The 60,948-nt window shown below is 36.2% G+C and overlaps 1 protein-coding gene and 5 non-coding genes across 6 annotated transcripts; 5 read left to right on the top strand and 1 right to left on the bottom strand.

The window, feature by feature from the left end:
• The first annotated feature begins 17,366 nt into the window (after nucleotides 1–17,366).
• On the top strand, nucleotides 17,367–36,819 carry LOC135118878 (uncharacterized). The gene is given in 11 exon segments (XM_064041944.1): nucleotides 17,367–17,601; nucleotides 18,121–18,292; nucleotides 19,086–19,197; nucleotides 24,902–24,973; nucleotides 25,798–25,955; nucleotides 30,894–30,919; nucleotides 31,029–31,477; nucleotides 32,259–32,698; nucleotides 34,094–36,165; nucleotides 36,204–36,264; nucleotides 36,360–36,819. Coding segments are annotated over 11 exon segments (3,954 nt in total). The 5' UTR covers nucleotides 17,367–17,582; the 3' UTR covers nucleotides 36,733–36,819.
• Nucleotides 19,771–19,848, top strand: Trnan-guu (transfer RNA asparagine (anticodon GUU)). Its single transcript has one exon. It is a non-coding gene; the product is annotated as a tRNA-Asn (tRNA).
• On the top strand, nucleotides 23,442–23,515 carry Trnat-agu (transfer RNA threonine (anticodon AGU)). The gene has a single exon. It is a non-coding gene; the product is annotated as a tRNA-Thr (tRNA).
• Nucleotides 24,222–24,295, bottom strand: Trnat-agu (transfer RNA threonine (anticodon AGU)). Its single transcript has one exon. It is a non-coding gene; the product is annotated as a tRNA-Thr (tRNA).
• Trnan-guu (transfer RNA asparagine (anticodon GUU)) lies at nucleotides 25,631–25,708 on the top strand. Its single transcript has one exon. It is a non-coding gene; the product is annotated as a tRNA-Asn (tRNA).
• Nucleotides 36,820–49,784: 12,965 nt separating the features above from the next.
• Trnan-guu (transfer RNA asparagine (anticodon GUU)) lies at nucleotides 49,785–49,858 on the top strand. Its single transcript has one exon. It is a non-coding gene; the product is annotated as a tRNA-Asn (tRNA).
• Nucleotides 49,859–60,948: the final 11,090 nt, after the last annotated feature.

Here is a 60,948-nt window from a genome sequence, read left to right as displayed (position 1 = left end):
TTCCCAGGGCAACCTATTTCTATTTCTAGACCCTTCGATATCCATTTTTCTATGTTTAAACTTATTATAAATGAATGAACACTGGACCTATAAGTATGTCCATTATTTATAGCTCTCCTATATGTAGAAAAATCCATATAAAACCTATTTAGAGGCCCGGTAGATTAAAAATCGTACTTGGGATATAATGACCATAGTTTTATAGAAGCACTTGCCTTGCAATGAGAGGGTCATAACTTGGTGTTGCCAGGTTATGTAAAATAAACTAATCCGTACTTTTTAGCTACAGAACAAGCTGCACATTATACTTAATGATTTAAGCTCTTGCAGGTAGGTATTTTTATTCTGCAAATGCATTCCTATATTTCCATAAAATATAATACATGTACGTTTTGATGATGAATTTTGAGTATTTCTATTTTATCCGTTAAAATACAAAATCTCCAAAACAAATATTTGTATTGAGTTTCATCATCATCCTCCGAACCTTTTCCCATCTATGTTGGGGTCGGCTTCCAGTCTAACCGAATTCAGCTGGGTACCAGTGTTTTACAAGAAGCGACTGCCTATCTGACCTCCTCAACTCGATTACCCGGGCAACCCAATACCCCTTGGTTAGACTGGTGTCAGACTTACTGGCTTCTGACTACCCGTAACGACTGCCAAGGATGTTCAATGACAGTCGGGACCTACAGTTTAACGTGCCATCCGAAACACAGATTGTAAATATTTTTGTTAATTGTTAGTTTGGTTTAATTTAGCGTCGTATATCTATATTCTTACTTATCTCGAGTAAATAAAAAGAAAGTTCTCTTACAAATTATAATTTTATAAGGTATGCCATAACGTCCGTTTTTTAATCTTAGTAGATTTTTCGCTTTCTACTCTGGTAACACTGAACATCTGACCCCTGGCCTAGGTAGGCAGCTGGACTACTAGCGACCCTCCTCTCGCGTCAATTAATAATAAGTCTTTATTGCAAGATTGTTTGTCCTCCACAATCAAAGATTTTGCAAAAATATGCGTAGATGAGGCATCGAGTTATTTGTGCCTAATAATGTTGACATGACTGTTGGAAAGAAAAGTTATGTCTTATATTACGTTTAAAATTGTTAAAAGAGATACTAATTATTTTGATTAATATTTTTTTATTTTTCAAATATACTTTTATTTTACACTAGCTGTTTTCCACGGTTTTACCCCTTCCTGTGGGAAGTACTGTCTGTGAACTACTACTACTTCTAAATATAGACTATATTCTCAAGAAGAGTGTAGCTTTCCAAAAGTGAAACAATTACAAACAAATAAATAAATAAATGTTTCCTCTTTATTATATTAGAATATGAGTATAGATAGCGTGCACATAAACTAATACGTTATATTTAAGGAATATCTTTCGGTATCCGATATCAGCCCGTGTCGACCGGGTGGTGTGACTCGCAAAACCTTGCGGAAAATCCGCCTATGTGAAAAGGCTGCCAATGCAAAGCGTCTGTCAAATATTGCCGCCAATTCTCGCTATAAAAATCAATTTCAATTTAGAATTTTACTCTATGGCGCACTATTAACTGTGGCCCAACTGGCCAGTGCGTGCTATAGAAAACAAATTGTCCATTGTCTATGTACTAAATGGGGTTGCGTTCGGCTTTCACATAAAACATGGAGAACAAAATGACTAGCGGAGATGGCTTAACGGAAAATCTCCTAAGAAAGTAGCGCGACAACATGCGGGTGTTGGGGACGAGGAACGTTGTCTTCGCCCTTATACGCCTTCTTTGGACCCTAACATTTTGTAACACCAAAAATCGTTGACAGATGTCTCAAAGAACCCGAACGCCTCGTTATTTCACTTGTAACTGAACCTATGGGTCATGTCCACCGTACGTATAATCATCGGCAGGATATTGAGCTCTGACCTTCACCTGCGTAGAAGCGATTTATTGGTTTATTGCCTTATGTGTACAGTGCGCAAAGCGATCCCCACTCTCCGCCGAGAGCTCAATATCCGTGCCGATAACTATATTTGACCTACAAGAAGGCGCCTGACCTACCTGCATTAGATATGGCAACTCCGCTCATCTTTCTTTACTCTGCATAAAAACTATTTTGAAGTTTATAAAATGTTTTGGTCGTGATTTCAATTAAATCTTGTGGGTTTTGTTTATTGTTTTGCTTGACCAGTGAAGTTGTGTAAAAGGGGTATTGCGGTTTTCTTTTGTTAATGAGTTATGAGCTAATGTTTATTGAAAAAGGTTGTTGAAATGTTGACCCTTTCTTGATATTGTAGTCGTAGAGGCCTGACTTATAAAATTAATGAGATATGAGCGAAATTATTAGGAAAATATATCGCTTGTCTCTAATATGACTAGGATTTCGAAAAAAATATAATAGTAGTATATTTTAAGCCAGCTTTTTAATATTGATATTAAAAGTGCTGGCTTTACTTCTAGATAAGGGCCATAAATTTTTTCATGATTTTGGTTTAGTTTAGGTTAGACTAGAGCCTTTAAGACCACGTTTTATAATAATGTGGATAGATTTTATCCAATTTACATGTAGTTATTAAGTATCATAAAGTAAAGAATCTTCACACATACACACAATCCCGTAGGAAGCTATACAGTCCAAAGGCTGTAAACAAAAATATTATAACTAAACTAAAATGAATGCAAAAGGAGAAACTAAACGTATTCACAAACGTTAGCCTTCGCATTGAACGCGGTCTTCAACGCTTTTACGCAATTCAGCATCGTGTAAGAGCAGTTTCAGGGTTCCGTGGTGAATAAAGGATGTTTTGGTCTTGCAATGTCCGTTTTCTTATGTAAGAATGTCTGTCTGTCTGTGTGTTTAGATTATCTTTGGGTATAGGGTATTGGGTATAACTTTGGATAAGAAAGTTAACTTTGGGTACATAATTAGGTAATTTTCTACGTATAATAGCTGTTTTATGCGGGAATACTCGAGGGAATTACTGCTTGTACCTGGTTAAGATATATTATCATCTGCATCTATGCCAAGTACTATGCAAATTGCTTGGTTGGTTTTATGCGGTTTTCACCAATAAACATCAGCCATCTTGTTTAGTTAGGTACAAAAAATATATACAGAGTTTCTATGCGTTTATAAAAAAGAGATATCTACAATAAAAGTAACTAAAACTAGTCCGAAATTCCTCCTCATTGCTGTCGACTCATACAGAGATAGTTAATCATCAAGCTAGCTAACAATAATATTTTGTAAAAGTAAAATGAATGAGCCTCAAATACAACGTTTTTTCCTGAAAAGTTGACTTTTCGTATTATATTTTGAAGAATACCTGCAGAACCGTACACGTACATGAGCCCAACACACTTCGCTTGTTTTTCCTTCAGTTTCCCTCCACTGTCTTTATAAATATACTGGGAGCACTGTACGTTTTTTCATATTATTTTTACATGGTTTATGATGAGAGGCAGAACGTAGTTGCCTTTGCAAAGCGGTACAATAAGAAAATGTTGCAGCTTTATTTCTTGTCTTTTCTTTGCTTGCGTGAATTTGGTTTTAGTTTTGTTTATTTGTTGTATTTTTAGCTCGTAAGTGCTTTGGGCCTAAGTTCATGATGCCAAATGTAGGCCTAGACGTTATCTGCCTTTTCTCAATTATGTTTGAGTCGGCTTTCAGTCTAGAAGATGTAGTTAGAGCTAGAACGACTGCCTATTTGACGCCTCCTCAAGGCGGTACACCAGGCCGTTGGTAAGACTTGTTGTTTGACTTCTGTCTATCCAATGTGTAACGTTTGTAAAAGCCTTTTAATTCGTACGTTTCTGTCCTATGTGCTGTCTTTTCGAAGTCATATCTGTGTTTATTATGAGTCCTGTTTATTGAAATAAATGAATAAAACTAATTAAACTTCACACAACGAAAAATTCGATCGAGATTATGCAATTTTCTGTAACTATCAACTACATTGCAGCTAAAAGTTCTTATTATTCTCTCTGATAAAGTGTTCATAATTAACTTCCCTCTACTTATTCATGAAAAAGCATTGTCTACCAAAGGGTCCTTAACCAAAGTAGTTCGTTCCTTTAACCTTTATAAAATATAATTAAAAGTTACCAGTTGTCAATAGACCTCCATCGAACCATAAACAAGCATCAAATGACACTCGAAAATAAAAATAAATTCGCGCGCTTTTACCCGCTAACAAGATATTGCGTAAATGTCATGGAGTTAGTAAATTATGACGAGTTCGTTTTTATGCAATTTTGCAAAAATATCAAAGAGATGAGTTAATTTTAAACTGAAGTACTACAAAATATATTATCATTCGGTTTTATCATTTTCTGCGTGGTTTTCTTCTGTGTTACAGAGAACACGTAAAATTGCGGGTCCCGGCGGCCATTTTGCAGTCACTCTTTGACAGTTATTACGGGTTTCAAAGACTGACAACCACTCTTACCTACGAGTATCAGGTTGCCATGGTAACTGGGTTGAAGGGATCTTAAAGGCAATCAATCCATTTAGAACACTAGTGAACCTCTGCTTAAACTATAAGCCGAATGTAAACCAGAGAAAATGCTAGGTAACATGACTATTATGACTAAAAATTTTATCCTCCCTTCTGAAATATTAGTAGCTGCATGTAATGCGTACACCGTCGGTCGGGAAATCACATTAATGCAACGCTGTGGTCTAATTTAACTATAAAAGTGTGTGCTTTCCCTCGGCACTGGCGCGATCAAAGGGGTGGCCAGACTTAGGCATGTTTAGAGGCAGCCGTGAGGTTAAAACTTGAAAGCTACTGAAAAGTACCGTAAGAATACCGTATTAATATAATTTTTGTTTTCATGTAATCAAGACCTACACTAATCTATATGAAAGATGTTTCGTGAGATTGTTGGAGGTAGTTAATATCAGTAGGTAAATACTGAATCCGTTTTGTTTTTCTTTCAATCAGATATTGAAGCCCTGACCACAGAATGTGACTACATAATGTACTTTATATGTCTGACTGATAGTTACGAGATTTTACCACACACACAGATTCGTTTGCGTCCAAGTGATATAATATCTACGTTGAAAACAAGCTTATTGTTCTTTATCATCCAATTTTCCTCGTATAATTGCTTAAATCGTCATCATTTTTAGCGTCCCACTGCTGGGCTGCGACACCACATTCCTCTCACACACAGAAAACGACCAAGCGTTAATCACCACGCTTGCTCAAGTCCTCTCTATACCATCCCAACTCTACCACCACATACGAAGGTCTACGTCCTCTGAAGAGTCTGCGTGTGCCAGTAATCGGTGTTTAGCGGAGCGCCCGCTCGCATAATGTGGAAACCAACGTGTCCCATATACAGGCAGCTTAGAGCATAAGATGCTGGTTGCTTACATGCATTTTTAGAAAGAAAAGGGTGCTTTTTAATGTCTTTATCTTGGGTGGTTTGAGGGCTAAGTAATAGCCGCACGGTATGATGAGTAACCATAGGTATATTTATGTCATGACAAGTTCTTCTGTGTTTCTGAAAGGAATGGGCTCGTGGGTCCTGGCTGTCATTTGTTCGGCGGCAGTTGTTTCGGTAGTTACAAGTCAAAAAGACTGTTAAACAATCTACCAATGGGTACTCTGTAGATAACTAATATTTATCGATGCGGGAAAATAGTTGTTTCAGTACGCGAATGAAAATCGGGAATACGGTTTTCATTTATTTAGTGCATCGCTTAAATGAGAAATTAAATTATACATAAGCCCAAAGAATTAGATATTTGTATTTAAACTGCAGGGATATAAAGGAACTATCACCAATGAAAACTACCTGACTTTAGGCTAAGTTATACTAACACTGAAAGTATGAAGGATGAAGTAATCTGAAATAAATAATTTGAATTTAACACGTCCACCCATCTATTTCCTAACCTCATTATCTCCAGTTAAAACCAAAATTTTACCTCAACTTTGCAATTTATTCGCGTACCTACTCCTCAAGATGTTTGAAGCATCATTGTATAATATTATCTTAACTCAAGGACTCACGAAAGCTGGATGTATATGAATATAAGAATTTCCTGAAAACTGAGACTTTACTTATAAATAATTCATTTTTCTTGTGCTTAAGACGGCCTCAACAAAATCTTGATATTATATTACAAACTGTTATGGAAGTATGTATTTTGGTATTCATATTTAGAGGTATTATCTTTAGCAAAGATGACATTCTGTCGGTCTTATGTTTCAGATATATAGTTATTTAGAAAGACTGTATACCTAGGTATTTAGAACTGTAGGTAGACGCTTTGATAAATACATAGATTTAGATTTGTTAATTAAAATAAATTCTGCGCATGTGCGAAGCAAAATTATTTTCTACTGATACGCACTGAAAACTATTTAATTCTTCTCTAAGAAGGTCCAAACCAGAATGACCAATTTTTTATATGCTAGTTATGTTTCAGGGATTACCCATCAGATTTTAAATTTTCATTGTCCTGCGTCTATCGAATTTCACAGTTTTTTTCCTAAAGAACACAAGCAGCAAAATAGGTGTTTATTCCCAATAAACATTAAGAAGTAATGTGGTCTCGTTAAAATTGCTTTACAATTTGAAGAGAATAAACGCAACAGCAACAAAATCACACAAAAAAACAGTAGATAAAAATACTTTTTATCTTTAAACTACCGTGTAACTCAAGACCACTTACTTCAACTACAAAATAGAAAAAAGAAAACAAAAATCACATAGAAAAAAACTATTTTCTACCGACTCGTTCCCCATACAAGACAAGATGGCGTCATGCCTCTCTTGACATATTTCTATTCATTTACATCAAAGACTTACCCCTCACAAACCATAGACTATGTACTTTTGAATTACTTTGCCTAGGCACAAACCTAGACGAAAGGGAGGGGTAGCTAGGGTAAACTAGTGGAAAATATATGGTAAGTAGTGTAGGATATAATTATGTTGGTAAGGGGTCGGCTTAATGGCTACCAGTGTCTGTGGTAGGTAATGCTTGTACGTATCTTGCTATTTTTGATATTATTTTATGACGTTACAGTTACAGCTTTTTATCGTCCCACTGCTGGGCTGCAGCCTCCTCTCGCACGGAGAAGGATTGAGCGTTAATCACCACGCTTGCTCAATGCGGGTTGCTGATTTCAGACTTTATAGTCCAGGTTTCCTCAAAATGTTTTCCTTCACCTTTTATCAGCCATTGGTGTCTACACCAATTTTGTGACATAAATGAGAGAATATTGGAATTAAACAATATAAACGACCATTTCTCTTAAAACAACTATTAACTTTGTTTTAACGTGAAAATTCACAGTAAATTAGTTTATGTTGTAATTAAAGTTAAGCCTTACTATAACAAAATCTGTGTAGTTACTAAATCGATGAGGAATGTGAGTTCAAAGCCTCTTTGAGGGAGGTATGCCTCAAATTTCATTTATATTATCTGCTATTGAATATAGTTAAGTAACTAGACAACTGTAGAGCCAACTTTGACAGGTTTTTACCTCCTTAAGGGCTGAATTGTGTAAAATCCCGTATTAATGAGAGCCTATATCATAAAAGCATACTGCAAACCGACAACCGTTAGTTTACCCAAAAATTATTATTTTAAAGGTAATCGTGAGTCCAATCAATCATTTAGTCGGTCTAATACCGGAAGGGTAGCTAATCGTTGTAATGTGAATACTATTATTCATCTCCATACTGTTTTATGAGCCCGATCAAACTATCAGCCGACTTACAACCCTTCCCAATATTGTATCTGTTGTTTCGCTCACTAGAGATATAATTTTAACACTAGCTCCATATGAGCATTAGCTACATTGTATATAAAATTCTTATCTATAACGACCGTAAAAGGCTCCAAAACTACCAACTTAATAACCCAAAGACAGAACGACAAAAAATCGCGCAACTCAACCAAAGATTCATTAAGAAACTTCAACGCTATCCCCATCGCTTCAAACAAAAGTTCTCATTCAAAATAATAAACTGACTGATATAGAAAACCTTGACCAGCTTAATCGGGACCCCTCGCTTTCCTTAGACCCCAAATTTGTTGTTCTCGAGGGTCTTTGAAGGAAACGAGGGTCTTAGTAAGTTGGTTGCGAACGCGTGACATATCGGTACAAAGCCTATTATGATTCGACAAAGGAGACCTACCCTCTTTCACACCTACCTCTCTTTAAAATGTGATGCGGTATTTGTGTACATGGAATCAATAATTTTGGGTTGTGTTTTAAAATTAAAATATGGAGTTTCTGTGTGAAACTAAATCTATGGAACCGTGTGTCGAGTAGCTATGACTTTGCATAAGTAACTGTGTAGGTTTTGAAATAAAACTTTTTGACTATGAGACAATGCACCTAATCTAATTGAAATCTGTCCTTCACTATTACACTTTTTGAAAACTGTATAAAACTAAGTTAAGAAATGGTTACAAAGAATTCATACTTCATTTCTGATTTTCAATTTTCACCAGTTTTAACTTTTCAAAGCATGTACATAATTTTTACTCTTGAGTTACAGCACGGAAGAAAAACCTTAAAGCAGAAAATTAACAGTAATCAAACTGTAGGTCCTAATAAATTAATCTACGAAATTTTCTACTACACCAACTTAAACTGCGCATTAATTATTAAAAACTACCGTATCCATAATTCCCAGGTCGTGTGCAATCATTCACACCTCTGATAGCGTCAAGAGCCACTCGAGAAGTGTGGGACTCCATGATTTCTATAATGAACATTGCTTTTGCCATACAACCCCATACATATGCATGGTACATTATATACTGTGCGTATGTCGTCCTATGATAGTTAGGGATCTTTCTATGCCTAGAATAGATCCATATACATTGTATATGGGTATACCACACTATTTTTAAATGAGTAACCATGGAGTTTCTTTCCCGTTATATTGAACATGGTTTTAGCATACAACCCCATACATATGCATGGTATATTATGTATTTTACACTGTTCGTATTTGGGTATCTATGTGTCTATGATAGTTAGGGATCTTTCTATGCTTAGCCTGGGTATCTTGAGCTCTTAGTGGCAAATAACTAATTGTTACGAGTTAAGAAGGTTTAAAATTACGAGGAAGTGCTTCCAGAAAAGGTAGGTAGTGAACTGCTAAGCTCGTGTTGGCGGGAATATTGCCATGCTCATTATAATAGGATAGGTCACAAATGAAGAAGCTAGTTAAAATGAAGCATCTAAAAGCATTTTAACAGCAAAAATAAAAACAGCAATCTAAGCGTTTTACATATTTTTGCAAGCTAGTCCTAAAACTAGAGCGATTTTGACTCTCTGATAAAGTATGTATAGGTACCTATTTTATAACGCTTACCAAGTTCATTTTGTCATTAAGCAAAGTTAAGGTAGGAGCCTCGGTAAATGTATTAAAAAGGCAATTTTAGGCAATTACTAGGACCGCCCGCTCTAATCCTTGGGAAAGTGTGCTAAGTGTATAAGATCTGGTTCAGATAGTGACTCTATTGAAAGATTAAACGTAAGATGGCTTTGGAAAAGTACTTACTTAAAATTATTCTCTTGTCTTTTATTTATTGAGAAACCTGATACTAGCGACGCGCCCAGGCTCCGCACTCTTTTTATTTACATATATTTAGGTACTAATATATGTTAGCATCGACATAGAATATCTGTTGATTTTAATATTAATGACTAGCAACACTGACAAAAGCGGGAGGTCGAACTGTCAAAGTGAAAAAAGAATGGAAGTTTTGTTTGTTAAAAAGTTTAAGAAAAGTTGTAAGAAATTAAAACAAGTGTTGATTGTTATGTTGTGATTCTGAGAGAATAAAACTTTATTTAAGATACTTTTGGTGCAGTTTTAATGGAAGAAGACTTACAGTTTCAGAAGTGGTATAAGACCTTTGCTAATTATTTCCGCATTATTCGCATCCTGAGAAAAAGTTTTCTAGCACTAGCGAAACTATATATTAGTGTGAGAACATTGTTTATGCATCGTGAACTACATTATGGAGGGCGACAGTGATTATATGCAAAGTAGTCGCAAAATACATCACGTAAACGACGCCGTCGACACTCAAAAACGCGGATCGTAAAACAGAAACGAGTAAGAGACGCCATCATACGAAATCAAAACATGTTTCGGATGAAAGAAGGGATGGAGTACAGAACAAAGGAGAAAAGGGCCGTCGTACGTCTCGGAAGCTTAGACGTCGTTCGAGTTCGAGGCATCGGAGTCGGTCGAGATCGTCGTGCAGCTCTGGTGCAGGCTTGACGCCGCCCAGACCACATAGCCGTTCGAAATCACTGCGCAGCCGTCGTGCAGACTTGACACCAGGAAGGACTCATGGCCGATCGAGGTCATTGAGCAGCCATCTTACGGATTCGTCGCGACGTACGTCTCATAGCCGTTCGAGTTCGCGCTGCCAGCGTAGTTCGAGACTACGACATCGTGACCGCACACGTCGTCACCAGAGTATGTCACCAGAAGATAACAAAGTGAGTCGTTCCAATTTTAAAGACACTACATTTTGCTAACTGAATTGATTAAATCAATATCTAGTAGTCGTTCTGAAGGAAATAAGTTCCCCATGTTAGGCAATGTGATACCAGAGTTTGATCCCATGTCTAAAGGCCAAACTATTGAGATGTGGCTTAATAAAGTGGAAGAATGTGCTCAATTGTATAAATGGGGAGATGATCAGATAATTCATTATGCTCTTCCTAAACTTAGTGGTGTATCCGGACATGGTATCAGAGTCTCCCATCGATGTCGTTTTCGTGGACCGAATGGAAATATAAATTAAGGAGTCATTCCCGTCCACTGATGATTATGCAGAACTCCTTAACGAAATGTTGTCAAAAGGGTTAAATTTAACGAATCTTTAGAATTATATTTCTATGAAAAAATCAACCTCCTTAATAGATGTGACATAAAAGGTAAAAGGGCAGTAGATTGCCTACTATACGGAATAGAAGACCGCAGTATAAGATTAGGTGCTAAAGCAACAAAATGTGAAGAACCGAACAAGTTTTGAAATATTTCCAATCAATTAAACAGCAATCTCGAGAGTTACATTTTAAAACAAGGAACAACTTTGATAAAAGGAACAATAATAACATACCAAATAACATATCACATAACATATCAAGGAACACAAAACCTTATGAAAGGACCAAATCTATAACATGTTTTAATTGTAATGAAACCGGCCATTATAGTTATAACTGTCAAAAAAAAGAAATTAAGTGTAGTAATTGCAATAGACTTGGACATTTAGCTAATGTTTGTAAAGATGCATCAAAAAAAGAAAATGAAAAGTCAGTTATGGCATTATCTACAAATATGAATGAAAATGATAAATATCATATTAATTTAAAAATAAATGGTCAGCCTTTACAAGGGTATGTTGATTTGGGTAGCCAGTGCACCTGGTTACGTCATAGTGCTGCAGAGAAATTAGGTATCCATTGGTCTTCAGAACAACCATTACCTACAATGCGTGGCATTGGCAATCATGTTGTTTTACCACTGTAAAGTAACTATTAATATTGAAATTCAGGGTATTATGCAATCAGTTGACAGTTATATTGTTGAGAATAATGTTATTAAGTATGACATATTAATTGGCCATAGTTTTACTGAATCTCCAGGCATAACCATAACTAAAACCACTGATGCTTTGATTTTAGACGAGCCGCACCAACAAAATTAAGACTTATTCTTTTAAATGATATTTCGATTCCTCCAAAGGAGACATATGTGATAAAGGTAAAAAGTGATGTTAGTTATTCAGGCACAATAAATGTTAACGGCTCTCTACGTGGGTATGATGGTAAAGAATACTATCTTATGCCTGGTGAATACAACGTAGTGAATGGAGTCAGCGCATTATTGATACAAAACCTATCAAATAATAATTTATCGTTAAAACTTGGGTCATTAATAACACGTGCCTTACTCACAGATTCTATATTAGATGTAAATTTATTAGATTTTAGTGATACAAATATTAGTAATTCAATAAACTATGACAACAAATTATCCAATGAAGAAATATTTCAACTTAAAAATATCTTACAAAAGTACAGCCAATGTTTTTCTTGCAATATGATGGATTTAGGTTATACCAACATTGAAAAAATGGAAATTGAATTGATTGATACAACACCTGTTGTATACAGACCATATAGATTATCTTACCCGGAGAGAGAATTAGTAAAATCCATGGTTCAGGAAATGCTTGCCGCAGACATTATTTGTGAATCCAATTCGGCATATGCTAGCCCAGTCCTTTTAGTTAAGAAGAAAACAGGTGACAAAAGACTTTGTATTGACTATCGAGCACTGAATAGAAAAACTAAAAGGAGCATTTTCCCTTCCACTGATTGATGATCAACTAGATCGATTAGCTGGTCATTCATTGTTCATTAGCTTAGATTTAGCATCAGGCTACTACCAATTAGCTGTTGGGAGGGTTCCCAAGATAAGACGGCATTTGTTACGCCGGATGGCCAATATCAGTTCAAGAGAATGCCATTCGGTTTAGCTAATGCACCATCAGTCTTTCAAAGGACAATGAACAAAATACTAGCTAAAATAGATTATGCCCTTGTTTACATGGATGATATTTTAATCCCAGCACACACGTTTAATGAAGGTTTAAAAGATTAGATGAAGTTTTGAGTATTATCCGTGATGCTAATCTCACTCTAAAATTAGAAAAATGCTTCTTCTTTTATACACAGATTGATTTCTTAGGCTTTGAGGTAAGCGGATTGGGCATAAGACCCGGTTCCCGCAAAATAACTGCAGTAACAAACTTCCCGACTCCAAACAATGTCCATGACGTTAGACGTTTCATAGGTTTAGCCAGTTTTTTTCGACGTTTTGTAAAGGATTTCTCCCTGATTGCACGTCCGCTAACCGATTTGTTAAGAAAACGGATTACATGGAAATGGTCAGACGAACAAGTGACAGCGTTTGAGACTCTAAAACGTAAATTGGTCGAGAGACCATTACTCGCACTATATGATCCCAAGTTAGAAACTGAGCTACACACAGATGCGTCAAAACATGGTATTGCAGGCATCCTAATGCAGCGTAACAAAGAAGGAATAATTAACCCCGTAGCATATTACAGCCGCAAAACATCGGCTGATGAGCAAAAGCTTCACTCCTTTGATTTAGAGACCCTAGCTGTCATAGCATCGCTAAACAGATTTCGTGTGTATCTTTTAGGATTAAAATTCAAAATAGTGACTGACTGCAATGCGCTCCGAACTACTATGACAAAAAGAGACCTCATCCCTAGAATAGGTCGGTGGTGGGTGCAACTCCAGGAGTACGACTGTGAAATAGAATACAGGGCAGGCTCAAGAATGTCGCACGTTGATGCACTCAGTCGTGCTCCTGTTGACGAACCCACTACCCTTGACTCTATACACGTTATTGATGTACTCGCTGTAGAAGCACAAGACTGGATAGCTACAGTTCAAAGTGATGATGAAGAAGTTAAAAGAATTAAGGAAATTTTAGCCAGTAAAGACACAACATTTATAGTTGACGTTCATAAAAATTACCAACTGAAAGGTAATTATGTTTATAGAATAGTAGATGGTGGATTACGTTGGGTAGTCCCGAGATCGGTTAGGTGGCAATTACTAAAGATGAACCACGACGATGTGGGTCATTTTAGTTATGATAAGACGCTAAATAGACTGAAGGGTTCATTTTGGTTCCCTAAAATGCGAAGATTCACAAAAAAGTATGTTAAAGCTTGCTTAGAATGTGCGTATCATAAGGCACCCGGAGGACCTAAAGAAGGACAACTTCATCCGATTCCAAAACCGGACATACCGTTTCACACGTTGCATGCCGACCACCTAGGTCCATTCGTTCGTTCGCGGAGAGGCAACATGTACCTTTTGGTAATCATAGACGCTTTTACAAAATTTATCAGTATAAGACCTGTCAGAGACACAAAGACTGCTACTGCCATTAGAGTCTTAAAGGATTATTTTAGCTATTTTGGAGCACCCACTCGATTAATTACAGACAGGGGGACGTGTTTTACTAGCTCCAAATTTAAAACTTTTGTAAAAGATAGTAGTATTAAACACATATTAAATGCTGTCGCAACTCCGCGAGCGAACGGCCAAGTTGAAAGATTCAATAGAACTATTTCAGACGCTCTTAGTGCAAAGTGTCATGATAAAAATGATAACACCTGGGATGAATATGTTAGTGAGGTTCAGTTAGGATTAAACACATCAATTAATAAAAGTACTGGTAAAAGCCCATCTGAATTATTGTTTGGTTACAACGTTAAAACCGTATCTGAGAATATATTAGGCGATGTAATTAATACAACTGTGGATCGAATTAGCGGTGAGGAATTGACAGATCTAAGAAATGAATCTCTACGTAAAATTGGAAATGCACAGAAATTAGCTAAAGATCGATACGATAAGCATAGAAAGTTAGCTACAAAATACAATGAGGGTGATCTTGTTAGATTAGAAAGAACTACATTTGATAAAGATAGGATCGGGAAATCGAAGAAACTGATAGCTAAATTTCACGGACCTTATAAAATTGTTAAAATATTACCCAATGATAGATTTTTGGTTGAAGATACTCCCATTACAAGAAAGAAAGGTAAAAGGTACGAAAACGTAGTATCTATTGATAAAATACACCCGTGGTTGAATTTTAAATCCTTGGATAGCGAAAACGACAGCGATGGGAACGACAAGAGTGATATGGATTGACTGTTAGAATTAAAGAATGTTAAAATTAAAATTAGTGTAGTAGTAAGATGATGTAAAATTATATATTGAATACCAGAGTTAGTGCTTATTTGATGATGATGAAGCAGATCATGACAGACTACACTAGTGTAGGTTGTGAGCTTGTTGGGATACTAGAAGCAGATCATGACAGACTACACTAGTGTAGGTTGTGAGCTTGTTGGGATACTAGAAGCAGATCATGACAGACTACACTAGTGTAGGTTGTGAGCTTGTTGGGATACTAGAAGCAGATCATGACAGACTACACTAGTGTAGGTTGTGAGCTTGTTGGGATACTAGAAGCAGATCATGACAGACTACACTAGTGTAGGTTGTGAGCTTCTGAGGTCCTGTTGTGAAGATATTTGTACAGATGACACAGATCATGACTGACTCTAGGGTCATGTGTGTTAGTGCATACCAAACAGGAGACGCCGATCGCATCAGACTATACTAGACATAGATCGCAGATTACGATTCAATGTCGGTATGGGATGCGAGCGTCAGTGATGTTAATTGTGAATGAATGTCCCTAGGGAATAGAAGATTGTTCATTTTGTTTTATTTCTTTTTATTATTTTATGTTATTAACTTGAATTTATGTTATTCTTATTTTAATGCTTAACTGATATAAGAGAGAAATATCCCCATGAGAGGCTCAATTGCATTATTGATTAACCTTGGTGTGAGGACACACCCTGACTAGGATGGCCGAGCATTTTTGTTATGTTATTTGTGATCATTCCTGTGTACCGTATTATAAAGACTGACTATTGTAATTTATAGATAGTTAAAGAAAGCTTGTAGTGAGACTTAAGTATGCTGTGAACTCTTTTTATTATTATAATTATTTTGTTCTATGTTTATGTTTTAAAATTACCTCATGTTATGTTGCTCGACTTGATACTTCAGTACCTGCTTACCTATTCTTATTAAATTTAAGATCTTCAGTTAGGCTGAAGTGTACTGTATTTAATTTTTTTATGTTTGGAAGTTATATAATTTTTGTTATGCTACTCTACTTGATAATTTGGTTCCTATTTGTTTGTACTAAGTATATTGATACTCTAAGATGGTGTGAGGACACACCCTAATTAGGATGGCCGAGCTGTTAGCATCGACATAGAATATCTGTTGATTTTAATATTAATGACTAGCAACACTGACAAAAAGGCGGGAGGTCGAACTGTCAAAGTGAAAAAAGAATGGAAGTTTTGTTTGTTAAAAAGTTTAAGAAAAGTTGTAAGAAATTAAAACAAGTGTTGATTGTTATGTTGTGATTCTGAGAGAATAAAACTTTATTTAAGATACTTTTGGTGCAGTTTTAATGGAAGAAGACTTACATATAATAAAGAGGAAGCATTTTTTTGTTTGTTTGTTTGTACCCTGGGCTCGGAAACTACTGAACAGCTACACTCTTCCCGCTATATTTGATTCCATGGTACGTTAGTAATATCGCAGGAAAACGGCTAGTATATATCATGCATTATTTCCTGGTCTTCCAGAGGAAATTCTATTTTCAATATCCTATGTCTCTTTGCCTGGCAAAGTAGTGTCTCTATCAGAATGATATTTGTAAAACAGCCTTTGTTTTCGGAAAATACCATTGAAATAAATAGTGTGAGAATACAATCTGTTGTGATTATAACATTAAAGAGTTTACTAATTTTAAGATCAAACAACTAAGTTACATGAAAATAAAATGTCCTGGCAACTAAAAGTGTTTCGGTATGTACAAGACATTATTTCATAAGACTAAGTGATTAGAAATTTTAGCTGAAATTCTGTGCCAAGGAAGGTATCCTGTCTTCATCTTGAGACTAGCTTCTATAAGTATTTTGAGGTCGATAGATGGCGCCACTGACAGTATTTTAAAAGACAAGGTTTTTATTTATATGTTAAAATGTTTGTATATTGTTAATGGGACTGGAATGGAAATGCTTGATTTGAAAAATTTTAATGTTAGATGGCCCATTTATCAAAGGTAGGTACAGGTTTCTTTTATCCGGGACCAAGGACCCACTGGATGCGGTGCAACCGCTGGCGGAAGCTAGTGTGCTAAAAATGTTAAGAAGTTAGATTTTAATATACAAAATAACCAGAGGTTTTTAAGGTGAGATTTTCTTTATTGTAGGTTTTATCGAATGTATTGCGATTATAAAAATTCCAACAGTTATATTCGGATTTAACAACAATAGCCTCCGTGGCGCAATGGCTAGCGCGTTCGGCTGTTAACCGAAAGGTTGGTGGTTCGAGCCCACCCGGGGCGATATAAATTTTAGCTGCTTGTACTTAATTTCATTTTGGTCCTTTATAATTTCCACTAGTTTATACTTGAAGTTAATAATTACAGTTAGAAGTATAGTTTTGGTGTACCTACCTGTCATATTGAATTGAAAAACGCTATCAAATTATTGCCACGCCTACGTAGTGTTTTTCGAGAAATTGTATTGTATTATATTGCAAGAAGACAAGACGAAACACTTCTAGACTCTTTACAGAATCCAAAAATCTATGACAACGTCAAGATTTTTAAAATAAAAATTTCAGTCGATGTCAAAATTCTGTCAGCCCAAATCATGTAACCAAAACCCCGTAAAACTAATTATAATGTTAACTATATAGCTTTGTAAATAAACTGGTCAAAAGTCCAAGAATGGACTCAAAATAGTTATGATGCGACTGCAATGCAATAGTTTCAAAATTCCAAGTGATTTTACAAACGCTAGGTTACACGAAAATAGATAATTGAAATCTACAGTTAAACTAAAAGAAAATATACTGAAAGCACGTCAAAATGTTCAAGGATGACGATGGTAAGTTATACTTTATTCTAACTAGCTGTTTTACGCGAATTTACTTATACCTTACGTGAGTTAGTCGACTGGCTTGTTGCTACTATCCTTGGTTCGATTCTCTGGTCTGGCCAATATCTCAGTGTGGGTTTTAAGTAACTTCTATAAAGTAGCCCAAAGTCTAGAAGTTGGTGGTGATACAATTTTGCATCGGAGAGCAAGTAAATGTCAGTCCAGCGCCTGATTTCTCTCCGGTCGTGACGGATTGCCGTCCCATCGGGCTATGAGAGTGAAGGAATAGTGAGTGCACCTGTGTCTGCGCAAATTCTTGTGCACTATAAATTGTCAAATAATATGAGCTAATTAATACAATATATTATTCAGGTATAATAATCGCTCTAGTAGGTTTCTGGTTTCACTAAAAAAGTGTATTTTTGTTAAAAACGGCTCGAATTATACCTATTGGCGATTTGAATTCATTTGCTCAAGAACTACGTATTTGCTAAGTCGTTTAAAAATACTCCTATTTCTTCCTGTCAGATGATGACGAGGCCACCTTGAGTGCCACAAGGTACCCTGTCATGCCTTCCCTGGTGGCTCTGCAGCAGATGAGGAACCGTCTCCACCTGGCATACCTCGGCAAGAAGCTGATGAAGTGGACAGCTTTAGCTTCCCGCAAAGAAATGAGGAGACTATCTGTGAAGATTAATGAGTGAGTACAGATAATTTGAGTATGAATATGAAACATTCTTACCAAGGGGTGTCTAGATAACTGGGTTGTAGAGGTCAGATAGGTAGTCGCGCGTATGACTGGAAGAGAATACCAATATTGTTGGGAAAAGACTAGTCAGATGATGATGAATTCTGACAATCTACTGGGAAAAAGGGTCGACGTGGTGAAAGAGTTATGAGAAAAGTGAATAATCTCCATCTTACTATAGGTATTCTTAGGGCTCCGCGCCCTCGGTAACAAATTCCCCACATGGATAAAGAGAAGCCTAAATATGTTATTCTGATATCTACTATATAGTATATTACTGCGATGATACATCAATCAAAATCAGTTTATTCTTGATTGCACACATAAACACATCTGAATCAAACTCTTACAGCCATCTTACAGCCAACCTAAGAGTGAAAGAGTGATCAATTCAAAGATCAAAATCCCTCAAGAAGTTTTAACGTGAAAGAGTCAAATATATACCCAGACACATCTTGTCAAGTCCTATGTATAATATTAGTGGGATGAAATAAATAATTTTATTGTTTCCAATAAAATAAATAATTTTATTGGGCCACTATTGTCACCCAGTGGACACCCCAGGATGGACACCGCAGGCGGGTAGGCCCCGGAAGAGATGGCGTGACGAACTAGACGCCTACTGTCGAGACTGGTGGACTCGGTCGAAGGATCGGGAAGTGTGGAAGCGAGATGGGGAGGCCTTTGCCCAGCAGTGGGACATTATAGGCTAGAAATAATAATAATAATAAATAATTGTTTCCAGCGCCCTGATGGATTATGGTGAGCGGGTGGAAGAAGCCTTCATTCTCCTGGCCAGAGCGAGATATTTTCTGCCTCAGCTCAACGGCGTGGTGCTAGAGAGTATTCCTCGACAAGTAAGTTAGTTACTAACTGTTTCCCGTGGTCTTTGAATCAATCTGTCTGCTGGTGGAACCCCATCAAGATGCGTTCAGTTGTTTTGAGTTTTCGCATCAGGCTTAGAAGTCCCCTGGAGGACTTAGTAGGATAAAGAAAAAAATGATCAAACTATGCTAAAATTCAGCATTTATTAAACGTAAAAATATACAAAGACAGCCTCCAAAAGGCCTTTGTGCTATTGCTGGGAAGGAGACTAGTTGTACTAATAATGGCCTGCAGACCGATTGTTGGTTTAGGTGGCTGTTCTCATATAAGGAGATCAGCCAGAAGCACAGGACATATTATAGTGCACAAGCATTTGCGCAGACACAGGTGCGCTCTCTGTTAATTTACTCTCATAGCCCGATGGGACGGCAATCCGACACGACCGAGAGAGATCAGGCGTGCGTGGGACCGATATTTCCGTTCTCTCCGATGTAGGTATTGCTACATACATATAACATATGCCGTTGTATACAACTTAGCTGGCAAAAGGGTACCTAAACACCTGTTCACCCAGTTTTGTGGTAATTTTGGACAGTATCAACATAGCCTCCGTGGCGCAATGGCTAGCGCGTTCGGCTGTTAACCGAAAGGTTGGTGGTTCGAGCCCACCCGGGGCGACTGCTTTAATAATTTTGCTTGTCAGGTAATTGACATATTTTTTACCTATCCATCCAAAAGTCGCTATAACATTCTACTTATCTTTGGAAATATTAAGGCATTGATATACTCTAAATGGTTTAATCGGGAATAAATGGCAGAAATTAGTACGTATATCTAACTGATTTCAGAAAATAATTCTTTTAAAATAAAACTATGCTCAAACATATGTATGTGGACCTATGTGATAGATAATGATATATAATTATTGAGTATTAGGTATATAAATTATCTCATAAGAAGTTATATAACAATTTTAATGTTATCTACCTAATTAATACTCTTACATCATTGTCTTAATCACTTACATATTTATCAGTCCAGTTGATAGTACCTAATTATTATTAGCTAATTACTGATTATGAATGTAGTTAAAAGAATCGCCCCGGGTGGGCTCGAACCACCAACCTTTCGGTTAACAGCCGAACGCGCTAGCCATTGCGCCACGGAGGTTATACACCAAAGCCGCTGAGCCGGCGGACAGCTGGCGGCCCAACCCGCCGGCCGTATTTTGTACAATCATGCCGCATTATTGTACAAAATACGGCGGCGGGTTGGGCCGCCGGCTGTGCCGCCGGCCTCAGCGGCTTTGGTGTAGACACCATTAGATATAACATTCAAATATGAAATAAAAAAAATATCCGCCAGCAGTTTTACTCACGTTACCAAAGAACTACTGCTCGCACATAGATGAAAAGAAACATGTCAATATGACATTCGGATGTAGGTATATAAAAGCAATTTTACTGCCAATTTTATCAAAATCCATCCAACAGTTTAAGGGTCAGTAACAAATGTAAAGCCAAAATCCAAAGTCAAAGAGACACATAACATAATACATAATATAGGAGTCAATAAATACTAGAGGTATGAGGAAATAGGGAAGCATGGACTATTTAAATGAGATGTACTGATCATAAGTAAAGAAGGTTTTAACATAGACTTGGAAGGATATAGAGGAAGGGATGACCAAAGAAACGATGGATGGATTGTGTGAAAGACAATATGCCAGGAAAGAATGTTACTTGTAAGATACCGTCAGATAAAAATTGTGGAAGAAGAAGACATGCTGCGCAGGTCAGAAATACAAATTGGCATAAGGGATGGCTTTTATCTTGGGAAGTTCTAGGCGCACCTGTATAAAAGTATTTGATTACGATTTTTGTAGCTTCACTTTTATTCTGGTTAAGTTCTTGAGATACGAAAACCTTAAATTAGCAATAAAACTGACTTTGCCGCATCCAAGTGTGGTTACTTTAGAAAATACAAGCGTAAGAACATGGTACCGGTAAGTACTTATTTTCAATTCTTAGAAGGGCAAAGAATCGCCCCGTGGGCTCGAACCACCAACCTTTCGGTTAACAGCCGAACGCGCTAGCCATTGCGCCACGGAGGCTGTGAGATCTAGGCAAATATTAGTTGTTTGAATTGAAAATCGATTTAAACAATAATATTTTTGTTATCGGTTGTATATTATTTGCTTTCGGCCATAGCGCTCAATATTACCGGAGAAAACAAGGCTTTAGGCAGCGGCGGCCCTAGCCTTTGCGAGGCTACGTGCGGCAGGTCTATGCGAGGCCCTTTGTCCTACGTGAAAGTATGTGTTGCGAGAGTAGGCTGGTGTTTTGATTTAGCTAAACGTCATGTTTGAGGAGAAATTTAATGCTCAAGTTAAACAAATTAATAAAATTTTATATTTAAAGAATCATCAATCATCCTTGGCAGTCGTTACGGGTAAGTAGTCAGAAGCCAGTAAGTCTGACACCAGTGTAACCAAGGGGTGCCGGGTTGCAAAGTGAAAGGCGCGAGCGCAGCGAGCGCGAAATTTTGAGGTTTTCACCACAACAGTACTCAAACAACTTCGAAAACTACTATAAAGTGGTGCACTTTATAGTAGTTTTTCGCTGAGCGTAGCGAGCGCGAAATTTTGAGTTTTGTGACACAAAAGTCCAACGCTTACAAATAGCGCCTAAACAGCTTAGAAATATCCACCGTAAAGTGAATTTTCTAATCATTTGTTTGAGGACTCTCAAAACTCAGAATTAAGCACAAATAAAAACCGTGACTGTAGCGAGCGTCAGTTGTTTTGCTACTTCGGTGCTCTAGCTTTTGTTAGATTGAGGACTCAAAACTAAGCGCAGAATAAATTAGAAATGAATAAAAACCGCGAGCGAAGCGAGCGAATTTCTCTAACTTTGATGAATTAAGTAATCATGTAAAACAAAATACAAGAGAGGGTGACACCCTCTAAAGCACCCGCGAGCGAGTAAAATTTTGACCCTTGGGTCACTAAACCGCCTAAAGTTGTATAACAAACAACAGTGCAAGGTGAAGTCGCGAGCATAGCGAGCGCGAAAATTTTGAGTTTTGGGACATAAAAGTACTGTAATCAAGTTAGAAGGAAAGGTACCATCAAGCAAACAGCCGCGAGCGTAGCGAGCGAATTTTAAATTGTTTGTTTAAGTAAATGCAGAATGAATTAGAAATAAAGACTTTCTTGAACCAGATATATATTTTTTCATTATATTTTTTATATTAGTGTGGACGCGAGGCCCCCAAGCGCGAGGCCTGTGCGAAGGCACAGTTCGCACACCCTAGGGCCGCCACTGCTTCTAGGCATTCTATCTATATAACAAATGGGCGGGATTTCAGGTAACAGAGTGATTAAAAACAATAAGAAGGATACATATGTATATATGGTTGAACAGATGACTGGGTTGAAGAGGTCAGATAGGCAGTCTCCCCTAGTAAAATACTGGTTCCCAACTGCATCCAAAACGTCTGGAAGTCGACCCCAGCATAGTTGCGGAAAGACTAAGCAAATAGTGGTTTTCAACGTACATATGTTAATACCTATTTCATTTAAACTCTTCGGGCACCTCCTCTTTTTTCTGAAGTCGGTTAATAATTATTATTGGTGTGAAATATAATCGCATAGAAAAATAACAAATTTTGTATGATCTTTATGTGTATTGTTAGTTTCAGCTGTGTATGTTTATTTAAACAGTTGTTTTCAAAGCCTACCTATACACATATTTGTTCAACACAATACGTTCTATGCTGAAAATGTAAACTATATTTTCCTAGCTTCATTTTTAAAGTACATTAATTCTTATCCGTACTCGAGTAAGCATACACTCAATGTCCGAAATTACTTCTCATTTCTTATCGCTTTGTTTACATTATTGTGAAAAACTAACGTAGGTACTGTGGCTCTGGAATCTCATTTTAAAAGATGTATATCTTTCATTGATTATTTTTTAAGCTATGATCTAGCCGTGTTTCGGAGGGCACGATGAATCTTAGGTCCCGGCTGTCATTTGCACATCTTTGGCAGTCGTTACGGGTAGTAGGAAGCCAGTAAGTCTGATAACCAGTCTTACGACTGCGTAGACCAAATCCACATAAATATATTCGTTGTTATGGGAACGGGGATATCCCAAGCCCACGCGGGTATTGTCGCGGTCAAAAGCTAGTCTATTTTAATAAGAAGAATGATTTATTAATAATCTACATAAGTACATGTAAAGCGGTGTCTAAATTCGATGAGACAATCGTAGGCGCCGTGGCTTAGTTGGTTAAAGCGCCTGTCTAGTAAACAGGAGATCGTGAGTTCGAATCTCGCCGGGGCCTTAGTTGATGCATATATTTTTATAATCCAAGAACTTTCTCGAATAAATCCTCATAAACATAGTTAGGTACATAAAGTCATAATATATTAGGTGGCTCTATTCAACAAACGTGATTTTTGCTTGTTTTGTAGATATTTTATACGCGATTCTGAAAAACTACACACGCAAATCTCACTCGCACTTGGCCGTTTTTTTCTGTGATAATGGGCGGATTGCTTAAGGAATACCATAGGAATCGCTTGTAGTAGAAGAAGTTTGTTTAGGTATACCACAGTTTTGCTGTGCGAGGCAGAAAGTATAGAAACTCACACTTCCAGTGGGTAGATAGAGAAAATGAGATGACAAAATGGGAAAAGCTGGTTATCTATGTATATGCAATAGATAATTACCTAATTCATCAAATACCTGATTAATCGAGCAATTATCATTTAAACACTTGTGGGAAATTCTGATTGGAATTCCCAATAATGCTGGCTTTATCTTTGCAAATAAGAATTGTGTTATCGAGGAATGGATTAGTGGCCTTCTAAGTAAAGACAAGAAATTGTACCACGGGGAACAACTAGTAAATAAATAACAATAAATCTTTCCTTAATATTTTTTTGTTCTAAAAGTAAAATATAATCAAGTATTTTGCATATACGTTGTAATTAACACGTCAAAACCCTACTAGAAAGTATCCGTAGTACCCTCAAAAGATACCACCAAGGCCCCGGCGAGATTCGAACTCACGATCTCCTGTTTACTAGACAGGCGCTTTAACCAACTAAGCCACGGCGCCTATGATTAGCCGTTTTATAAATCGGTGTATGTAGTAAGATTAATATTTTGCAATATAACATTTTGATAACCATACATAAAGGCCCATGGCCCACAGAAAATATATACTGAATTTCTCCGAATATAAATTAACTGTAGAACATACATTAATGATTTACTTACTTATTAAAACTCCAATATGTCTGTTTTTCGCGATCAACTAAGAAACTAGGTACCTAATGCACGGATTTTCATGGAGTTTTCGTGATTTAGGATGAGGGTGACCTTGTGTATTCATTCCAATTTCTTTTCCAGGTGTTTCAGATATCATTAACCGCGCAATCATATCATATCAAAATCCACTGTTGTAAGACAGTGGTTTTTCGACTTTCACTCGACTTTTCCATACTACAACGCTTGAATCTTACGGGCGTTGTCGCGAAAAAACACTTTGTAAAACGCTTTAAGCGTGGAAATATTGCATTCGAAAAGGTAGAGTAACAAAACAAATAAAACAAAACTGCTTTGAATTCGGCTGAAATCTGAAATGATAGATTTCACGACAATCATGAACAGATTTGAAGAGAAAATGTGAAAATTATAACTTATTGCTTTTGATTTGTTCCAGGCAAGTATCACAGTCAAAACAGCAGGCAGAAGTGTTTCCGGAGTGAAAGTTAAGAATTTAAACTTGATTGAGGTAAGTCCTACTGTATTTATTTATTTCTTATTAACTTCCGCCACCAATTTCAACCATTTACTGACTGAATTACTTCTCGCCTCGCACATGGATAAAAGTACCTAGCATATATACCTACTTATATATTTTTCTGATATACATATACCTAGTTGTGTTATTGCCAAGTTTCATCCATCTCTGTTCGGTATTTTATGCGTGAGAGATAAGTGTAGCCTTTTATGGGAAATCATCAAATGACCCCTCCCGCTGTGGGTGCAGCGTGAGGGAGTGTCTGACTTTACTGACTAAAACCCGCCATGTTCCTTCTTAAGCCCTTTATGTACCAGGGCCGCGGTAACTCGCGCGAACAATCCCGCAGGCTTTGGCCCTGTTGGGCTCCACTAGAATTATAAGTAGCCTAGCATATTTTTATTTATGTGCGTTTAAGTTTGTTCGCGAACAACTGTGTATGAGTTGACAGCAGATTCCCGCACAAAGGTTGCAATTCTGCGAACATTATAGAAATATTCGCACGCAATTTGTTACTGTTTGCTAAAGAGAGTACCTGAAGAAACATTTGTATATGCCACAGTAGATTTGAAGCATAGCATAACATATACACCTACCTAGATAGGGTAGCCTTGGAAAATGGTATGAAATTTGGAAAATCTATCATCTGCCTCCGTGGCGCAATGGCTAGCGCGTTCGGCTGTTAACCGAAAGGTTGGTGGTTCGAGCCCACCCGGGGCGACTGCTTTGACAAAACTAGACTTAGGACATCCATTTTCTATAAGAACCCAGTTGAAATTTCAGGAAAAAGATTTCAAAAATTTTATTTTTCACAGACCTTTCAAGATCCCTATCCATTTTGGGATTAAACAGGCGGTATGGTCGTTACCAACTGCAAAACTGCTTGGTCGGAGTTGGTACGACGAATGGTGTTGGTGCTGCAACTGAGAACTACTTTTGACCTGGTCGAAGTAGCCCACAAGAATGCCACCAAGTAAGTGTTAGGAGTAAGTTTATTTTTACACTTGTGACCAAAAAATTGGGTCAGATATAAATATCTTCGATGGTCCACAACTAGGTAAGCTAAATTTTCAAAAGCGCATTTTAATGGCGAAAATAACAGCCAAGTTGAGGTCCCCATTTTCGGGAAGTTGGTTAAAATGTAAAGTAACGACAACAAAGATAAGAATATACCTATTTGTATCTGACCTAGTTTTTGTGCAACCAAGTGTATTTTTGACAGCAACCAAAATACCTATTGTCACCTTTTTCAACTCACTCAAACAAAGTCACTAATTTTAATATTAGAGTTATTATTTTTTATAATAATATGGTTTGGTATTTGTTGCTGACAAAAATACTTTTCCATTTCAATCTTTCCATGAATAAATCTTTTGAACATTTTCAAAACAAAAGTTTCATTAGCAGTTTAATTTTTGAAGCCATTTTGTTGTCACTGAAACAAAGATTTATTTATGAGCTAACACTATAAATATAGTAAATATTTAAATAGGTGTCAAAACCAGATAAGATATTTTTAATGTTCCAAAAACTTAAATTTGTTGTCTAATGCAATTTTCAATCTTTGTTTACAATATACTTGTTTTTCATTTTATATCTTACTAGCCGTTTTCACGGGGTTTCACCCGCGTCCCGTGGGAACTACTGCCTGTATTGAGATAAAATATAGCCATGTTACTCAGGAAGAGTGTAGCTTTCTAACGGTGAAAGATTTTTTCAAATCGGTTCCATAAGTTCGAGTCTTTAGGGTACAAACAAACAAAAAGTATTATTTTATTGTAATATTAGTACAGATCAAGATAATGTAATAAAATAAATTATTTTTAGTATATCTCTTATCTGGTTTTCCACCTTAAAAACATTGTTTAGTGAAATTATCAAGACAACTTAAATAAATTTATTGAAACTTATTAATGTTTCAATGTAATTTGAAAATATTATTGTCATTAAACAATGGGTTTAATTAGCAAAATAATTGATAAATTCTAATATCAATTATTTTGTTGAAATGTAATTATAATTTGTATATTAGTTTAAATTAGAGTTTCAAGTAGAAACATTTCGAGATCAAAGACACATTTACATTGTTTTACATTGGAATATTTTCAAAATTCAATATCTCGATTACATTATTAAAAAATTAGAAATTATTTTTTCAAAGTCTTTGGTGTCTAGGTGATAATGTAGCTTCAAAGAAGTAGAGCCATTAAGGCCAAGTTTACCGACGACAAAAACGTATTTTTACAAACTATTTTCATGGAAAATGTAAAGTGAAAATTCATAGTATTCAGTTGTTTTTAGAAAACTGACGTTTATGTTGTCGGAGTACTTAGGTCTAAATGTCTTGACAGTGGTACAAAGTCTTTGGTCTTTAATATATGGTGATATTATTAGCTTCAAAGAAGTTGAGCTATTTAATAGTATATTTAGCCCTGTAAAAGGGCCAAGCTGCCGATGAACTCACCCTTGTTTCTATCTAAGGACTGGACGGCACCCTTAAAATTTTAAACAATATTTAGGCTTAATTCCTGCAATTTTATCTACCACTAAACTTAATTTTGTACTCTATACATGAGTGCCTTTTGTTATATTACAATAACTGATTTTTGACAAAGTGCATTTGAATGCATACTATTTACATTTTTGTCTATCTGACTGTTTGTACCGGATAACCTCTGAAATGGCTGGTCCAACTTCGACTGGCAGAGAGCCGATGTAACCAGGAGTAACTTCATCTGCTACATTCATGGATATACCAAAATCAAATTGCTGAGAATACATCTTATACAATAAAACGGCTAAGCTCGTTTTGTTAAAAGATTTCTAAAACCACCGCTGGAAGCCAACCATTCATCTTAAAGAAGCTGCATACAAATCGGTTCAGCTATTTAAAGCTACGGTACTACAGAAAGCTTATGTGTCTGTCAGACTTTAACACCCTCTTTTTCTGAGGGAGTGAATTACAGTTATACTTTGATTTGTTTGATATCTTTCACAAACCTATTAACAAATTGTCTTATTTTTCTTTGTGATTGTACCTATTTTTTGTTGTAATCATTTTCCCATTTTATTCATTACTTTTGTCAGCTTTCAGTCTTAATAGAAATCTCACTAGTGTTAACGATTATCTATCTGCCTCAACTTAGTAGTTAGGTAGCCCGATATCCCATGATCAGACTGGTCGTCAGATTTTCTAACTTCTGAGCTTCTGTTTAACCGTTAATCCTACAGCAATTTTAGCGTGAAAGAATCTAGACACACGGCAGTGTGTCCGCCAAGTTCGAGCAAAAGCGACACACCGGCCGTGGGTTATATTACACGAACCATTTCGGGCCAAATTCGACCCCTGTAACTCAAAATCTATTTTATTTACGCATATCAAATTTCTAGTATCTGTTGAGACCCCTCACTTATCTAAAATACAAAATTTCATTAATATACCTATTGTAGGTCTTGAGATATTGACGTCAGAAAATCGCTATTTTACTATACACTCACTGACTGATTCACTGATTCACTGACTCACTCATCAAAAACCTAGACCACTTCCAATGGTCGTATTGACTTGAAATTTGGCATGGAGGTAGGTCTTTATGTCAAGGTAAAGGAAAAATCTGAAAATGGCCAAGTGTGAGTCGGTTTCAAAATAATGAAGGTGTTTTATACCCGGTGTAAATTTATACCCCTAAGGAACTAAAACGAACTAAATTTATCTATATTTATATAATATATCTTCGAATGGAAAGGTTTGTATTTAGTCAAAGTAAAGTAAAAATCTGAAAACGGCCAAGTGTGAATGACTTTCGAAAATAACGAATGTGTAACTTTGATCCACAAACATAATATATGATAACATGTCATGTCAGTCAGTTGGTAAATCTAGTCCATTTAGTTAATCTAGTTCATTTCTTTGTAAGAAACATACTGCATATTAAAAAATCTAAAAATAGTATAAATGAGACATTTCTTTAACTAACTTCATCATAAGAAAAAAATAAAATAAACAACCTTACAAAAATAAATGAAATCCCACCCAAAACAAAAATGTGAAAGACTGCCAAGTTCGATAATATGGGAATGCTTCGCCTATAAAAGAAGTGAGATCTGAATAAGTACCAAGTTCCATACACATACCTCAGTTAAAAATAGTTACTTTTTAATGATGATTACTTGGCAAGTTTTAATAGAAAATTAAATACTTGATTCATTGCGTTTAGTAGGTTTATAACAAGGTGTATGAAAACTTGCCAAGTAACATCATTAAAAAGTAACTATTTTTAACTGAGGTATGTGTATGGAACTTGGTACTTATTCCGATCTCACTTCTTTTATAGGCGAAGCATTCCCATATTATCGAACTTGGCAGTCTTTCACATTTTGTTTTGGGTGGGTAACAAACATACTTACGTACCTATATCCTTATTACACTTTTGCAATTATAATATTGTTAGTGTAAAATAGAAAAAAGAAAAATAAACACATTGACAGTATGTTACTTAATTGAAATCTATTGACTTGTTTTTAATACAAAATCGTACAGGAAATCTTTACAAAGGTTCAAGATAAATTAAATAAGTAAATAATGTAATACATACCTAAACTATGGCATTACCTGTGCAGTCCTTAGGGTATATAAAAGTCGGCAGCTAGGACTATTGTCGTTAACTTTTGACTGTTTTGACTCTTTAGGTCTTATGGTCACGTACAATAGACGGTAAATCTGGTTGATATCCAAAACCACTTCTAGAGCTATATCTGAGCCTTAAAGTAGCTGACAAACTTAAATCTAAAAAACCTAGTAAAATATTAGATCTTGAGAAATAAAGTTGCACTAACAGTGCAGTCATTATCTGCTTAGCCTTTTCCCAAGTGAGTTGGTGTCGGCTTTCAGTCTAACTGGGTGCAGCTCAGTACCAGTGATTTGCAAGGAGTGACTGCCTATCTGACCACCTCAATCCAGATACCTACCCAGGCAACTTAATACTCCTTGGTAAGACTGGTGTCAGACTTTCTGGCTTCTGACTACACGTAACTGCCAAAGATGTTCAAATGACACCTACAGTTTATCGTGCTTTCCGAAACAAGTTATGACAAGATGGTCACCCATCTCCGGACAAATTATAAAACTACATTCTTAACCGCCTCATTGTACATAACGGCCTTTTTATTGATAGCAAAATTCATCAAATGACCCTTCCCGCTGTGGGTTAGCAGCAGTGAAGTAGTGTCAGACTTTTACTGTCAAAACCGTCGTGTTCGTTCGTAGGCCTTTTATATACCAGGGCCGCGGTAACTGTTTTCAATAATCCCGCAGCCCCGGTATACACACAGGCCTTAGAAATAATATACATTTTGGCCTTACTACAAAACTTAAACGTCTGTTTTACACTTGTCTAAATAAATTTTGGCTGCAAAATGAACTATATGTCAACGTCATAAGCTTACCTACATTTTTTGACAAGGCTTAAACTGACGTTTAAAACTTTTGTGGTAAGACGGTTTATAGTCTTCTCATATCCTATGACCATTGTATTCAGTGCACATTTTTATTTCATACGCCTTAATACAGCGACTTTCCGTTAAAAGTGAAAAGGTAGTCGCAAATGCAATTATTATATGATTAGAATTTGTGGTATTTATTTATTTATTCGTTTGAAAGTACCATGACAAGTACCTGAAAGTTAGAACAAAAGAAAAGCGAATTATATTTTTCAATTTTTCACATAGACATGCTTGCTTATCTTTAGTTGTGGTGCAGCCAAGTTGCTGTACATTTTTTCTATGGTCATTAAATAAAGAGTTGAGACTTTTATAATTAATACTATCCAGTGCTTCAGTCCTTAGAAGAAAGGGTGGTTTGCGGCAGCATTCTAAACTTAGCAAAAGTATTAAAAACGTCAATTTTATGCAGACGAAAACGTTCTCAAGAAAATTGTCGTACCAAGAATACAGAAGACTAGCATATTCATCTTAGTCGAGCTAGAGGAATTGGCAAGAGAGGAATTATTTAGGATAAAAAGGTAAAAATAATAAAAACCTTTGATAGAGACACCAGAAGTTGAAGGACAAACAAGGACAGGACAGACATTAAGTAAGGTAAGAATGCAAACGATGGAAGACGAGGGCATGCTGGACTATGAGCCGACGATCGGAGATAGATCATCGCTTGAATTCAAGTCTATGCCGGACCTGCAAGCCACAGACCGTAAGCTGAGACCAGTCTCAGAAGAACCGATTGAGAGAATATCGAAAATAAGGATTGTGGAAGTACCGATGGTGGAACCAGATAGAGAAGCAATTCCACTTCAAGCGGCAACAAGTCATAAGTTCTTATTACTACCTCCAACGTCAACCCCACTACCACCACCACCACCAGAACCACCAGCAAGGCCTAAAGTTACTGCTCCAGTTCCCCACATCCTATACCTATCATTGAAGAACAACCAAAGAAACAGTGTACAATGTGCGGCAAACAACTTGCAGAAGAAGAATCAAGTGTAACACGAAATAAAGACCTCGAAGAAAAGTTTATGCTTCTGAAAATGCAGCTTAAAGACATAATTACAATGAGCAAAAGGTTCGAGGATAAAGACTTAGGAGGTTTCAACGTGAAAGGATTTATCCAAGGATGCGAAAAGTGATGAAGATAATCGACAAATATTTCGAAACAGATGCTACAGCTATAGATACACTGAAGGTTTATATGACTCGGCTTAGACTTCAGCTTCACAAAGTCATAAAATTAAGTCAATTGACCGAAGAAGATTCCACCCCAAGTAAAGACAAATTGTGTACGACTTGTGCAGAGTTTGACAGAAGACTAAGCGAATGCCAGTGTTTCAAGGTACCAGCACCTAAGGAAGTACCCAGTACCAGTATCCAAGAATGTGATTATTTAACGCCTAAGCCTAGAAAAATACCAAAGTGTCAAATACCAGAGTACATAATGAAACCGCGACCTCTAGCTTGCATGACAGTCGACGTAGTTCAAACAATGCCGAGAGATACTCAACAAGTGTCCACTGCTCGCCTAGACGAGTTCGAAAAACATGTCGACGAAGTTATAGATATGACGAAATACTACCAAAAGAAGGATTACTCACCTAGCGCTGAAGAGTTTTAAATTCTTGTAAAGCTGTTAAAACTAAAATCGCTGAATACAAAACCAAAAGGAAAACAAACTTAAATTAGAACGTTTAAAAGAGCAAGTCGCTAATTTGGAACGAATCACAAGTCTTGTACAGCAAGAGGAAATTGACACTCGAAGTATTAATAGCTTTTGTCATGTTGTAAAGAATTTAAGGAAAAACTTGAGTATAGTAAATCAAGTAAAGAACCAACCACTCCTTCAAGTTTAGAGAGAATTATAAGCCAAATAGACGACAGTATTATATTGAGCAGAGAAGCTAAGAAAAGCGGTTTGGTGAGTGAAACTGTGGACGACTTCATCAAAGGATGTCAAGTAATAAAAGCAAAGATCGCATCAAATGAAGCACAGCAAGCAGAGCCTAAGCCACAAGTAATTGATGATCTGCTAATAAACATAAATGATATCATAAACTACATATCAAAATATAGAGATGAAGGTTTGGTATCGCAAAGTGTTGAAGATTTCTATAAGACTTGTCAATTAACTAGAGCTAAACTATTGCTTTACAAAAGATCCCAGGGGCAGCAAAGGTGGAATCATACCTCAATATCCGACGCCGTGCCAGGGTACATGTGATTGCAAAGCCGGTTCTTCGAATGAACCATGCAAGGATTGTGGACAAGCGAAGGCAGCTGATCGTCCTGAAACAGCCCTTGAGCCTCCCATTATGGTAATTCCGATAAGTCCTCAGAAATGCTCAAGATGTTCATCGCCCTGTCAAATACCTGCCAAAGATGAAAAGCCTATAACATACCCCGAAGATTCAGGATATAGTACTTGTCAAACCATGGGTTCAGATTACTCCTGTACATCTTCTCGACTACCCAACAAAGTTAAACCAGTTTCTATTAGATCAGACCCAGATGTCTGCGATGATGGCAATGTTGCGGACAGCAGCAAATCACCAAAACAACCAGATAACCTTGGATACTTTGAAAAGAAAATTAAAACAAAACTACCGTTAAAAGGTATAGAGAAAAGGATGGTAATATAAAAGAAAATTATGAGATTATTACTGTAAAACAAAGGACTTTCGACCCAAAGCAACAAGTGCCATCAGTAGGTTCGACTTTCATGACTTTCTCATACGACTCGAGCAAAAGTTCAAAGCCAATGAATATTTGCGACCTAGCTCAGACCAAAGGGTTTCTGCAAACCATGAGAGATTTTGGTCGGTTTATTAAATCAGAGACACTCATTAGAACTGCAGACTTATCACGTTCAACTTTGGCTTGCTCATGTAGATCAGAAGATACAATATTTTCTAAAAAGAAAAGCGAAACAGAAACTATTCAGTTTAGTTTCTGTGATCCATTTTCGTGTACAGAGACAGACAGAGACAGCACGGAAGAAAGCAATGACTCCAGACCCATTTCATAAATGAATTAATGAAATTCAAGACTCAAACTTAAAGATTTATTTCATCTTATGAAGGATACAATTTAATTTTCCATAGCACCTCTCAATAAATATATTTATATTATTCTACCAATGCTTTGTATTTTTTTCTTTTTGAAATAGTTTCCACTTGAATAAAAGCAGCTAAAACGCTGAGAATCGCGATTTAAGTTTTAATCTTTTGAATTTCAAAATAACCTTCGATAGTTAAAAAATAGTTATGTACCTCTAAATACTATGAAATGAATCTATGGTATTTTTGCAGCGACTTTTACTTTAACACGAAGAACATTTGATTATTCTCCTAATGATATAGAATAAGAGGTTGGAAGTTTTAATGATATACTTACATAAGTTTAAATTAAAATTAAACATATTTTTACCGTATTTGAAGCCGTACAAGTCTCATTTAGAAGGCAAGGGTGAGTTCGCTAGTTATAAAATATACATAAATGATGGATATCAAACAATCATTTGTATTCACAGGAAAAAGAATGCATTAGTGGTATGTGTCATACCGAGAATACGGAAAACGGGATTGTACATTATAAGTGAATTGGAAGAGAAAGAGAGGAAATATTCAGACTGAAAAGATTCAAAGAACTCAAATATGTACATAAAGCACCAAATGTAAAAGATGAAGTGGACAGAAGAATGTCTTTGTCACCTGATCTAATCTTACCAGTAATTTTCGAAGACTCAAAAAAAGAACTGGTGATAGATGCTATATCATTAAAATTAAAAATGGTGCCAAAAACCACAGAAACTGAGATTGTAGAAACTTCAGAGAAGGAAACAGGCAAAGATGATAAAAAGGAGATAGAAATTATAAGTGAAAAACCAAGTTATAGGTGGAAGAAAATTACTATAGAAGACAAAATGGTTGCAATGGAGAACGTAAAGACGGGACTCACTCCTTGCAGTACAGTAGCTGGCTCCAAGATTACGTTAAGTAAATATGATAAAGAAGCAGGAAAATCGCAATCCAGTCTGTGGCAGGCTGAAGCTCAAGCAAAAGAAGGAGCGAAAAATCTAGTATTACGTAGAGTGCAAAGGCAAGAGACAAACTCCTGTCATTATAAAGAAAGGCTTGAAAATCTCCAGAAAAATATAAATCAACTAATAGAAATGGCGGACGACTTGGAAGGTACATTGAGCAACGTGGATAAGTTTATAGAAAAATGTGAAATTGTCAAACGTAAAATCGAAGCATTAAGTTGCTCTTGCGTAGAAGATCAGTCAGATACACCATGCAAACCGACAGACTACTTAAACTTTAACCTACAACCTACCTCAACGTTTCCACAATCAGGAAACGATAGATCAAGAGGACAATCAGCTAGCCAGAAACAGTCACATGAATCGAACGTAGAAGATATATCATTACAAACTTCTTCAGCAGCTACCTCGTCAGGAGTATCATGTCCGCATTCAAGTTGTGCCAATTGCGCAGGAAGACCACCTGTCGGCGATAATCCATTACTAGCATCCCTAGAAGTAAGTGAAAGAATACTAGTAGACAGACCTATGGCACAATCAGCAACAGGACCAGAAGCACACGCACAAATGTCGACTAGCGCGTATGAGATAAAACCTGAACTCAAAGGGACTTACTCACACTACGACAAGGAATACAAAGAAATAAGTAAAGTTTCAAGGACCATGAATTCGGATGGAAGTATAAGCGAGGAGAGACAAGTTGTAGCAATTAAAACTGAAAGACAGAATCGTCCACGTCCTGGTTTTAAAGATCGTGGGTCGAAGGACAATACATGTACAAAGGCTTGTGCCAGAAGGACCAGTGAATGTGGATATAGTGGTGCGCAGGAAAATAGTGACAACTTCAAAAACAGCAGCAGTGGTTACAGCAGTCAAGCAGGTCCCAGTTTTGAAAATAAATATGCTGTAGACCCTGGAATCTGTAGTGGCTGTAGCAAGCGCATATCTACTCCATATGATGAAATATTACCATGGCAAGATGTAACTGTCCCAGAAACTCCGGTCTGTTGCCCTAATGAGCAATTGCCTTCTTCAAACCAAAACTTGGCGAAACCGTGTTCATGTTTAAAAGATGCAAAGACATGGACGAAACAAACGGATTCTGTTCTAGTGGGTTCAAATATATTACTTCCTTGCGAGTCGAAAGCGGTTTGCAATTCTGATTCAGAAGTTGTTCCTAAACGTGTATCATTATCTACGTCTATGCAATCATGCTGGACCGATCCTGCAGTGAAAAGTATGTCAATAGACAAAACGACGGATTGTGTACCTTGTTGTAAAGGAAATAACCGAACAAATAATAGAAAGGATACTGCTACTTCTTGGAAGAGCTATGAAGGAGGCTCGAGCCCAATTGAGCATAGAAACCACTGTAAATGTTCGAATTCTCATCGTTATGACAACTTCAAAGTTTTATCAAAACCAGTTGGCGATCTTGAAAACACTAGCCATGGCAGTGAGATCATCCTTAAAGGCAGCATACTAAACGCTCTGAGGAGACTTCTCTTGCCTTCACACAGAGCAATAGAACCTGGTGAATCTCCAAATATAAGTCCAAATTCAAGAAGCCGCTGTTCATGTATTGGTTGCCAGTCTAAATTTTCCACATCGTCTAAAAGTTCGGACCCAAAACTGTGCTAAACTCTCTACTGTTCACGTATGCTACCCAAATAGCTTATGAAGAAGGTAAAGATCTGCCAGCTCTGCCGCCGAACCAATCTATTTCTGAAGAGTCGTGCATATCTTGTGGTACTCTTGGCACACTTTCACTCAAATCTGGTAATAAGCCCGCAGGATCATCAGCACATGATAGTCAAAATTCACGAAAAGTTCTCGCCACAGCGTATTCTCTGGGTGTAGGGCTGCATGCTCTTTATTAGCTAAAAGTATTAGAGGAAAGTGTACGTCCCCAAAACCGGCTGAAGTGTGTTGTCCTAAACCTAAACCTGCTTTGCCGAAGCAAGTTTCTGCACCAAGACCAGCCAAGCCTAAACGGAAAAATGCTTCTACTTGTACAAGAGCATCGGACAGATATGACTGCAGAACTCTGAGGTCATTAAAGAGGGTTCATCCTTGTGCAAAGATCAGAAGGCAGGTCTGCACGTGTCATTCAGACACTCATTTGCTCATTCAAGACGAGCCATATTGTTTAGTAACTAGAGCTACGTCTTGTAGCGGAGCGCACTACTATTGTTTTCATTGAAACAGTCAGAATTTATGAAACGTTTATGTACTTTGTCATTTCAAACATTTTCAGTACTTTTCATGTTGATGCGTTAGGAGATCAAAAGATTTTATGATGATCTCAATTTTTACCATGTGGCTAAATAAAATTTTGTAAATACACTCAAACTTTTCTTTGTATTTAGTCTGACAAATATTCTCTGATTTACCTAGAAAGAAAAGGGCCCCGAGTTATTGGAAATGCTATTTTAGATAATTTAACTGTTATTACTTCTATGTAATAACCATTTGGAAGCCAGAAAGTCTGACAAACTGTTTTCATTGGTTATCATGTTACCCGGTTAATTTGGTTGAGGAGGTCAGATAGGCTGCCTTCTATGTAACACATAAATCACAAACTGGAAGCTGGCTTTAACATAATTCGGGATTGACTAGGTCGATGATATGAGACATGGACAATTCCTATTCTTATAAAGTTAGAGTATTTTAATTCTCATCTTTTTATAGACCGTGTTCGGAGGCCACGATAAACTGTAGGTATTGATTGGGTTGTCCGGATAACTGGTTGAGGAGATCAAATAGGCCGTCGCTGCTTGTAAAACACTTGTACTCAGCTGCATCCGGCCGGTTAGACTGGAAGCCGACCCCAACATAGTTGGAAATTGTCTAGGTAGATGATGATGACGATGAGTTATATAGAATTCGTTTTGTATAGTATTAGAAAGTATTATGGATATTTACTATTTCTCAGCAATTGAACATTATCTACAGGGTGGTCTAAAACTGACAGAAAGAAGAATGCACCTACTTGCGCTAAATTTACAAATCAGCGTCTAGACATTATGTAAAACAAAATAAACGAAAAGTAAATAAATAAAAGTAAATAGTTAGCATTGTCTAAACGTTTGGCATTGGGAACGGTTAATTAGTGAATATAAAACGACAATGTTACACACGTTTTGTTGTGCGTCTGCGTCTGCGCAACTTGCGGTTGTAACGTAGGGCTGGCAAAAATAAATTAACGATTTTATGGAAATTAGGAGCTCTTGTAGTGATAAGTGAAAGTGGTGTGCTATTTGAGAATCACCTACATATGAGACTTCTGAAGGTCGTAGTGAATAAGAAAAACACATGAGGAGAATTTAGCTTTTAATGTTAAGAAAACTATGTATATACGTTTTTGACGTCTTAGTTATTTTAGAAAGATTTTATTGGACAAACATTTTGATATTGTATTTCTTAACGCTCGTTCTTTCTGTGCGGGATAAGAGCTGTGCCCAGTGGGAAGACCATTGTTAGGTTAGGTATATTAAAATTATCATCTTCGTCATCAATTATTTTGGAGCCATAACCTATTGGTATAAAGCTTTGTTTTTATTAGACAAGCAGTTTATATGAAGACACTTTTAAGGTGACTTCTAGTCATTCCATTCGTCACCGTTTTCGTCACTGTCAACCCTACTGGTCATTTGGCTCGCGTCCACGGTTGTACGCAGACGTAACAGCACGGGGCATTCCTACGACGTACAGACGAACTGTATAATTATATCTAAATATATGTATGTATATACTTACTATTAAACAGGGCATTCCTACAGCGTACAGACGAACTGTATAATTATATCTACATATAAACTATAACATAGATTAGTCTTGTTACGCGTGGAACTCGTTCTACTCCAGTCAAGACAAAGATTGTTAGAGCTCAAATGCCGCGCGTACTATCGGTCATAAGGAAAATCTGTGCTTGGTGCGGTCGGTCCTTGGATGGGTGACCATCTTGATAAGGCAAGTTTCTCCGTGTTCTGTGAGGCACGTGAAATGGTGGATGCCGGCTGTTAGTTAGATGTCTTTAGCAGTCGTTACGGGTAGTCAGAAGCTAGAAAGTCTGACAACGAGTCTTAGGTACTTAGGATCGGGTTGGTCGGGTAACTGGGTTGAGTAAGTCAGATAGGCAGCCGCTCCATGCAAAACACTGGTACTCAGTTGCGTACGATAAGGAACACCGATCCCAATATCATTGGGAAAAGCCCATGCATATGATGATAGGTTCACGTTTTTGCAACCAATTTTACAGGTAAGTACCGTGTAATTAAAATCAGCTTACTCAGTTTAGAGTGAAGTATGAACATTAACTATTCCAATATGCCTTTGTCCCGCAATTATTAGTTGAGCGAAAACAAGGCACCTTTTTTGTATCGCCATCGCCATCAAATGACCCTCCGCTGTGGGTTAACAGGCGGTGAGGAAGTGTCAGACTCTTACTGACTAAACACCGTCGTGTTCCGTCGTGGTCCTTTTATGTACCAGGGCCGCGGTATCTCTTTCGAACAACCCGCAGCCCGGCAGGTGCTTTGCCCTGTTAGCCCCGCTGGGATATATAACCCATCGAGCCAAATTATCTAGGTAGGTAAATGAAAACAAATAAACATTCCCTTATGAATCACGGTTAAACTATTGTCTAACGCGTTTAACTAATGTAACTGTTTGAAGGAATCTTACAACATAATGAGCTAACTTATAGGCCTGCAGTTATGGCGGTCAAGTCGTGATGTTAAAGCGGCTAAGTTAAGGGACAGGTTAAGTTAATATGTTACTCGATTGCGAAGAGAAAGTAGTTAAGGTATATTTTGAGTGAATGTTTGTTACTTTTCACGCAAAAATAATTTAACGAATTGGTTGAAACTTGTATTATTGTTTACACATCAGTACCTTTGACATAGTAGGTTACTAGCTGATCCTTGCCATTTTCAAACTTCAGACTTCAAATATTTATTGCAATCATGAGTGTGACAAGGTGTTATAGAATTCACGTCCTTAAGGAACTTTTTCTGCATCTGGATAAAATAGTAGCCTATGTTCTTTGTCAGGTTCTAGACATTTTCAGTTTCACATTTTCATAAATTGGTTCATTAGCGTCGGCGTGAACAGAAAGTCAAATTCCTTACGCTTCTATTATATGTATTAGCAAGGATTTATTGTTATTTGAGTTCACTCGGGAAGCAGGAAATTAACGCAGGGGATGCAGGGGAATGCGCGGTGAGAAGCTAGAAATAATGACGTATATTTTTCCCAATTTTGTATATGTGTGGTAAGTACCTGCATGTAATAAAATGAACTTAACAACTTTTAGTCAATCGCGGAGATACTACAGTCGACCAAATATAATTTAAAATTAGATATTGGGCTAATGGCTAATAATTAGTATATCTAAAGGCAATATATATTATTCGCCTTAACAATGTAGCGAGCGAATGCAATAATCAAGTCTGCGGGTCGATTGTTGTCTCACAGATAAGTATTGCTCACAGATACCTTTACTACTTATTAAATTATAGACTTGAGACTTTTAACCGACTTCCCAAAAGGAGGAGGTTGTGAGGATGTTTGTACTTTTATATTAGAGAGAACTAGTAGGTGACAAACTTTTTAGGGTAGTCAGTTTCTGGTAATCCGAAGAAAATATTACAAAAATGTGAATTATTTTTGACATATTATCCTCACTTAAAATGTCTATTACTTATTAAATGTGATCAGATTAAGAAAAATAAGGTGTGAAACTTTATTGCGAAAATATAAACTGCATATGCTATTCCATTATATTCTAGGTACTTCTTCTATTCTAGTAGGTAAATAAAAACATTTTATATATTCGGTTCTATATGCCACAGCCTCCGTGGCGCAATGGCTAGCGCGTTCGGCTGTTAACCGAAAGGTTGGTGGTTCGAGCCCACCCGGGGCGATTTTCTTTATAACTTATCTGAAAATATCATAAATATCTTTTGATTTTTCAAACTGCATTTTGGCGACTTATAAACAAAAATTTGCCTAACCAATCTGAAAATATTTTAAATGTAATTTTGGCAACCAAAATTTGCCTAAGTCCCCAATATAAGTAGTTTCTAAATAATAGAATTGTCACAATACAGTTTGTATGCCCGTCCATGGCGTAATACCGGTCGCATTTCTATCTAATACCAGTCACGGGCTGTTGGTCTGTCACCTAATATTACATATTATGATGTTGGCAATGCGTTTCACTTTTAACGTGATTATAACTTTGTTTTCATGCTTTGTTTGGTCGTTTTCAAATGTTTTGTTCTGTAAATTGCTGTGTTTTGTTAATAGTACAGTTGTTCAAATAGTAGGTACGTCTGATCAACCTACTAGAAAATATATGATTGACTGCTTGTATGTCACTCATTATAGAACAATAGAAAATCAATTGCATCTTGCGTATATCTGCGTTCCGACATACAACGGGCTAATAGATTGTTTAAATCCATTTTAATATTATACGTTAAGCGAACGGAAAACTGCCTGTACATAACGCTTTCACGCTTAAACTGCTGAACCGATTATGTTGAAATTGGTGTTAAGATGGACTAATTAGGAAGCTACTTTTTATTCGGGATTTGGTAGAAATTCCTTTGGTATAATCCTGAGGTAAAAGCAACATTACATTCAAAATGCAACATAAAACAAGTCTGGTATTTGACTTTAGTTTAATTTAACAGCCAACATCTACCTCCTACCTTATACAGTACCTTGACAGTTAACTTATATTTTTATATATTTCAAATAAACCTTTAGCTTACCTTGGAACATACATAAGCTTATAGCGATGAGTACAAAATCCAATATGTTGATACCATCGCCACTGCGAGGGCGGGGCCGCAGACTTTTGCACACTACGGCTTTAAGGAGAAGTTCTGAACTTTAAATTGTGAGGATCTTTAAATACAAAATATTTAAAAGTTGGCTGAATTAGTTCATTTTAAGCTATGGAATAACAATGGAAGGACGCGTATATGAAATAGGATAGAAATAAAATAATGGAAATGGTGAATCGATGGGAATACAATTTTCAAGATCATCTCCGCAGTTTGCGTCTATACTTCCCGCATCTGGAGAAAGAGTACCTACCCTATGTCCTTTGCGTTACGGGTAGTTAGAAGCTGAAAAGTCTGACAAATAATGTTGCCAAGAGGTATCAGATTGCCGGGATTACTGTTTATATGTGATTTTCAACAATATATTGCGATTATACCAGGTACAATATTACATCCAAGTTGGACCGATCAAAATCAATCAAAATCAAAAGTCATTTATTCAAAGTAGGCTGAAAATCAGCACTTTTGAACGTCAACCGCTAATAAAATATACCTAAAGGTGTTATTAAAATTAATGTTTTAAATTTTTGTTTAATTTTTTTTAATAAAAATTGCGGCTGCACCTTAAATATTAACCTCGATGAAATATCAATTAAGTGTAACCATTAAAAAAATTTTAAATATTTATTTTGACGCTCTAATATAATATTGTCGATACCATCTGTATAACGCCCAGTTATTTTTACAGCGTAGGCAGAGAAGTAAGTATTTTACACCTACATTGTATTATTAATTATTATGTATTTTAGTGTCATGTATAAGATAGTTCATTGCCACAAACAAATACATATAATAATCAACTAGCTGTTTCCCGCGGTTTCACCTGCGTCCTGAGGTAACTTCTTTCGCATTCGTATAAAAAATCCATAACAGAAAAATAAATTTAAAAGTTATTCTGATGTCTAAGCTCTATCTATTACTGTCCCGCTCGGAGCTTCATCAAAATCCGTTCAGCCGTTTGCGTCTACAGTTGTCACACAAACGTTAACTTTTATAACAAAGTGTAATTAGTTTACATCATACATAAAATTATGTTTGATTTACATTAAGACGTGACGAAACAGCCCTGATTTTTTATTGTAGGAAATCACCAAATTACCCTTACCGCTGTTGGCCCTATGGCCCTTCCTGACTCGAAAAACTGTTAAGGACTACAAAATCAATGTGTAGATAGACATGGATTTTAAATATTAATACAAGTTTAATCTCCCAAAAATACCAATAAATTGAAAGCCAACATTACCTACTAAAACTAACTTACAACATTTTATAAATAAAATAAAGTACAAGTTTTAACTATCACAGTTGACTTACTGAACTCGCGTGACAGCCCGTCACATCTGACCGAGCTGTCAATTGTCATTATGTCAGTGAATACAAGATGGCCGCCGAGTGTTCGGTATCGCGTGCTTGGTAACCCGAGATGTGCATGTGTCTAGTATTTTAATATAGCGTTATGGTATTTGAGAGGATTCTGTTTTAGGTTATTTTTGTTGTTGAGATATTTTTTTGGATTTTTATTCATAAGTACAAATAAAAATGTTATGGTTTTAATTCGTCATTATTGTGTATGCGAAATGCCTAGTTTTTTTAAAGAGGGATAGTTATTTTTTAAATTGATTTGTAATGAAAATTATAAAGGTACTGGGCTGATTTCAATATTTTCTACGATTAGAATGCTAGGAATATTATCAACTAGCGTTTCCGAGAGAGCTACTAAGCGCATTCGGATAAAAGGGACGTAAAGCTATATACGATAAATAATATACTTACTAAATATACTTACCTATCTAACATTGAAACAATTTTTCTAGGTCCTAAGATTTGTGCGTTCAAACAAACGAACTCTTCTGCTTTACAATTTTAGCATCTACATATGCCACCAGCATTTTCTAATCCAGGTACAAAATAAACATCTGAAAACCAGAGTGTTACCGCTGTAAAACCTAGTACATAGTTTACTTACGGCCAGTTTCTTCATCAAAAGTTAAAATTAAAGTTATGGCTAAAGTAGGTAATGTCTAAAGTAAAAGTTACGGTCAAATTCAATTTTTCTATTAGTTTTTCTGTCAGTTTAGCCTTGAAAATCGAATTTGACCGTTACTTTTACTTTAGCCATAACTTTTTGATGAAGAAACTGGCCGTTAGTAACTCTTTAACAAAGTAATACCACAATATTGTACTTACTTTATCGTTTTTAGCACAATTTCTTCGCGCCGTCTCGTATTTCGCATAAGTACGTAATATAATACGTGCATAAACGCCGGTTGCATGCGTCCTGCACGCGAGATGCATTGAGTCGTCAAATGCAGCGAGCGATGCGTAGTAACAGCCAAGTGACGTGAAATCAAAGACAAGTGGTGAAGGAAGGTGAAGATTGATAGGTTTTATTAGTAAAATAATGTTGCACCTTTTTAAAGGTTGGTAAGTTATTTCTCTGTTATGTCATATCTCGATTAGAATATTCTTTGTAATAAGTATAGGTAGGTAGGTAAAACAGCTGTTTCCTGTGATTCAATACTGAGTCCCGAAGAAGATATTTAACGCATCTGGTTAAAGATTGTTACTATTTATTTATTTATTTAGGATTGCCAACGGGATGAACACAATACCATGAGTTAAATCATTTCATATGAATCAGGTCCAGTATGCGCTCCCAGTTATAGGCGACCACATCCTTTACAGTCTACTAAATAAAACTAAACATTAATTACAAGATAGAAAAAAAACTATGTCTTACTTACTGTCTTACTTAGGTCTACTAAACTTTCCATATACCTAATCCTTACTCATATTATAAATGAGAGTAATTTTGTCTATCGCACTTTCATGCTAAAACTACTGATGAGAATTTTTGGTACGCAGATAGTCTAGAAACCCTGAAAGAACATAGATTTTTTAATCGAGTGCGGGATATAGTTACTTCAGGACACGGAAAAAGCAACATATATACAAATCGAAAACAAATTATACTTATCACATTATTGGTCAATAAACCCAAAACCAAAAGTTAATAAGATTTCCGAGTTCACTCTTAATATAGAGGTCCAAATACCCTAATTAAGAGGTGAGAGTCCCATAGGATTACAGATGTAGCGATGAACGACGGAAAAATTAGGTCAGGCTATGGGGATTATGGGAGAAAGAAGGTAATTAACGTGGGTACGTTGACACGAAAATATGAAGGTAAGGGAGTATTGTAACGCAGGAAATATGAAATAACGTAAGGGGAAATTTTGTCGATAATTCATTATGTAGAAATATTGCATATAAAGACAGTACATAAGTTGTTTTGGAATTTTTCTATCGATTGGTTTATTGGTAAAAGCGAAAGTTATTTTGGATCTCCTACAAGCCTTGGTTTTATCCCTTGCGTTACTTCATGTTTCCAGTATTATCACAAATTACTATAATAGTTACGTATTATATACTCATACCTGTATTGTATATTAAGAAGAATTTTTGTACCTGAAAAAGTAGTTACTGTAAAATGATCGAGGTAGCAGGTGGGAAGCAGTCAAATTATGTAAACAACTGCATCCAGTAACACTGGAATCCGACCCCGACATATTTGGGAAAAGTATAGGCAGATGACGATATCGCTCTAGAAGTCGGTGCCTTGAGGATACTTACTGCTATATTACATACTGCTAAATATTTTTGACTCCTAGAGCTAAACTACACATCAAAATTGAGAACGTCTCCTTTTTCTGAAGACTCATTACTTGGAACCGTACACCTAGGTAACTATTGACGTTTCTTAAGAAACTGTAATAGGTTTATCTATCGATATAAATCAAAAAGGACTTGTTGTTCGTTAGTCTGATTAAAACTCGAGAATGGCTGGGCCGATTGAGCTGATTTTGGTTTTAAAATGTTTGTAGAGGTCCAGGGAAGGTTTGAACGATACGAAGTTTGCGGGATCAGCTAGTATGAAATAAAAATCTTTGACTTTGATAAGAAGCTGTTCGGTCTATTTTCGTGCATAATAAGACTGCAGTAGGTTTATCGTTTTAAAAATCGGGGTTAAATGTTTATGCGTAGATAAGTATGATAAAGAGAATGCTTAAAAGCAAGTTTTGGCACTAGACTGAGATACAGGATGTATTGCGGGAGATTAACACGATTCTTTGTGTGTTTTACAGTCAATTTACACTATTGGAATATAGGTTAAGTAGTAGGTCGTTTAAGTTATAGATATTGTGTACCTATTGAGTACCTAAATATTTTTTAATTGTAAGTAAGGCCTGAGAGTTTTGATAATATTCAATGTCTTTTAATCACTCGAATGTTTTTGGCAGACATTTTATACCACCCAGAGAAATATTATATTATTTGACGTCCTCCCTTTTATAGAAAAACTAGCTTTCCGCCCGCGGCTTCGCCCGCGTGGAATTCAGTTATATTGCGGTATAAATCACAACTATAAGAAAACTTCTCATTCCCACGGAAAAATCTAAGAAGCGCGATGTAACGATACGATTCGTTGTTAAACCAAAACTGAATGGTACACTATATTATACGTTTTCCCTTGTGGAGCAAAACATGCAGATTTTGGGCACTGGAAACCAGGAACACGCTACATAGAGCTGACCATGCGAAAAACAATGTTTTTCTAAGTGTACTCCAGCAACCCTTAGAGTTTGGCCTTGTGCTTTATTAATGGTCATTGCAAATGAAACCCTTATAGGAAATTGTAGTCTTTTAAATTGAAATGGGAGGTCTGTTGGAATAATCGGAATCCGAGGAATGAGTACACTTTCACCCTTTGCTGCGCCAGTTAAAATAGTGGCTGTAATAATGTTCCGCCCAAGCTGAGTGACACGCAGCCTGGTACCATTACACAGTCTAGGGGCATCGAGATTACGTATGAGCGATCGAGATTACGATTTTCGGGGATTCATTATCGTATCATTTAGCTTCTAAATTTACATGTTTATATTCGTTTGCAATATATTACTTTGTTTTAAACGACACACAGCGCCATCTACAATCCATCCATCAAGCAAACAATATTTTGGTTTTCCCTCGGGAATATCTATTTTTTTCGGGATAAAAAGTACCCTATTATTTAATCCGGACTTCTAACTTTACGTCTGCAAAATTTCAAAGCAATCGGTTCAGTAGTTACGGCGTGAAAGCGGAACAAACAAACAAACAAACAAACTCACTTTCCGATTTATAATATTAGTAAGGATACACAGTCTATTTCTACATATTTTTAATACCACATTTAGCCAATTAGTCAAACAAAAGTAAAAATCTCGTTATAAGTTACTATAAATTGAATAATGGTTTGAACACTGCCAATAATGAAATATATTTTTATTCTATGAACCCCAATGTTTATGTCGCTCACTTAATAAATAACTTCAAGACTAACAACTCTGCTTACATCGATTGACTAAGACTTCATAATGATATGAAATCTAATAAATCAATTTTAGAAAATTTGTCCGGCTTTCATTCATTGTAATTTTTCTAGCTAGAGCAAAAATTTTGGAGTGGGAGTTGGAACCTGAGAAAGGATGTAAGTAAGTTACTTTTACCAGCGTGTGACATGTGAATCTCTCGGTACTCAAGTCCTTATGTGAACAGTTGAATATTATATGCAGTTCATAAGGCACAAAAAGTAAAATTGCCAAAAAAAACACGCCTACAATTTCTTCTATAATCTATCAATAAATAATCTAGATGACCGCTTGTTTGATAGGAAAGTCAGTACCATCCTATCTGACCTATAAAACTCGTTTAGGTACCAGGTTACACAAAACCTCATCATGACTTGTTGTTGGAATCAACCACTAATAAATATCTTCAGCTTTTCTCTTACACCACACCCCAAAAGGTAGGCGTCATGTGCTAATCAGGCCGTCGGTAACCGAATAACCAGGAGCAACCAGCCAACCGAGAGCCGGGACGGCAACCGGCAACCACACGGTTCGATTTTGGTTGCAAAACTAACGTAGATACCAAATATTTTGGATGGCTCGAATTCCAGATTCCTACACATATGACTATGTAAACTTATCACAACATGACATGTAGGTACGTAATATGTATATCTGCCTATATACCTATCTATACTAAAGATAATATATCTTTACTAATAAAATAAAGAGGAAATCATGTTTGTTTGCTTATTTGTAGCCTAAACGCTCTGGAACTAGTGTACCGATTTGTACGGGAAGAAGTAGGTATCTCTGGGTAAAATTATATGGAAAACACGTATTTCTCTAATGAGACAATGTAGTTTAAATTGGGATAAACAAATGTGAACGAAATTAATTATGTCTTCACAGTGAGTAAAATTTGTTATTTCTGCTAACTTTAACTTTTGTCGCTGAAAAAATTCGGCATGATTAATTATTTTTCTTCAATTTGACCCTAATTACCTCACTTCAACTGAAAACAAAATTAAATAGACTGAAAAGGTAAATAGGAAATTTTTTCAAGCATTTAATAAGCTGTTAATGATTAGGCTTGTCCTTTTAAATATTTTTTATTTACGGGCCTTGAAACCCACTAGAAGATCTACTTCTCATCGAGTGAGCTGCAGGTTCAATCACCTAACAAGTCCTAGTGTCAGAGTTTTCTCAACTCCGCCTGACGGCCTCTGACGTGGAATTGTAACAACGACTGCTACTGAGTAGCATTCGGGGACGCCGGCGACACGTGCCCTCCCAGGCACGGGGTTGAATCACCGACAACTTACAGACTCCGGGCAAAATTGTTAACAGATGTTTCAAAGAACCTGAACGGTTCGTTAGTTCACGCGTCATCATCATCATCATCAGCCTATCGCAGTCCACTGCTGGACATAGGCCTCTCCAAGTGCACGCCACTGAGATCGATTTTCGGTTGCTCGCATTAGTTCACGCGTAACTAGTCAAATTAGTCGTGCCTACCGTACGAATATGACCTAGAAGAAGCCGCCTGGCCTACCTACATTATGTCATCTCCTCTCATCTTTTCTTACTCCGTGGAAAAATATTTATTTAAAATAGGTCATACTTTCAGAGATTATACAAGTACCTACAATTTTGTTAAAAAATCTGGGATTAGAATCAAAGTACCAAAAGGCAGTCAAGAATTGCATAATTTAAATTCTCAGTTAGAAAATCCTTTGACACAAACTTTTATCCCTACTAATATTATAAATGCGAAAGTAACTCTGTCTGTCTGTCTGTTACGCTTTCACGTCTAAACCACTAAACTGATTTTAATAAAATTTGGTGCAGAGATAGAGTTGACCTTAAGAAAGAACATAGGATAGTTTTATCCCGGACTTTTGAAGAATTCTCTTGGAAACGCGATATAACCGAACTCTACGTGGGCGAAGTCGCGGGCGGAAGCTACTTTATTAAATAAAGGATACTTTCTAGAATTTTTCAAAAGAAACTAACCGTAAAAATACATTGTAGGACGAATCTACTTTGACTGAAATCCTTTGAGAAAATATTCTTTCAGGATTGCTCACAAAGAAGTTTTTCTGTTAACACTATATATTTGGGTAAGCGAAGCAAGGTAATTTAATAAGGTTAGTTTTATGCCTTTTCAGTAAGGCAATTAGGATATTTTGCTACCGTAATTGGTACTTATAAGGTAACTTATTAATAATTAAAATCTTATATTCTTTTTTTCTTTTATATGTGTCACTTAATTCATAGTTTTGATAAAGTGATATCAAAACTAGCTGTTTTCCTGTGGTTTCATCAGCGTCCCATGTATACTTATTCCCGTACCTGGATAAAATATAGCCTAAGTATGTTACTCGGGGATAGTGTAGCTTTCCAACACTTAAAGAATATTTCAAATATATTCCTTAGTTCGGAGACTTTATGGTACAAACAAATAAAAAATATTCCATTTCAGTCAGTGATGTGTTATCGCAATTTCATACAGTTTTCTTGGGAAACACCTAATACTTTTAACCGTATTTTATCGGTTTTCACTTATAATACCACAAGAGCTTCAAATTCTCTGGCATTTCCCTCAAGGTTCCCTGCAAACAAATGAAGGAGTCAAGTTTTCAGGTTAAAATCACGAGCGCGAAGCGCGAGTGATTTCCTGAAAACTTGACGACCTGGAACCTGAGGGAAATGCCAGAGAATGAAGTGTATTCGGGAGATTATTTTTCCGTCCCAAATGTCGGCCACAACCTGTCAGTTTGACATAGCAACGACCAGAGAAAATATTCAAAAAAATATCAGTATAATACCATGTAGGTTGTACCACGTGACGTCGAATGGTGCAATTCTATTGGTCGATATTTGGGTCGGAAAAATAATCACATTTATTTCATAACCAATACACGAGAGCTACTTATTGTATAACTCAAGCGTTTAGTCTTACGTGCTAAAATTCAAGTGATATTAAATTTCAGCTTCAGAATCCACGCCTCCGTGGCGCAATGGCTAGCGCGTTCGGCTGTTAACCGAAAGGTTGGTGGTTCGAGCCCACCCGGGGCGATTCTTTTAGCATTCGATAGCGTGGTATTTCATCAAAATTGCTATTATAATACAAACACCAAATACCAATCTATCTACCACTTGGTCGTTTTTACGCGACTGCAAAATAGACACGAAAACATTACTTTTCTTTTATATAAATGTTTCCCTAAAACCGAATACTCTTTATCTAGAGGTAGGATACCTTTTAACTATCCAATTCGTTTAATTATTTTGCTTTAATACGCCTTTCTTTACATAGTGAAATGGGGAAAGAACAACTGGACTACTTAAAAGTTACAGTAAATATAAACTTTAACTTTATTATTTTTGGTTCCAATTATTAATCGTGGATCAAAGTTACACCAGCATTAAGAAAGGAATAATCATACATTTTCACAGGTTTAAAGTTAGTTTAAGTTTAGGTTACTCGTGACTTCGTCCGCGTCCCGGAGCACCTACATCCCGCAGTCGGATAAAAATTAGCGTATCTCCGTATCTTACAAATAAAGATTTCATTTTCCGTTTTCAAATTTCATCGCAATCAATGATGTATTTCAGTGTGGAAATGTGAAGAACTAAATAGCTCACTTTCCTTATATTATTAAGGAAGTTTAATGGGTATGCAATATACCTAATCAACGTTAATAGATAATGATTAAAATATGGCATTCCTACTTGGATATATTTTAACAAGGTAAAAATACGTAAGTATTAGAAATTCATAATTTCGAAACCATATCTTTTAGTTACGGACCTTTTTTGAAACCGCTTTTTAAGCAAAACTAAAAACGTCGGAATATTATATTTTATTTACCGGCCCTTTTCAAACCACTTTCCTTTGAGTAAAACAAAATTGACAACCTCCTCTTTTCTAGAAGTCGGCAAAATCTCAGCCCCACTCGCGCTTAACACCGTCATAAGTCACCCCTGTAACAGGGCGGCATAGAAGCATCGGGTTCATTGACCTGCAGGGTAGTTCCACCCGGCTCACCCCGGCTAGACGGTGTATTTATAACGACATCGATCTGCGACCAGGGGTTCGGTTCCCGGGTAAAGTTGTAGATGGCGTTTGTTTCAGAGGTTTGGGGAAAATTTTGAGGTATGTCCATGGAGTTCGAACGTCTAAATTGTTGGTGTAACACAGTTGATAGTACCTAAGTACATGTTAAAAATTACTGAAAAGCAACAAAAGAAATATTAGTCGAAAACTTCTCGTCACAGAATAAGACCCTTTTAAAAAACTCAAAATGAATGTTTATATTTTTATTATACTGTCATAGAAAGATATGAAAACAATTGTCTTACAGTACTGATTTTTTCAGTTCACGACCATCCACGAATCAGCACTGATCAATAGGTGCAAAATATATAAATAAAATAACCTTAGTAACAGACAAACAAATCGATATCATTAAGTATATAATAAATATATTTCTATATGTATTAACGTCAATAACGTACTTGTAACTTAAAAGAGCAATTCATCCTACGATCTATCTTCGGATATTTGTTTTTTTATTTTTATTTGTGTTACAAAAAGGTTTTTCTTTTTCCAAAAGGTCAATAGCTTTTCAACATTTTCATTTCTGGTCCTAAATAAACAAAGTCCAAGAATATTCCATATAAGAGGTTTTATTTCAAGTTTGTTGAATTATTCTTGAAGGCTTGGAAACTGAATAAAAATACATATTAGGCTCATTTTATCATTTCCTGGACAACTTTTACCTAGTAATTTTCCAATTAGCAATCAGAATACATATATTATCATCATCATCATCAGCATTTTATCGTCCCACTGCTGGGCTGCGGCCTCTTCTCACGCAGAGAAGGATTGAACGTTAATCACCACGCATGCTTAGGTATTTATATTTTTAACTAGCTTTTGCCCGCGGCTTCGCTCGCGTTAAGAAGTATTATTATTAATTAGGTATGGTTTTGCGGCTTTACTTTTGTTTAGCGTGTGTAAAAATTAGGGCCTACAAAACTTCTTTGTACACAATATTGTTTACTAATCTGTCAAGGTTCAAACTAATACATTTTACATCCTTCATCATCCCTTATTTTATCACCCGTGGGGTTGAATGGGGTTGAATTAATCAAAATCGTATTTAAGCGAACATTATCATAAAATTCTGATTCGTCGTCAGGACTTCTTCATAAAATCTAAGAAGATGTATACAAACTTTCATCCCTATTTTATCCCCTTAGGGATGGAATTTATCAAAATCCTTTCTTAAGGGTTGCCTACGCCATAGTAGCTTTATGCATGCAAAGTCTCAGTCCGATCGGTTTAAAATTGACAAAGTTTCATACAAACTTTCATCCCCTATTTTATCCCCTTGGGGGTAGAATTGATCAAAATCCTTTCTTAGCGGATGCCTACGTCATAACATCTACCTGCATGCCAAATTTCAGCCCGATCCGTCCAGTGGTTTCAGCTGTGCGTTGATAGATCACTATGTCAGTCAGTCAGTCAGTCAGTCACCTTTGAGTTTTATATATTTAGATTATTGTTAAATTTCATATATTTTAGCACCCATTGTTATTAATTTGTTTACGTAGTTCTTGGACTAGACACAAAGTCTAGTTTAAAATATTTTCATGACTTGTCAAAGTCACGAAAATTGTTGGAAAAATCTTTTTTAGGACAAACAGACAGACAGGTCATCATAGTGTTTTGAAATTGTAAATGAAACGAAACAGAATGACACACATTTTAAATATGTATTTATATTTTAACCTACATTTAAATGTCAGACTAGTTTCTAATTATACAATCTCTAATACTAGACTGCTTATTTAACTAAATAATTTTACAAACTCGCTTTTGCTCTGTAGCGTGTCCGCGATTTTGAAAAGTAAACATATAAACATCCGAATTGAGAACCTAGGGAAGACTCCTATAATATAATACTAGCTCTCACCCATGGATTTACCCGCGTCCCTAACAAACTTTTTCCTACACACGGATAAAAAGTAATAACTTAAATTGAACTAATGTTATTGTAATTCTGATAAGTTATACATATTAGGTACTGATAGGCTTCTGCAAGGTTAAAAACATACCAATATACAATACAGCCATAAATTTATAAAAAAGAATTTACTTAGTAAAGAATAGGAGTAGCAATGATTTTAGAAAATATTCGATATGTAAACTTATCTTAAGACTTATCCACAGATGTATCGGGCAGTTTCTACCGCAAACTAGAGTTGTAACTTCGTCGGTTCTTGATCATCTATTTAACGTTATTAATGTCGAAAATTTTGAACGTCGGGAGTTATGAGATGTGATCTTACATTTAGTCTGGGAGTGCGCTAACCATTTAGTTAGATAAATGGATAAGTGAATAAATAAAATATTTTATGAATTTAGTTTTTAAATGTAATTTTATAACTAACCACCTTTAAATAAGTGTACACAATAGGTATATAAAATGGTCATGAATACTTATTGACGAAAACGGCATTAAAGTTTATGTGCAGTAGTTTTGAGTTTCTCGCGAATAGATAGACCAAGAAAGGGACCTATTTCCCTCACCCGGATAAGAATTAGGGTATGTAATGCTGTATGAGCAGTGTTTTGCCAAGGTCTATCAAAACCTAAGTAGATTTTAGATTTTGCAACCAACCCATAACAAAAGGCTAAAAATAGTGTTTTATAAATGTTATAATAATATCGCCCTATTATATCTCTATTAAATTTTTATAATATGTACTTAATAAACAGTAAAACCACGAACTTCACAGCTGAAGATTCCTCCTTTGTTAGAAAAATAATGAGCAAGGTCACAAAAATATTTGCATTTGACCTACTTCTGAAATGATGGAACCCAGAAACAACTGTAGAACAGGGCCATAACATTACCATAGCAAAAGATGTGCCCATTGAGGTTTTATCACAAAAATGTTTGCACATCAAAATACATAATCATGACGCCATGCTTGTATATTCTTGTTTAATTTTAGGGTTCCATCTGGTAGCAGGAAAATTCAAAATTAAATGTTTTTTATATGTTTACTTACTTAAGTTAGCATTCGATATGCGGCATAATCTGATCGATTGTAGTAATAATATATCTCAGTTTATATCTCGTTTTTCTCCGAATGTTCTTACAATTTAAATGCATTCCGATAATTTTTTATGCAAAACATAAAAATATATCGTATTCAACTTGATTTTTTATTAAGAAACAGGATCCATTACTTTAAAGGTTTACGTAACCTTTGATAAATGGATCCATGATGCGATGGATGGTCCTAAATGTCATACTTAATTAGTGCCTCCATGTTTTTGAGATCGCGCTTATTTAGGTCCAGTGCTGTTGTATTGTACTAAGTATGCAAATGTGTAAATTTTCTTCCCAAATGCTGTAGCAGGTTTTTGTTCGACTATCTGACTCCTCATCTCGATAAAAGTCTAATGCCCATTTTCACCAACAATCTCTTAATCTAAGTGCTACTTAGAATAAGGGCTCTCCCAATTTTGACATAAATGACTATGGATAAGGGATACCTAAACTTTGATGAAAACGAAATTCTTATTAAGTGTTCCGTAAATGCTCTTAGGGGATCCCTTAATTTAAGTATTTGTAGGTGAAAATGGGCATGAGTTTAGTAAATTCCAAAACGGAATCCTCACGTAAAATAAACGACACACGCTTGACCGATTCCTTTTGTCATCCTAAGGGTCGGGCCGCACTTGAATAATATACATTTTGTATTCCCGAACATGAAATCACTTTTACCAGTAACTATGGCAGTTTATATTCAAATATACCTATTTCTCGATGTTCGGAAACAATTACGATGGAAGGACAGGCGTATAGTTGCCACTTTCCGACACATATCGGTGTCTACTTAAGAAACAAGGTTGGTAAATGGAAAACACAGGTTCTTGCTAGTAGGTTTTCATTGTTGAATAACTATCATCACTGAATACTTAATAGCAATTTCTCATTAGGAGATTTGTCGCGCGACAAAAAAAATCAACGGCTTCAAACTATGATGCGCGTAGAAAAATGGCTCCTCTTGCAATTCTGTTGATAGACCATAATTATCTTCGTCTTAAATTGTATGTATGGTTGTTAATAAATATTTTCTTATCGTCCAGGATTTCTTCGATTTAAACGATAAAATAAATGTGAAAAATTGTATGCTCTTGTCATTAAACTGTGCCATATTTTAAGTAAATAAATAACAAGTATCTTTTCTTTTCTTAATAAATAAATTGAGGTGACTGACTATGATTACAGGACTATACGTAAAACAACATAAAATTAACGACACGACTAAAAGTCGTGAACTGGCATAACTTACAACTCCGTGGAATGAGTTGTACTGATACCTTCATTCAGGAAATTGAGTTTCGCTGGAGTTTCGTTAAACACGACTGTCGCTTGTTTTATTTAGTACTGTTTCTGCTGAGACTGGTTTTAAATAGTAGGATGATGGTTGTAACTTGGGGCTTGGTGGTTTACTGAGAAATTCAATAATCTAGATATCGAAAGAAAAGAGGAGTAAAGGAGTAAAAGATGAAGGACAAGATCTTGAGACCGCTAGCGTTCTTAAACCAAAAATAAATGAAGTTGTATTTTACCTTTAATTAGATGAAATGTAGTTCATGTTCTTTCTCAGGGTCTAGACCTAGACGATGTACCAATTTATTTTCATGTAAATCAGTTTAGCTGTTTTGGCGTGAAGGCACGACAGACAGACAGATACTTTCGCATTTATAATATTAACATTTTTCAACTACTTCATTAAATTCTATTTAATTATTGTTTCAAAAAGCCTTTACTCAGTTCGTCTTTACTCGTTTAATTAAACACATTTATATCAGTCATCAATGACCCAATTTAAACCTATTTCACATACTCACACATATTCATATCACAGTACAATCACCTTACAACAAACCATTTATTTTCTACTTAAACGATGAAAGCTTATAAGACTTCAGTTAAAGTGAATTTTTAAACTAAACTGTGCGCTCGGACCCGCCTTAATTTGATCCCTATGCATAATTAAAAAGAAAATAGCCGGTCGTTGCGTCGTACGGGAAAATTGCTCCACTGGGTTTATCGGCTTCGATTTAGACGTAGATTTAGGAATAAAATGTGGATATGTTTCATTTTATATACTAGCCGATTTTCCGCAGTTTCACTCAGGATAAAATATAGCTTATGTTACTGGGGATAGTGAAGCTTTTCAACAGTGAAAAAGTTTTCGAAATTGGTTCAGTAGTTTGGAAGCCTTTATGGGACAAGCAAACAAAAAATGTTTCCTCTTGATTATTACAATAGTAAAGAAAGCATAGACTAGCTTTTGCCAGCGCTTTGTTATGGAATTATTTCCCGCAACTGTTGAAAAGTAATCTAACATAATATAGGCCCTTTTCATCATTGATTTCATCATTTGTTAAATGTTAAAGCCTTTTTATCGACCCATTGCTGGGCACAGGCCCCTCTCACACGAAGAAGGCAGGCATCATTTCATTCATTTGATATATGTATAAGCTAGTACATATACTGTCAAGTTTCAGCCTGTTTTTGCGTGAGAGAGCTCTGCTTATTATTACCCCATCCCTCGCATTACTAACCAAAATAAAAATTTGACACCTATTATGAGGGGTAATTTCAAAATTCTATCTCTAGTAGGTATTTAAAACAATAGATAGGTTATTGTAATAGCCAGTTAGTACAGCCACCCATACTTCTTTCTAGGTTTCTTTACCTACTTTTATTTTCCTACCTCGTTGTAAGAAGTTGGATGACGACAGTTTAGCACTGAAAGTTTTACTAACCTGGAGTTCTGAGGACTTTGTTCTATTTTAGTAGTTTTGTGTCAATGCACGACGTTACTGTCAGCCGTTTGATTTGTGGCCATCATGTTGGTAGTGCATTTTGTTAAGTTGAGCAAATAGTGGTCATGCTTTTGAATGCAAGGGGCTTTATATTTACTTGTTATTTATTAAGTTTGGTGAAAAATGGGATACATTATGCCCTGCCTAATATCATCATCTTGCGAGCCTTTTCCCAACTATGTTGGGGTCCAGTCTAACCGGATGCAGCTGAGTACCACTGTTGTACAAGGAGCGACTACCTATCTGACCTCCTCAACCCGGCCATACCCGGCTAACCAAATACCCCTGTTGGGCATACACCTAATAATTAAATATTTATACAGTAAATTCTCATTACCATTATAGAACAAAATACCCTTTACATAATTACACATTATTATGACAGCCATTTTTAGTATCATAACTAATATTATAAATGCTAAAGTATAACTCTCTATTTCTGTCTGTCGCTGATCATAATATAGTCTATCCTCTGAAAAGGACACAGGCTATTTTAGGGTTCCGTACCCAAAGGGTAAACGGGACCCTATGGTTTTCGCTCCTCTATCCGTCCGTCCGTCTGTCATCTCATGAACCGTGATAGTTAGAGTTGAAATTTTCACAGATGATGTATTTCTGTTGCCGCTATAACAAAAATACTGAAAACTAGAATTAAATAAATATTTTGGGGGCCCCATACAACAAACGTGATATTATTGCTCATTTTCTAAATAATGGTACGGAACCCTTCGTGCGTGATTCCGACTCGCATTTGGTTGGTTTTATCCAGGTGCGGGAAGCAGTACCCTCGGGAAGCGAGTGGAACTGCGGAAAACAGCTAGTCTTCCCTCAAGAATAAGTACATTGTATATTATTTATTACCTTTTACCTTATAACCAAAATAACATGTATTTTCCAGTAATTAAAAGGTAATTAACTATAGTAATTGTTTTCCGATGATACCAATTTGAAAATATTTTACGTAAAGTATATTTCAATTCTGGTTCGTAATTAAAAGTTACACATCACTTCTTATGTACTGAGCTGGCTTAGGTATTAAATTATTCAGCCTTTTATAGGGTTGTCAACGAAAACAAGACATAAAAATATCGTGACACCTTCTCACACGGTCGGTTAGCCCCATGTTAAGCTATTTATTAACTTACTACCAAAATTCCGACGAACTTTCTCCCAGGTCTGTTTTGGACTTTTAACCAGTTTCTTAGCAATTCTAAAAATTCTAATTTAGAATACACTCTCACGCATGCTTGGCTAACCCTTTTGATGCTAGTAACATCCTACAGTTATTAAAACCCTTTGATATGCACATAAAGGCCTTTAAACCAAGATTTCGCATAGGTGCCCGCTTTTTGCAAAAGTTTATTTATATAAAGATACAACCAACATGCTCTGCTCATCACATAAATGTTGACCGTACCGGGATTCGATCGGGACATGCCAGGACCATCGGTTCGGCAGTCGGGCATGGAGACCATTTTTCACTTTTCTTTTTGAAATATCTCTTTATCTATCTATATATATAAAAATGAAACCCGCTTTCCGTTGTCACGACTAACATGAAAACGGCTTGACCGATTTGGCTGAAAATTAGATGGGAGGTAACTTAGACCCGGGATAAGGTTTTAGGATAGTTTTGTCACCATCCGGCTAAGGGACGCGGGGAAACCGCGGGCGAAAGCTAGTTTGGAATAAAACTTTGACTTTAACAAAGGGGTTTCACGTGGCATACTGGTACTCAGCTGCATCTACTTGGACTGGAAGCCGACCTCTATATTAATATTATGGTTATTAAAAGCTATTCAGATGATAATTTGTTTTATTTCTTAACGAATTATTCGATTTTATTAGAACGTAGGCAGCCCTATAAGCTAACGTGCAATAAATAGTCATTTCTTATAACATTTTCAGCATCGACGACTTGTATTAAAGAAGCTTAGGTATATATAGGTTTTGCATGCTTCCTGACGGAACTATTTTACGCAGCTAGATAAAAGTACCTACCCTTTTCGATGCCTGGATCGGGAAATCGCTTTGTGCTCAGAAGTTGTCGGTGTTGGCACGTGTCGCCGGCGTCCCCGAATGCTACTCAGTAGCAGTCGTTGTTACAATTCCACGTCAGAGGCCGTCAGGCGGATTTGAGAACACTCTGACACTAGGGCTTGTTAGGTGATTAAACCTGCAGCTCACTCGATAAGAAAAATATCGAATCGTACGATATAAATAAGTCTATTTCCAACTACGTCGACTGGACAATCTGGGCGACTCGATTATGAATTTTATATCAATACGGACATCGACGCGATACCGATTACTTGGAAAATACGGTATTATTAGTCCGGTCAACAATTAAAGTGGTTATAAGTTTCAATAATGTCCTTTGTTCGTTAGTTTTGGTTTAAAATAGATGGTTAAAGTTCCTTGTATTGATTTACTAGACTATTCTACTACCTACCTCTTCATATACAAAGCAAACTCGCGGTTCGCTAGATCTGCTGTATAATATACTCATACTACAAGATATATTATATTACAGTGTTATACAGGTAATTATTGGTTACCAATGGACTGGACATGGAGCGAATGCATATGTATATGTGATCTCATAAACCTAATTACCTGGGCAACCCAATACGCCTAGGAAAGATTGGACTCTATGGATTTTCTAATGACATCGGGGATTTCGGGGATTCCGGGACCCACCAATGTAAACACACACAGGACTTCGCCATGGCTTGATGGCCTTATCCACGGACTGACCGCGGTTTTGATTAAGAAAAAATAATATTTAGGAACTTTTAGAAAGAAAAACTTGCTCTTTAGGGGTCTAGGTACAAAATCACCTACAAACCAACATTGAACAAAACATATAGACCTCTGAATTGACAACCTTCTTCTTTTGGAAATTCAGTTAAAATACACAATACTCTCAATAAAAATCCTTTTATCCTCAAACAAAATGATAATTTAGTTCAGTGGTCTCGTTACCCTTAATCGTTTCAGCAATTTCTTAGATTATGTAGATGTTTATAACAATTTATTTGAACGAATTGAATTAAAATTCTGCTGGTACATTAAAATAACCGTGGCCAACCATAAATAGCTAAAATGGGCGTGGCCAACGGCGTAGGGGCGTGGTTTTGAAGCTGTATATCTTGATATAATACTGATTACCCTATATTTTTTGAGGGGATTTTTATATCGAAGTGTCTAAAAATATTCTGTAGCTACTTCCGCTCGCTGTTCCACACGTCTCTTGAGGGAACTACTTTCCGCAGATGGATAAAAGTAGCCTATATTATGTTACTACCACCAGTGCTTTCACCCACTTCTCGCACATGGATTAAAGTAGCCTATATGTTATTTTATTTATTATTGGAGGACCAACAGCATTCACATTAAATAATTATAAAACAAATTATGTAACATGCAGCCAATTGTAGGTCCCCACTTTTAAACTATTGTATACCATCTAAACAGACATGAGTTTTAAGTTACACAGTAATACACAACTGCAAAGCCGAAACAACCATTTTAAAATATAGTTACTTATATTTCTGGCAAGTTTCATCAACATCCATCAAGTAGTTTTAGTGTGAAAGAGTAACAAACATACTTACATACCAAAAACTTTCGAATTTTTATATTAATACATACTTAGCAAAGACTCAATCATTACAAAATTGCAATATACCAAAATAGAATTTGAAAAAACCGCCCGCGGTCTTCAGCAAAGGTTGAAGCCATTTTAAAAATCATTGTAAAACGTTTTAAAATAGCACCTATTAACGTCATTTAGAGACAAATAGACAGCCGGACAGACAGACCTATTAGTGTAGATAATTCTAGACTTTCAGACTAGTTCTGACCCGTAGTTTCGCGGTCTCTTATATTATTTAATGAGTTGGGGCTGAATTCTTTGTAGGGGTTAATTTTGAGCATGTTTGGTACTAGCTTTAAAAAGAAAAACTGGTTAACACTGGTACTCAGCTGCATCTGGTTAGACTGGAAGCCGACCCCAACATAGTTGGAAAAAGGATAGGCAGATGATGATGATGATGATTTGGTACTAACTGTTTTCCAAGGTTTCACCCATGTACCCACTTCCCACACCCGAGTAAAAGTAGTCTAGCTTTGTCCTTTGTCAAATTTTAGAGAGACAATTCGGTTCAGTAGTTTTACTGTGAAAACCAGATAGGCAGAGATACTTGCCTATTTGTATTTGGTATTGTAATAAATGTTTATTA

The sequence above is a fragment of the Helicoverpa armigera genome, chromosome 27 (assembly GCF_030705265.1).
Source record: "Helicoverpa armigera isolate CAAS_96S chromosome 27, ASM3070526v1, whole genome shotgun sequence".
NCBI lineage: Eukaryota > Metazoa > Arthropoda > Insecta > Lepidoptera > Noctuidae > Helicoverpa > Helicoverpa armigera.
Note: the sequence above shows the minus strand (reverse complement) of the source record. Positions and strands in the feature narration are given on the sequence as shown.